Consider the following 69,681-nt stretch of genomic DNA (forward strand, 5'->3'; position numbering starts at 1 on the left):
CACATCTGCTCCCAGGGGACCCCAGTTGTGTCCTTCCATCCTTCCACCACATCTGCTCCCAGGGGATCCCAGCTGTGGCCTTCCATCCTTCCCACCACATCTGCTCCCAGGGCATCCCAGCTGTGTCCTTCCATCCTTCCACCACATCTGCTCCCAGGGGATCCCAGCTGTGTCCTTCCATCCTTCCCACCTCATCTGCTCCCAGGGGATCCCATCTCTGTTCTTGCCTAACCTGCTAGTCCTGGAGAGTCAAGCCAAGTGGCATCAGCATATTTTTTACCCTGGGCCTTTCTCCTGCCCACTGCTCACCACCAGGATCTCTGGCAAACTCCTACTCATCTGCCCAGTTGAAATCCCAGCAGAGAGGCTTCACCTTGCAGAATTGCACTAAAACTTTCATTTAAGGCCTCCCTCAAAAGGGGAATCCCCCTGAGCTGAGGGCAGCCCCTCTGAGTGACCCTTCACAGCCTGGTTGATTATGGCATGCCATGGACAATGTGATGGCAAAAGGAGACTGCTCAGGCCACGGGGAGGGAAAGCTTTAACATTCATTCAATGTGACAGTGCCCTAGTGGAGTATGACTGGTAGATACTAAACTGCCACAGATGGCAGATTTATGTTTCCTTTTCCCAAGGTCCCTTGCACTGAGTTGCTGGGACTTGCTCTGTGTGTTTGAGGAAGGGCCCACAGTGCTGCTGCAGGTGCCTGTAGACACCTTTTCACATTTGGCCTGGCAGCCAGGTGCTTACAAAGTGCAATAAAAAGATGGGAAGAGATGCACAGACAGGTATTAAAAAAAAAATGATCCAGAAATGATGAGGTCTTTAAAAGCCAGAGGAGAAAGAGCTCAGCCCTTGTCTGTTGAGGGGGAGATGATTCATTGCAAAGCAGCCCCAAAGCTGGGAGGCCGCTGAGGGCCAGGAGGGAAGCAGCATCCCAGGGACAAAGGCAGTAGCGTAGCAGCTGGAGATGGCCCAGAGCCCCTCTCTGGGTGTCAGCCAGTAGTCTGAGGTGGATCCAATCCAAAGCTGTTTCTCAGGGTCATTTCTACCTCCTCTTGGAGGGCAGCAGAGCCACGAAGCTGGCAGTGCCCGGGGTGGCCATGGCTGCCAGCGCAGCAAGTTCCTTATGTAATCCCTCCTTTGCATTTCTCCTTTCAGTCTTTTTTTCTTGGGGTCTGTATTTGACAGATTTGCTTCAAAACCAGCATGGGAATACAAATGACATGTTCAATAGAGATCAGCTCATGGCTTTACAACATCCCAGAGAACATAAGTACCACATTATCACAAGTCCTCGGCGCAGGCTGAGAACAAAAGCCTGGCGCACGGCGCTCCGGCACGGGGCTGTTTGTCAGGGCTTGACAGATCTCTCCTCACAGCTCTGCTGCACACCAAAGCTGCTTCCCTCGGTGCTGTGTGTCCTCCTGTGGTGATTAGACACCACACACTTCACGGGACCTGAACTTGTTCAGCCTGCTGGACGTGGGGACTCTTAACAGGAGGAAGAGGCTGCTTGAGGTTAGTTAAAGCTCTGCACGCCGGCGCCTGTTGTGCTGCAGAGAAGCTGTGGCCCTGCTTTCTGCTTGGAGGTGATGAAGGTGGCCATCCCTGCCAAATGGCTTGGGAATCATTTTTAAGAGGCTTTCAGCAAATCATTTGATCCCTCTCCAAGTCAGCAGAGCCATTGCAACTCTTCCTGCTTCATGTTTGCTCTGAAAATTCTAGGAAGAGCTTCACCCTAGGCGTGTAAGTTGTCTATCCACCGCCCCATTTCATTCTCCAGCACAGCAGATAAGGCCACAGACTCATCAAGGGACTGAGGTGAAGCCCTGGAACAGGTTGCTCAGGGCAGTGGTGGCATCCCCATCCCTGGAGGGATTTAAAAGCCATGTGGACATGGTGCTGAGGGACACGGTTTAACAGCAGACTCGGTAGCTCTGGGTTACCAGTCGGACTCACTGATCTGAAAGGTCTTTTCCAGCCTCAGTGGGTCCAGGATTGTTCCCTTCTGTGTTGGTATCTGGTTGCTGCACTCTTCCAGCTAACAGCTTGTGCAACCCAGTGAATATAATCCATGCCCATCTGGCTTTTATTTAGTTGTGACGGGCCTGATCCTGCAGTGTGCTGCTGGGTGGAGCTGAGCCTCTGCTGAAGGGCCTCAGCACCCAAGCGTCATGCGGGAGGGACATACCCAGGGTAAGCTGATCTAAAGGGGGGGGGGGGGGAAGGAGAGGGGGATGTTCACATTCATTTTTACAGTGCTGTAAAAGGAGTCATTAGGAAATCAGCCTCTAATTGCCCTCTTAACGACTCCTGCTCTTCCACACTCGGAGAGCTTCATCTCGATTGTAGCCGGTATAAAAGAGAGCAGCTTCACCGAGGTGCTTTACGACTTCATTAAGCCCCAGGATTTCACATTAATAACCACCAGCTCCCTCCAGCTCCATTTCCCCAGTGAAGGCAACGCGTGGACCGGTGGAGGTCCGAGGCAATTTGTAAACAGCAAGTATTAAAGGGCTCTGCAGCTCCCCCAGAAAGTTTTAATTGCAAGCCCAACAAATTGCTGCGCCGCAGCTTAACGCTTCAGCACGGAGCTCGCCGATAATGAGGAGCTAATTAAGGGGCCAGGATTCATGGGTGGGTTTTTTTTGGGGGGGGGGGGGTTGGTTTTGTTTCTATGATCACTCCCTCCGTATGGGCTCTGCATTCAGTGCTTGCAGAACTAATGAAGGTCAAAGGAGGAACAGGGAAGGAAGAAAAGGAAAATTTTTAGCTCTCTGCGTTGTGATGATGCTAAGCAACAGCCCAGCGTTTGCTGCCTGGGTTTTTAGGCCAGGTGCTGAAGCAAACTTCATTTAATTCAAGGGGACAGGCTAGGGAAGAGAGCAATTCCCAGCCCTGGTGCTGCATTCCCCCAGCCCCGCCGCTGCTCCCAGGGGCTTTGCCACCAGTGGAGGAAGGCTAAGCTGCGTTTCATAGTTTCATTCAGGGTTGGAAGGGACCACAAGGATCACGTACTTCCAACCCCCCTGCCATGGGCAGGGACACCCCACACTACATCAGCCTGGACAGAGCCTCATCCAGCCTGCTCTTAAACACCCCCAGGGACAGGGCCTCGACCACCTCCCTGGACAACACATTCCAGGGTTTCACCACTCTCATGTTGAAGAACCTCCTCCTCACATCTAGCCCGAATCTCCCCACCTCCAGCTTCACTCCATTCCCCCTAGTCCTATCACTCCCTGAGATCCTGAGAAGTCCTTCCCCAGCCTTCCTGTAGCCCCCCTTCAGATACTGGAAGGCCACAATTAGGTCACCTCGGAGCCATCTCTTCTGCAGACTGAACAGCCCCAACTCCTTCAGTCTGTCCTCATAGGAGAGGTGCTCCAGCCCTCTGATCATCCTCCTGGCCCTGCTGTGGACACGCTCCAGCACCTCCACATCCCTCTTGTAATAGGGGCTCCAGAACTGGACACAGTACTCCAGGTGGGGTCTCACCAGGGCTGAGTAGAGGGGGAGGATCACCTCCCTCGACCTGCTAGCCACACTTCTCCTGATGCAGCCCAGGATCTGATTGGCTTTGCGGGCTGCAAGTGCACATTGAGAGCTCATGTTGAGCTTTTTGTCCACCAGCCACCCCCAAGTCTCTCTCCTCAGGGCTACTTTCCAGCCAGTCACTGCCCAGCCTGTATTTGTGCCTGGGATTGCCTCGACCCAGATGCAGGACCCTGCACTTGCTCTTATTGAACTTCATGAACTTCCATAGGGTAGTCCCCGAAGCCAGGCTTCCATAGCATCACAGAGTCGTTTCAGTTGGAACAGCCCTCTAAGATCACTGAGTCAATCATCAGCCCAACACCACCAGGGCCATTAAACCACGTCCCAAAGTGCCCTGGCCACACATTTCTTGAACACCTCCAGGGGTGGGGACTCCACCACCTCCCTGGGCAGCCTGTGCCAATCCCTGACCACCCTTTCAGGAAAGAAATTGTTCCTAATCTCCAGCCTAACCCTCCCCTGGTGCAATTTGAGGCTATTTTCTCTTGTTCTATCACCTGATCCTAGGAAGAAGAGACCAAGCCCAGTCTCACTCCTTTCAGGTAGTTGTAGAGATCTGTGAAGTCTCCTCTCAGCCTCCTCTTCTCCAGGCTAAATAGCCCCAGTTCCCTCAGCCATTCCTCAAAAGGCCTCTCACCAATCTTCCCTGCACACAAAACCAGCTGCATGAATTGCTAGGCAAGGACTAGAGGGGGACCAGAAGGATCATGGTTATGAGGTGGAGGGAGCCTGTGGTTAGAGCTGGCCAGACACAGCTAGGCTGTCAGGAGGCTCAGAGCTGTGTTCCCAAGCTACCTTCCTGCCCACATTTCTCCTGTATCCAGGCTTAAACCACAGCAGTTGCTCTGTCACCTGATGACCCCTACCCAGCCAAGAGCAGGCAAAGCACTGAAGAACCACGGGCTGAAGTGGAAAATGATTTAGTGAAGCATCCAAACTAATACCAACAGCAATAGAAAACATATAAAGCTGCACCACTAACCTCAGTGAACGCAGGTGGTGGTCATGGCAAACACAAAGGCAGTCCTCAGGAGCAGGATCTTCCCTCCAGGGAGGAAGACAAGCAGTAGAAGAGACAAACAGAAGGAGCCCCCCCTGAGCAAACTTCCCCCTTTATACTGAGCATGACAATTATGGGATGGGATACATCTAAATCAGGCCAGCTGCCTCCAAACTGCTAATGAGCTACAAGCCTTGGCTGGCCCAGCAGAACCACTGCATGTGCCCAAAATCTGGGCAGGTATCTTCAGGGGTGGGCAGGACAGCTCCTGGGAAACTGATATGTCTCAAAGCAAAGGGCAGAAAAGGACCATGGCTTGGGGAAGTGCAAGGATGAGAGCAAAGCCCATCAGATACTCCATTCACCTCCAGCAAGGTATGGACCAGCGTTGGTTCATGTGACTCAAAGGATGAAGGACAGCAATGTTGTGACATGAAAAGTTAGATGGGTCCAGTTACTTGCTCATCAGTTAAGCTGGAACTCATCAGGGTTACAGTACCACAGTACATTAGAGGTTGGAAGGGACCTCCAGAGATCATCCAGTCCAGCCCCACTGCCAAAGCAGGATCACTGAGGGTAGTCTGCACAGGAATGCATGCAGATGGGGCTTGAAAGTCACTTCCCGTCTTGATCTGGGGAGCCCCAGACTGGACACAGCATTGCAGGTGTGGTCTCAGCAGGGCAGAGCAGAGGGGCAGAAGAACTTCCCTAGCCCTGCTGGCCACACTTTTGTTGATGCACCCCAGGATCCCATTTGCCCCTTTGGCCACCAGGGCACATTGCTGTCCCCTTCAGATCTTGCTGTCCACCAGAGATCATGCAGTCCAACCCCTTCCCAAAGCAGGATTGCCCAGGGTGATCTGCACAGGAATGCATCCAGATGGGGCTTGAAAGTCTCCAGAGAAGGAGACTCCACAGCCTCCCTGGGCAGCCTGCTCCAGGGCTCCAGCACCCTCACTGCAAAGAAGTTTCTCCCCATGTTGTGCTGAGATCTTCCATGTTCCAGCTTGTACCTGGTGTTTCCTGCCTTGTTGCTGTGTACCACCAACAGGAGCTTGGCCCTCTCCATTTGACACTCACCCCTCAGATACAGCTAACACTGATGAGATCCCCTCTCAGCCTTTTCTTCTCCAGACTAAACACCCCCAGGTCTCTCAGTCTCTCTTAACAGGAGAGGTGCTCAAGTCCCCTAATCATCCTCGTGGCTCTCTGTTGGACTCTTTCCAGCAGGTCTCTGTCCCTCTTGACCTGGGGAACCCTGAACTGGACACAGCATTGCAAGTGTGGTCTCAGCAGGGCAGAGCAGAGGGGCAGAAGAACCTCCCTAGCCCTGCTGCACCCCAGGATCCCACTGTCTCTCTTGGCCACCAGGGCACACAGCTGTCCCATGCAGAGCTTGCTGCCCGCCAGCACTCCGAGGTCTTTCTCCGTGGAGCTGCTTTCCAGCAGGGCAGCCTCTAACCTGCCTTGGTGCCTGGGTCGATGGGGCAGAACCCCTCACAGCTACCTAGTCCAGAGCTTTGGCATTCATCCCTTGTGAAACATGAACACAACACACACACCCCCCTCCCCAGAGCAGGGTCAGAGGCTCCTCTGAAGCTCCTGGCTGACTCCCATGCCTAAATTTGGACCAGCAAGCCTCGTGCACCAAATAATTAAGTCATAGGCTATAGAAAGCAATCCTCTGGGATGTACTTGTCTTTGAGTGGCTCATCCACTTGAGAAGCAATACATACCATTAAGGATATGACCATATGGCATCCATTTATAGACTATTGCACTACGGGCAAAGAGGACAAAGGTACACCCCTCAAAGCACTTTTTTTTTCCCTCTTCCCCCCCCCCCCCCCCCCCCCCCCCCCTCCTTCTCATCTCATTAACTTTGGATACAAGCTCCAGAAAAAGCTTCTCTGCCTTTGTTGTGTTCAAGGACATTTTGTGCTGTTGAGCCTTGTCTTAAACGAATTGCACCAGGGAAATTAGAATCTGGATGGTGCTGTGCCCTAAAGCAAAACAGAATTATTTTGCTTTTCCCTAATCCAATTGCATTTTATTCCCCCCCCCCCCCCCCCCTTTATTTTTGGGGGTGGATCAATGTTTTGAAGCAAACAGTGTTGCTTTTGTCCTCAGATCTCACCCAATGCCAAAGCTGACTTCGGGGAGCCTGGCAGGTGGCAGTGCTTTGGTGTGGCAGTGGGTGTGGCTGGGGGGGCTGGCAGGTTTGGGTGGTGCTCTGCTCGACCTGAAACCTCACTCTGGTCAGACCCCACCCCACCTGGAGGGCTGCATCCACAGAGAGAGTTGTTAGCCATTGGGATGTGCTGCCCAGGGAGGTGGTGGAGTCACCATGCCTGGAGGTGTTCGAGAGGGGATTGGACATGGCACTTGGATCCATGGCTTAGCTGTCATGAGGTGTTAGGTGACAACTTGGACTTGAGATCTCTGAGGTCTTTTCCAGCCTTATTGATTCTATGATCCAGTTCTGGAGCCCCTATCCACAGCACAGCTCCCATTTGTTTCACTTAGCTTCCCTCTGCCCAGCAGCTCCTCCCTGTGCAAATCCAATCCACCGCTACTCCGCTCTGGGGAGACCTCACCTGGAGTACTGTATCCAGTTCTGGAGCCCCTAGCACAGGAAGCATCTGGAGGTGCTAGAAGGTGTCCAGAGAAGAGCCATGAGGATGAGCAGAGCGCTGGAGCTGCTCTGCTATGAGGACAGATTGAGGGAGCTGGGGCTGTGCAGTCTGGAAAAGAGAAAGCTCTGAGGAGACCTAACTGTGGCCTTCCAGGATCTGAAGGAAGATACAAGAAAGCTGGGGAGGGACTTCTGAGGGTGTCAGGGAGTGATAGGACTGGGGGGGATGGATCAAAACTAGAAATGGGTGGATTCAGATTGGATGTTAGAAAGAAGTTGTTCCCCATGAAGGTGGTGAGAGCCTGGCACAGGCTGCCCAGGGAGGTGGTGGCAGCCTCCTGCCTGGAGGTGTTTGCAGCCAGGCTGGAGGTGGCTGTGAGCAACCTGCTGCAGTGTGAGGTGTCCCTGGCCATGGCAGGGGAGTTGGAACTGGGTGAGCCTTGAGCTCCCTTCCAACCCTGACAATTCTGTGATCTATAAACCTCTCCCCCAAAGTGGCTAGATCTCCATGAACACCTACAGAGGGCTTTGAGGAGAACCATCTGGTGCTCACGCAGGGTGATGAGCACAGCTCTGTGCTGTGCAGGTGGGTAGGAAGCAGAATATGCAATGCTGACAAGGGTCTGGGCTGGGTTGGCCAACAGAGAAGTGCCAGAGGCTCTCTATGAACCCCTCTGCTTCCCAAAGGGAAGAGAATAGAATTAAGGGAGGGAGGCTGAAGGGCTGGGAAGGAAACTAAGCCTGCTGGGATGGAAATAAGAACAATAAACTGAAACAGAGACAAATAGCTAGAAAGTAATATCAAAGCAATATCAAATCAATATCAAACCCAACACATGATGGCAATGACATCACCAGCACCACTGATGCTGGGAGCAGGCACAGGGGAAGTCCCAGACTGGACTCAGCAGCAGGTGGGAGCCAGAGTCAAGAGCTGGATTCTGGAACTGCTTTCAGGAGTTCATGGGTCAGGATCAAAGGCAGAGCAGAGAGAGTCCTCCTTGGATGGAAAAGGCTTGACCCTGGTGATTCCTCTGCTTTGTATATGAGCATTTGCATGTGATGGGTATGGAGTGGAATCCCTTGTTGGTCAGTTCAGGGTCCCCTGCTCTGTCCACTCCTCCTCATAGCTGCCACCTCTGACTTCGTGTACCCCAAAGTGGCACACAAGATGAGGCAGCGCCCTTGGTCTGCAGCCCAGCCCTTGGCAGTCATAGAATCAATAATCAATAAGGTGGGACAAGACCTCAAGGATCATCAAGTCCAAGCTGTCCCCCCATACCTCATGACAACTAAACCATGGCACCAAGTGCCACGTCCAATCCCCTCTTGAACACCTCTAGCGATGGTGACTCCACCACCTCCCTGGGCAGCACATCCCAATGGCCAACAACTCTCTCAGTGAAGAACTTTCTCCTCACCTCGAGAAGTCACTCTCCCCATCAGCCTTCTCACTGCCAGAAGCAGTCACTGGCTGTGCAAACCTGCCCTGGAGTTCAGAAAGTGCCTCACAGAGCAGAGTCTGAGCTGAGAGGTCAAATCACTGAGCAGAATCCGGTCTGTTCTGACGCTAAGCAGGACTAAAGCTCAGCTGCAGGACTGAAGCCCAGCTGCTGGGACAATACTCTGCACTGAAAAGCAGCTCAGCCTGGAGTTGCAGCTACCACCAGCAAGACCATGCAGGAGAATGATTATTACCCTGGTGCTCCTGAGGAGCTCTGCAGGGAGCAGGTTCACTGCTGGTGCAGGCATCAGTGTCCATCCCATTGATTGCAGCCGTTGCTGGATCCAGCTCTCAATCTATAAACTCAGCACTCTCCCCTTTAATGAGTTTGCACTGAAGAAATACCTTAATTAAACACAAATGGCTGTGGGTACCTCACAGTTTTTTGGCTTTAACAGGTTTCTCTTTTGCATTGAGGATCAATACTGCTGCCAATTACACCACGGGGCTCTAGCCCACGTTTTTGAGCCTCTGGGAGGGAAAACCGCTGCTTAATGTTGAAGGCCTCCACAAGCCCGGCAGTCCAGAGCCCTGGAAATAAGATATGTAGCACAGAAAGGAGCCCTCAGAGAGCTGTCCCCATTCTGGACCCAGCCAGCATTCAGTGCTGACACTGGGCAGTGTCTCAGCCCCCTGTGGCCGGCTCAAACATCTCCATGTGGAGGATCGTTTGCTGCTCATGGTTTAATCCAGCTCTGAGGAACCACATTGCACCACTTGGTTTTTTTTCCTCTCCCCTATCTGCTGCAAAGCCCAGCAGGGCCCTTCTGCTAAGGCTGAGAGGCTGCAACCCCTATGTGCATTTTGCAGCAGTCACTACTTGCTTATAGTCAACATTTCCTGACCTCAGTGCTCCAAACTCCTTCCAAGGGTCCTGATGCACCAAACTGCCCTGTTGCAAGGCTGACCCCCACGAGTGACCAGAGCTTGCCTGGAAAACCACCATGCCTGCTGCTGCTGCTGCTGCTAAACATGGTGCCCTGCTTCTCTGCTTGGAAAAGAGGCAGCAACAGTCCTGTGACCCCAGAGTGAGGCCTTTGCAGCTTGCACAGGTACCAGACATTCCTCCTGCCCATGAGATCCAGCTCGGTGGGCTCCTTGGGTGGGCAGTGAAGGCAAGATGGGTCAAGTCCTTTTGCCCTGGGCCAGCTGGGATGTGGGGATTACTGAGTACTGCTTGGGGCAGAGGGGAAAAAGGAGGCTTACATCTGAGATGAGAGGGGAAAGAGAGAACCCCACATCTCACATCAGAAAGGAAAGAAGGGAACCTATATCTCAGATCAGAGGGCAAAGACAGGACCCCATTTGTCCCACTGGAGGGGAAAGACAGAACCCATGTCCTATTGGAGGGGAAAGCTAGGGCCTCACATCTCCCATGAGAGGGGAAAGAGGAGACCTCACATCTCCCACCAGGCAGTAGCAGCAGCCTGAAGCTGCTGTGTTCTGAGCACAATGAGCCTTGCCATTGGGACAGCAAAGGGTGGAGGTGTGTAAGGGGAGAGCAGAGAAGTGCAAGATTTATCAGGGGGGAGCACATCAGCATCCAGCATCTTCAGCTTCAGAACACTGAGAGCTTCAGAACTGTTCAGCTGCAAAAGTGCATCAGATCATTTCAAGGTGCTTGCTGTGGTGCTGCAGCCTCCTGCCAGGCTGTGAGGCTCCTGCTTTGGCAGAAACAAGAGGAGCTATTGTGTTGAGTGCTCAGGCCCCAACAGATGCTCCTTGTAATGAACATCTCAGTGCCTGCACTAAATGGAAGGAGATTTTTTACTAGCCTAAGATTACAGCAAATTAAGGACAAGGAGCACTCTGAGAAGGAAAATGATCCCTTTGCACCCAGCAGTCCAAGGCACAGTGTCTCCAACTCAAACAGAAGCAACAGACAACGTGATTCCCTCCTGTTGTAGCCCTGCTACCAAATGCTGTCACCTCCTGAATCCCACTCTCAGCCCCATGATGGGGAGAGGCTGAGCACAGCAGCTGGAGCTCAGCGGTGGCACGGCCTCACTGCAGCTATCTTTGCAGCAGAGAGTGGCTGTAGGAGCACAGGAAGGATTTTATCTCCTTGAAGGAACATCTGGAAAGCAATCCCACTGCATAAGCCAAGAGCCAAACCCTCCACCTTTCTCCTCTCACCTCCAGCTCCTTGCTGCTGGTCCCTCCAGCTTCCAGCAGCAGCCACACACCAGGTCACACCTGATTTGTATTCAATTCACCTTACATTGATTCAAGAAGTAAGGAAAGTTATGAGGAACAGCTGAGGGAACTGGGGTTGTTTAGTCTGGTGAAGAGAAGGCTGAAGGGGAGACCTCATTGCCCTCTACAGCTCCTTGAGAGGAGGCTGGAGTGGGTCTCTTCCCCCAATCAACTAGTTAATTAACTAATAGGATGAAAGGAAATGGTCTCAAGCTGTAGCAGGGGAGGTCTAGGTTGGACATTAGGAAAATTTTCTTTGCTGAAAGGGTGGTCAGGCATGGGAACAAGCTGCCCAGGGAGGTGGTGGGGTCACCAACCCTGGAGGTGTTCAAAAAACCTGTACAGACGGAACAGGTTACTCAGGGAGGTGGTTGAGGCCCCATCCTTGGAGGTACTTAAGGTTGGGCTTGAGAGGGCTCTGGACAACCTGATCTAGTGGAGGATGTCCCTGCTGTCTGCAGGGGGGTTGGACTGGTTGAGCTTTGGAGGTTCCTTCCAACCCTAAACATTCTGTGATTCTATGACCCTGTGATTCTCTGATTTCATGATTCTGTGACTCTGATTCTCTGGTTTTGTGATTCTCTGACTCTCTGACTCCTAGATTTTGTGATTCTATGCCTGTGATTCTCTGATTCCATGGTTTTGTGATTCTCTGACTCTGATTCTCTGGTTTTGTGACTCTCTGACTCTGATTCTCTGGTTTTGTGATTCTCTGACTCTCTGATTCTCTGGTTTTGTGATTCTCTGACTCTGTGACTCTCTGATTCTCTGGTTTTGTGACTCTGACTCTCTGGTTTTGTGATTCTCTGACTCTGATTCCCTGGCTTTGTGATTCTGTGGCTCTCTGATTCTCTGGTTTTGTGATTCTCTGACTCTCTGACTCTTTGATTTTGTGATTCTATGACTGTGATTCTCTGATTCCATGGTTTTGTGATTCTCTGACTGACTCTCTGATTCTCTGGTTTTGTGATTCTCTGACTCTGTGACTCTGCTTCTCTGATTTTGTGACTCCCTGACCCTCTGGTTTTGTGACCCTATGACTCTCTGATTCTCTGACTCTGTGCTTCTATGGTTTATTGGGCATGGTGGTGTTAGGTTGACAGTCGGACTCGATGACCTTAGAGGCCTTTTCCAACCTTAACGACCCTCTGCTTCCAAGCTGGTTGCTCACCAATCACCCCAACCCCCCTTCTCTAATCCCCGCTCCCCCTCCCCTTAGCAGAGCGAAGACAAACCAAGCAAGGAGGGAAGTCTCCTAACATTTTTATTGTCCTCCAGGTAACTGTGGATAGTACAAAGTTGGTTTCGTTTGTTTGTCCTCTTAAAAAAAAAAACAAACCCACAACAAAATTGATTCCCTTCACACTTCCCATGGGAATCTGCTGCCACAGATTGGGTTGGGTATTTTTTTACCCCAGAGAAGCCATTCCCACCCTCCCACCCCCCCCCCCTCATTAATGCTATGCAGAGAGTATAACAGGAAGAGAATATTCTGGCAATCCTCAACATGAAGTTGGTTAGCTGGGTGTGAGGGTGAAACACTGATTGTTGTTGGCTTTAAATAGCATGATGAGCATCATTTAGTTAGTTATTTCTTCTTCTTCTTCTACTTCTTCTTCTTTTAGAAACAACCCCCCCTCCTCCCCCTCCCCCCCCCCCCCCCATCATTTATTAACCCCCAAACTACATCATTGCATTTACAACATTCATTGCATAAACTGGACATAACAAAGTCAAGGGTGGGGTGGGGTGGGGTGGGTTTTTTTTTGTGTGTTTTATGGTTGTTGGGGTGTTGGGTTTTTTTTGTTGCCACCTCTCAGGTAAATAACAGACAATACAGTATACAATAGAAGGGTTTGCTGGATACAGGAAGTTCAAACGAGATGGGGTTTACAACAACTTGTTCATAATACATACTCCAACCATCGTGTTTAATAGGGTTACTAAAGACACAGATCCATGAGCTACTTCGGGGGGGGGGGGGGAGGATCTCAGCACAGGTTAATCTAAGTGACAAGAACACAGTTTGAGAGGCAGGAGCTGCAATGGGAGGCCAAGGGCAGGAGGGGAGGGGAGGGGGAAGAAAAAACCTAACCGGTGGTAGGGGCTTGATCAGCCAGCAAGAGCTCCTCACGGTGGGGCGGGGGGGGGAGGTCAGCTTGGCCCACTTCGAATCGCAGCCTGCACCTCCAGCACGGCTGAGCAGGATGGCAGGGGAGTGTCCGTGCAGCCCACGCGCCGGGGAGAGCGGATTCCACCCCCACCCCGAGGACAAGAAGCTTCCAACAGTCATGGCCTCGCTTCTCGAGCAGGTGCTGCAGGTTGGCTGTCGGAAACGGAAAGCCCCAAACTGAAGTGGTCCTTTGAGTGCAGTTCCAGCTGCAAGGAGATGGTTCTTGGTGAGTCTGTAACACGGGGCCAGGCTTCCAGAAAGGCAGAGGTAATGCTGATCTCTCAGGGCTGATGCTGACCTCCCAGGTCCGTGACGGTTGGGTCTTCGCTTTATGGCAGCTGTTTTGTCTCTTGGCTCGTTTAAAGTGTGTCGCCTCCAGGCTGAGCTTTTGTCAGGCAAAATTATTAGCTTCTCCCTCTTGTTTTTGTTGTTGTTGTTGTTGGTTTTCCTCCCCCCTTTTCTGTTTTGTTTTGTTTTGGTTGGTTGGTTGGTTGGTTGGTTGGCTGTTTCGAAACCAGTTTCTGAACCAGGCTGGACTACAACTCGTCAGACCTGATGACGTGGAAGAGGGTGACGTTGTAAAGTATTTGGTGCCCGTTGTTCCAGGCATAGAGGGCCCGATCCTTGGGGTTGTAGTCCAACATGGAAATGTGGGAGTACTTGTTCTGGAAGGGGATGTCGATGTACTCATAGGTGGAGGCGTTGGTCTGGTAGGCGTAGTGCACCTTGGTCCCTCCCGAGTAGCCGTTGGTGACGTAGAGGGTGCCGCAGATGATGAAGGCTTCCCCGGCGCTGCGTTTCGGGTAGCTGGTGTTCCAGGTCTGGAGGCTCTGCAGGGTGTTGGGGTCCAGCTTGCTGATGACGATGTTGCCTGCGTTCTGGTTGGTGGCGTAGACGGCCCACAGCCCGTTCTCGTCCACCATGAGGTCAATGTCCGAGTGGCCCCCCCAGGCGTAGTGGTACATGTTGTTGTAGCCGGCGTAATCCAGGCTGCGGGTCTTGAGGATGGTCTCTGTTTTCAGGTCGAACCTGATGATGATGTGGCTTTGGTATTTGTTGAAGTAGATGGAGCCGTTGTAGACCACTTGCCCGGTGCCTGACCAGGGGTGAGGGAGGCGGTGGGAGGTAAAGTTGTCGGTGTTCATGAAGTCTGCCATGGATTTGTACTCGCGGACGAAGCGGTTGTTGTGGTAGCTGTCCATGTACCAGACCTGGGCCAGCGACAGAAAGGGGAGGTTAGGAAACAGCAGGGACCCAGAGCTGCCAAAAGACCTCTGAAATCATCAAGTTCACAGAATCACAGAACCATGGAACCACAGAATCCACCAGGTTGGAAAAGACCTCAGAGATCATCAAGCCCAACCTATTACCTAATACCTAACACCTCCTCACGATAAACCATGGCTCCAAGTGCCACATCCAATCCTTTTCGAACACCTCCAAGGATGGTGACTCCACCACCCCCCTGGGCAGCACATTCCAATGGCCAATTATTCTTTCTATGGTCAGGCTTGGAAGGGATCATAAAGATCCATCCAGTTTAAACCTCTCTGCCATGGGTAGGGACACCTCCCGCCAGCCCAGGTTGCTCAAGGCCTCATCCAACCTGGCCTGGAACACCTCCAGGGAGGGGGCTTTCACAACCTCCTCAGGCAATCTGTTCCAGTGTCTCACCATGCTCAGTGTCAAGAATTTCTTTCTAATCTCCAGTCTAAATCTGCCCTTCTCAAGCTTCAATCCATTTCCTCTCATCCTGTTGCTGCAAGCTGATGTAAAAAGTCCCTTCCTGTCTTTCTTTAGCCCCTTTCTGGTACTGGAAGGCTGCTCTAAGGTCTCCTTGGAGCTGCCTTTCCTCCAGGCTGAGCAGCCCAAACTGTTCTGGTGCCATGGTTTAGCTGATCAGATGGTGTTGGGTGATGGGTTGGATTTGATGATCTTGAAGGTCTCTTCCAACCTGGTTAATTCTATTCTATTCTATTCTATTCTATTCTATTCTATTCTATTCTATTCTATTCTATTCTATTCTATTCTATTCTATTCTATTCTATTCTATTCTATTCCATTCCATTCCATTCCATTCCATTCCGTTCCTATTCTATTCCTACTCTATTCCATTCCCATTCTATTCCCATTCCATTCCATTCCATTCCTATTCTATTCCTATTCCTATTCTATTCCTATTCCTATTCCTATTCCTATTCCTATTCCTATTCCTATTCCTATTCCTATTCCTATTCTATTCCATTCTAACCAACCAAGTTCAACCATCCAGCTGAGCCCTCTGACCATCACCCTAGAAACTGAGCCAGGAGCAAAATGCAGAGCAGGGAACACAAACTACTGGCCAATGATGTGTCCAACACCTGCCAACGACACCCAGAATAACCCAGCCAAGAAAACAGCTGAAGGGCAAAGCTTTTCCAGGGGCTGACATGGGATCTCCCTAGGAGTTTGGGAGCTTAAGAGGTTCCCTGGGAGTGCTGCCTGACCCTCACTGTCCTTCCAGAGAGTAATGAACAGCTTTCCTCTTGCTAAACCCAGCAGGTTATGTTGCTGCTGCTTTGCAGCCTCACCGTGGCAGCGCTCAGTGAGTGATACCAGCTGCTGGGCAGGAATTCACTCTCTTGGCACGGGGAGGTGATGGATGCAATTCCTCCTTGTCAAGGAAACTCAGGTAAAATCCATATTGGTTTAAAAAAGCAAACATAAATCACACATCTCTGCATCAAAAGCTGAAACCAAGGCCACTCAAAAGATGAGTAAGACATCAAAACCTTGCTGTAGGTGGATGGAGGAGAGATTTGGGGTTGTCATTAGGGACACTGTCTAGACTCCTCCACCACAAAAAAAAACCAACCAACAAGCTTTTGTCATATGAAACCAATCCTGAGGCAAATGCCAAAGCTCTGCACTTAGCATCAAGAAGAAACAGCCAGGCAGTGAGTGACATTCTCAATGCAGCTGCCGCCTGAGAGAGCTGCTGGCTGCAGGAATTGTTTAGGAGGGAGAAAAAGTGAATGAAACAAGCAAGAGGGAAGCCCCTTCAGGATGTGGATTTGGGGGATGTTGGGATCTTTTGCAAAGCTCTGTGCAAAAACCTGACAGCACTGGCTCTGCAACAGGACTGGCTTCAGGTTCCCTTGGGGGAGCAGACAAACATTCATGCCCAGGGGGAGTGTGTCAGCTGCTTCCAGCTGCTGGGGTTTGATGTAAAAATTTCATGGGGAGCTTCACCTCTCCCTCATTACCTCCCTGGGAGCACTGGTGGGGAATGGATCTGATCTTTATATCTCCACTGTGGGCTTAAGGAAGGCTGTGAAAGCCCCAGGGAATTCTAGAGTCACAGAGTGGAAGGGTTGGAAGGGATCTCCAGAGATCAAGTCCCACCCCAAGGATCACCTGGGGCAGGTCACACAGGAATGCATCCAGATAGGGCTTGAAAGTCTCCAGAAGAGGAGACTCCTCCCTGGGCAGCCTGCTTCAGGGCTCCAGCAGCCTCAGAGCAAAGTTTTTCCTCTTCATGTTGAGGTGGAACTTCCTGGGTTCCAGTTTGTACCTGTTGCCCCTCATCCTAAGAGACATGCACATCCCTGAGCCCACAGCAGAGAAGTGCCTTGGGAGAGCTTCTGCCAGCAGCTGTGGTGCTGGTGACTGCTCCTCACTTTAGGAGGTGCCAGCACTCTGTGAAACCAGGTTGGGAAGTCACAAAAACAACCTCAGCAAACTGATTGTCTCTCTGCTGCTCTCCTTTCATTATTTGGCCTTAAAAAATTACATGTCAAGGCTTTGTGCTCAGTGGTCAGAGAGACAAAGAATAGAATACAATTAACCAGGTTGGGAGAGACCTTTGAGATCATCAAGTCCAACCTATCACCCAGCACCATCTCATCAACTCAACCATGGCACCAAGTGCCTCATCCAGGCTCTTCCTAAACACCACCAGTGATGGTGACTCCACCACCTCCCTGGGCAGCACATCCCAATGGCCAATCTCTCTTGCTGGGAAGAACTTCTTCCTCACCTCCAGCCTGAACTTCCCCTGGCACAGCTTGAGACTGTGTTCTCTTGTTCTGGTGCTGCTTGCCTGGGAGAAGAGACCAACCCCCACCTGGCTACAACCTCCCTTCAGGGAGTTGGAGAGAGCAAGAAGGTCTCCCCTGAGCCTCCTCTTCTCCAGGCTAAACAACCCCAGCTCCCTCAGCCTCTCCTCCCAGGGCTGTGCTCCAGACACCTCCCCAGCTCTCTTGCCCTTCTCTGGACACCTTCCAGCATCTCAACATCTTTCCTAAACTGAGGAGCCCAGAACTGGACACAGGACTCAAGGTGTGACCTAAGCAGTGCTGAGCACAGGGCAGAATGACCTCCCTGCTCCTGCTGGCCACACTGTTCCTGCTGCAGGCCAGGATGCTATTGGCCTTCTTGGCCACCTGGGCACACTGCTGGCTCCTGTTCAGCCTACTATTACCCTGTACCCCCAGGTCCCTTTCTGCCTGGTTGCTCTCCAGCCACTCTGACCCCAGCCTGTAGAACCTTGTATTATGGAATTGTTTTGGTTGGAACAGAGCTTTCAGATCATCCAGTCCAACCATTAACCCATTACTGCCAGGTCACTGCTAAACCATGTCCCTCAGCACCTCATCTACAGGCCTTTGAAACCCCCCCAGGGATGGAGACTCCCTGGGCAGAATGTTCCAAGGCTTGACAACTCTTTTGGGGAAGAAATTGTTCCTCATGTCCAACCTAAACCTCCACTGGTGAAACTTGAGGCCATTTCCTCTTGTCCTGTGGCTTGCTCCTTGGGGGAAGAGATCACCCCTCACTTTGCTCCAACAGGGGGACTGCAAGGTGGCAGGACCCAGAGGCATTTCACGTCCTGGAGAAGCAGAGATTGATGGGCAGCAGCATCTCAGCACACCAGCTGGCTCTGAGCAACCTTCTCCTGCCCACACACATCAATCCCAGCTCTCAGCTCCCAGCACTGCCTTGCTGCAGGGCTGCTGCTGCTGCTGCTGCCAGATTTGCAATTGCCCTCAGTCGTGTTCAATGATTTCCTGACATGAACAAATGACCACATGGAGCCACCAAACACCTCCTGGGGCCTGGTGTTTATGATCAACTTCCCATCTCACTCCATCCCCAGTTTTCCACTCTGCTGAGTAGCCAATGAAGTGCACATGATGGTGTGGGTTTGATGAAACACACTGCAGACACACTAAGAGCCATGGAATGGGTTGGGTTGGAAGGGACCTTAAAGATCATCTGGTTCCAAATCCCCCAGCCATGGGCAGGGACACCTCCCACCAGCCCAGCTTGCTCAAGGCCTCATCCAACCTGGCCTGGAACACCTCCAGGGAGGAGGCATCCACAACCTCTCTGGAAAACCTGTTCCAGTGTCACAGTCCAGACAATTCTGCTTGCTTCCTCTCATAACAAAGCTAATGAAGAAAAAGGAATGGATTGAAATAAAAGACCAAAAAAACCCCAAACCAAACCAAACCAAACAGCTTGCTTTGAGAAAAAAACTCTCTGAAGGCATGGGAAAACCTTTAGCATTTGATCAACCAGCTCCAGCTGCACCCAGGCCTGGCTCTTCCTTCACAGATCATAGAGGATGTTCATGGCTGAGGGATGCAGCAAACACCAAGGGCTGCAAGCTTGTCCCCTCTGCTGAGCAGATCAAGATGTGATGTGGGTAAAGTCCTCCCATCTCTCATCTTATTGGGGCTACAAGTGACATCTTGTTTAGTAACTACAGAATGTGGAGGTGGTGGCTTGGAGAGCCAGTGCCAGCCAGTTGGTTGTTGGAGGGAAGTGCTGCTCTCAAGTTGCTGCTGGTTCATTAGGAGAAGAGGGGGCAGTGGATAAGATGACCTTTGAGGGTTCCTTCCAAACTCCAAGGGTCCCTTCCAACCTCTGAGAGTTCCTTCCAAAATCCAAAGGTCCCTTCCAAACTTTAAGGGTCCCTTCCAAACTTCAAGGGTCCCTTCCAACCTCTGAGGGTCCCTTCCAAAATCCAAAGGTCCCTTTCAACCTTCAAGGCCCCTTCCAACCTTTAAGGGTCCCTTCCAATCTCTGAGGGTCCCTTCCAAACTTCAAGGGTCCCTTCCAACCTTTAAGGCTCCCTTCCAACCTTTAAGGCTCCCTTCCAAACTTCAAGGGTCCCTTCCAACCTCTGAGGGTCCCTTCCAAAATCCAAAGATCCCTTCCAACCTCTGAGGGTCCCTTCCAACCTTTAAGGGTCCCTTCCAAACTTCAAGGTCCCTTCCAACCTTCAGGTTCCTTCCAACCTTTAAGGGTCCCTTACAACCTTCAAGGTCCCTTCCAACCTCTGAGAGTCCCTTCCAAACTTTAAGGGTCCCTTCCAACCTTCAAGGTCCCTTCCAACCTCTGAGGGTCCCTTCCAACCTGACACAACCTGTGAATCACTGCTGCACATCCCCTCCCAGGAGCCACCAGCAAAGGTGACTCTTCCAGAGCATCCCTTGTCCTCTCTTAGCTACAGAAAGCTGCTCACAGGGCAAAGCTCTGTGAAGAGCTGCCCCAGTGCAGCCCTTGCTTGCTGGTGCCTTCACCCCCTGCAAGAGGATGCTGCATGCAGCCAAGCTCTGTGGCTTTTGTTTTTGGTTTGCTGCCTGCAAATCCTCAGCAAACACTCGAGCTATTTTCCAATCCATCAGTCATGGGAAGCCTGGATTGATTTTCAGCCAGTTATTGGCCTCCTACCTCCTTGGGATCAAAATTGAGTGGTCTGAATGGAACAAAAAAAAGAGAGAGAGACCAAAACAAATCTCTCTCTGGCTGCAGCCAGTTAATTCCTCACAACAATGAAGGTGGAGGATGGAGAACAAATGCAGTCAGATGACATTATCAGAGGCACCAGCAGCAGAAGAGCAGCAGAGGCTGGGACCACAGGTCCCTCTGCTCGGCCCCAGCTCCCTCCTGGCTGCCAGTCCCAGGTGAGAAACCAAACAGTTGATTGTGAACCTCCCACAGGGGGCCACAGAGCTCGTGGTGACATTTCTGAGCCCATTCATACTCATCCCTGCAGTGAGTTTCACCCACCCTGGGAAGGGAACACTGCATGGGGCTACTCAGCCCCATCCTCTTCCTCCCTCCCTGTGGGATCCTCAGCTCCCCTCCCACTGCTGAGGAGTCCAGCAGAGTGCCAGGACATGAATTAGGACCTTCCACAGGTTTCACAGAGCACAGCCTGGGCTCTGGTGCCTGGCTGCAACATCCTCAGCCATTCTGGTGGGAGGTGGGAACACAGAGATGAAGCTGTTGTGGTCTTACCTTGTTCTCTCCCTCGGGAGCCAGAGGGTCTGTCATCCAGGATCCAAACCTGGACCCCGAGGTTTTAATTGTGATGGGGTCACTTATTCCTGTCAGCTTGCCACAAGCTGTAAAAGAGTTGCAAGGCTGGTGAGGACCACATCCAACCACCCCCAGGGCTCCTTTGGCCACAGGCCAGCCCCAAAGCCCCAGTGAGGACCACATCCAACCACCCCCAGGGCTGCTTTGGCCACAGGCCAGCCCCAAAGCCCCAGTGAGGGACACCAGAGCTGGCCACCACCCCACACCACTCTGGCCCAATGCTCTCCCTCGCTGATGGGCAGCTCTGCTTTAAGTGGAAGTAATTAAGCTAAGAACAACTGTTGGAGATGCTTTTGCTTGTTTCATGCCCCTCAATATCCTGCATCACACTGCCCTGACAGAAAAAAACCCACCCCACAACACAAGAGCTTTCCTGAGCCAGCCTGGCTTCTAATGTCATAGATTAGCAAGTGAGAAGAATTAGCCAGGGCTGAGTGGCTGAGAAATTAGCTGTATTACAACATTTCTGCTCTAATAGAGTGGCTGGAGCCAGTGTGAAGAGCCCAATGTGCCTATCCCAGCCCTGCTAGCAACAGGCATTATGCCTGTTGGAAAGGGGGGGAAAGAAAGGTGGAGAATTCTGTGCAACAGAGATTTCATCCCTGCAAAGATCATTCACCAGCTCCCAGCAGCCAGCTCCTCTGCTCCCCAGCCTGTCTGCACACTTCAGAGACTCTAATGAATTCCTCCCATCTCCTCTGCCAGCTCCTCCTCCAAGAGAGGAGCCCAAATGCAGCAGGATGGGAAGCAGGCAGCGGAATGTCCCAGGGGTTCCTCGGGAGCCGCCCTGGGAATCCTGCCCAGACTCAGCATCACCACAACAGGGAGGTGCAGCCTCACAGCACCAGGAGCCAGGTTTGGGAGCATCCCCAAGGGCTCCACCCCACTGTTTCATGCTCTGCAACTCAGTGGGCATGGCAGCACATTTGCAAGCCCAGCTGTGTGCCTGGGCTGTGGTTTCAATTCCTAAGTAGGAGGTGAAGAAGCAGCAGCAGCTCTCTCCTCCAGCTTGCTACGCTGGCTGCCCATGGCAGCTTGCTTCCCTTCCATGGTTCTGTCCCCTGACACTGGAGCCAGCATCCCCCTGGGGACACCCTGAAACAGAGGCAAAGCTCCAGCCTCAGCTATACATTGAGTTTCTGTTTCCAGCACTATCCTTAAGTTGCAGGAGAGCTGCTGCTCTGCATTTCAGGGATGAGGGGAAGTGGAGAAGAAGATGCTGCAGGAGAGAGTGTGAGCTGGTGCTGGATGGTCTGTTGCTACAGGAGCACTCATTAAAAACCTGGACACATTCAGTGCAGAGCTGCTCCTGCAGCAGCAATCTCCTGAGCAAGGCAAGCTAATGTCAGCAGCAGCAAGGGGACAGCCACAGCCTGAAGTTCAGGAGCTGTTTCCTGGACTTCTTTTTGTTGTGGAAGCCTCTGGCAGGCTGTGGAAGGGGAAGGTGGTGGTGGTGGTGCTGGGATGAGCTCTGGGTGTTAGGGTTGCTGAGCTGCACTGCAGTATGGATGGCCCCACTGCCCAGGGAAGGGTGCCCAAGGGCAGGGCTGCAGGTGGGAGCCTGTGAAGGGGATGCTAAGCCCTTCCAGACTGGGACAAGGTCCTTCTGCTTGAAATTACCAAGCAGAATAATAGATTGGTTTGGGTTAGAAGGCTCTGTTAGAGGTCATCTGCAGTGAGCAGGGACATCTTTAGCTAGATCAGGTTGCTCAGATCCCAAGACAACCTGACCTTGAATGTTCCCAGTACATCCATCCTCCATTATGTCCTAGCTGCCTCTCTCCTTAGCCTGTTCTCATCTGCCCCCTCAAACTTCTGATCATGGCCACAGGACACATCCACCTGCCTCAGCCCTGACCTGTGGCCAGAGGGGTTACCTTAGCTTGGGGCTACCAGATGAAGCTACTCCTCATGTGCATCAGTGTGGCACAGCCAAAGGCACCATCAGACTTCCCACTGCAGGCAGATACAGACAGACCCCACCAAAGAGCAGAGAGCTTTCCTGGCCTCCCTGAGACAGGACTTAGGGGAATTTGTCTGATGCTTTCAAAAGCTCAGCTCAGGAGGAGAGCAAGATGCTGACAAAGGGATGCAAGGGGTTAAAAGACCAAATGCCTAAAGTCTTGCAAACTACCCTTGCAGAGGACCAGCCTGGCTCTAATCACAGATCTGCTCAACACTGCCTACCATTATCACAGCCCTGCATTGCTGTCACTTTATCTCTTCCCTTCCATTTCCCTGGAGAGAAAGGTTGTGTAAAAGCTCATTGATATAAAAAAAGGGGGTGGGGGGAAATAAAATAAAGCAGACAGCAGCAGCTGATAAGGGTAAAGTAGTGCTGTCTGCAAGTGGTAAGGCTGCATCTCACACATGTTTAGCTGGAGGCACAGCCACAACAGCTCTTCAGCAATGCAAGAGGGTTGCTCTTGTGCAGAGCAAGGTGTTTTCTGCCTTGGTGTAAACCTAAGACAGGCACTCAGATGGCAGGGGGAAAGTTTAAAAGGGTTCTTTTAGGATCCCTGGTTGGCAAGGTCCCAGCAGCTCTCCCAGCCTTACCCCCCAAGGATGGACAACTACAGCCTCAGTGGTGCTCACTCATCCCTCTCTTTGTTCCTGGTGGGATCCACACCACAGTCTGAACACCATCAGCTGTTTTTATGCCCCTTCTGTGGGCTAGCAGTCATCAAAAGTAGAAGGATTGCTGGGATCTCCCAGAGGGGACTCTGTCTTCTACTGCTTCTCTTGGACAGTAGCTCACAGGACAGGATTCCTCCATCTCCCCATGCTCAGACATGAAGCAGCAGCCTGCACAGCCTTCAAGCACCCACCAGCAGCACAGGGCAAGCTCAGCAGTGTCTACTCTGTGGGTGAAGAGCTGAGCATGAGGCTGGGAGTAGAGCTGGGGTGAGAGCCCATGACACCTAACATCCTCTCTCAGACTGCAGTGACTCACACAGGGGAGATTTCCAGCCTGTGATTGCCCTAAAGCTGCTGCTTGGTTGCCCAGCAGAGTCCTGCCCCTTACAGCCCTGCACCCATGGGTGCTGAGCCTTTTAGGGGGACTGCCCTTCAGCAGCTGGCTCATGCCCTGCCCTTGTCTCTGTCACCTGGCTGGGAGCCCTTCTATCCCCACAACATCTGGGGCAGCCTTGCCAAGGCTCTGTCCCCATCCCTGCAGCAGGACTGTGGGGTGGGAAAGCTTCTGCTATGAGGCAAATGTGAGCCTGGGGAGCACAGCTGAGTGAAATTCCCCCTTGAATCAGGGAGTGACAACCTCTCCACTGCTCCAAGGCTCCTGCTAGGAACATTCATGGGCACGTTAAAATCCCTGTACAAATAGTGATCCTTCAGAGTGTAAACAGAATAACAGATTGGCTGTGCCTGCATTGATTCCTTTTTCCCTTCACACACATGCCAGGGTCAGGAAGTGTTTTCACTATTGATCCATCAATAACACTTAGGAAATCCAAAATGCAAAGCAGGGCTTTGCCTAGGAAGGCAAAAGCTGCTGCACTGCAGAGCATTCCGGAGGATGGGGAGAGGGAAACTGAATGGGAAGGTGGCAACGTCCCCTTCTCTTGTCCTGTGCTTAATGCAGCAGCTCCCTGATCCTGCTCTGGGAGCTCTAAGCTAAGGCATTCAAGGTCAAAGTTGATGGGGACCCAAGCAACCTGATCTAGGTGGAGATGTCCCTGCTCACTGGGGGGCAGTTGGAGGAGATGACCTCTGAGCTTCCCTCCCAACCTGATGCATTCTGTGATTCTGTCAGCGGTACCCTGAGCTCCAGCAAGCCGACAACTCAGCACTGCTGGCCTGTGCAGGAGCAATTCTAAGCTCAGACATGCTCCTTGAACCATCAGGTGGATCCCTCTGAGCAGCTAATTTGCTGCCAACGGCAATCCCCAGCAAACAGAAGCCCAGCGTGTGGCAGCAAAAGTGTCTGGAAGGTTGTTAGCCAAATTTAGTTCAATTAAGTGCCATTTCCACTGGTTTATGCTCCAGAGCGATCAACAGCATTGGAAATTCAATCCATGCTGCTTGCTGTTAAGTGACCAAATGAATCACCCTCCTGGGTGAGCAGCAAACCCTCCCAGGTGAGCCCCTTGCGAGGCTCAGTGTCAGCCTCTGCGAGCACCCAGGGGTGCTGCAACGCCCTGAGGCAGAAAAGCTGCCCTGACCTCAGGGGTGTAGAGACAGCAAGAGGAGGAAGAAGGGACACAGCCAAAAAAAAGCCTCAAGAAAGCCTCAAAGAGATTAAAAAGACCCTCAGAAGCTTCTAGAAAAGCCTGCCTGCAAGAGCAGGAAGTAGAGCTCAGTCTTACCTGGGCTCCTGCCTTGGGTGGATGTCCCAGCTGGAGAACCTGAGCATGAGTGGGATGTGATGAGCCAAGACATGGCCCAGAGCAGAAGGAGCTAATGGTCCATGAGCAAACTCTGTGTTTTATGGAGGGGTTTTTTTTTGGGGGGGGAGCTACTTCTTAAAGCCTACCCAAGAGGATCACCACAGCTTCCCTGCTGCTGGCAGAGTCAGGCAGGTGTGGGCAGCTCCACCAAGGCTGGCTCTCGAGGTGCTGTGGGAGCCAGGATGGTTTTCTTTAAAGAACTAACCCCAGGAAAGTAGTTCTACAGCCCCAACTCAAATCCCTGGTCCCTGGTCCTGCTGCTCTTCCCTTCCCCTAGAACCTACTGCTCCTTTTCACCTTCAAGACATAGGCTGAAGGGATGAAGCAAGTGGACCCCTCCTTGGCCACCATCCCCTCTCATCACACCCACCCCTGCCCTGGACAGGGGAAGAAGGGGAAAAGCCATTTGCAGGGCAGAGCTGCCTTGTGCTGGCAAAATGGGGCTCCCAGGGGGGGTTGTTATGTGACCTTGGTCAACTGGCCCCTCCTGGGCCTGTTCTCCATCCTTTCCTATCTTACCCACTGCAGGACTGTCAGTCCTGAGATGTTTGTAGTCTCCCCATGATAACTCTGCAGGTACTGGGCACTGCTAACACAGGAAGCACCAAGTCATCACCACCTCCATCGTTTCTGTCAGGGAGGATTTCAAGTGGGGGAGGACAAGGTCAGGACTTCCCTGACATGCCCCAGCCCTGCTGCCTCCCCTGTGGCCATCATCAGGCAAGGAGGAGACCACAGACACGGAGTGGAAAGCAATGGCACAACAATCCTCAGCCTGTTCTGCCCCCAGAGCAAACCTGGGCACGGCAGAGCTCTTAATAAATGAGAAATCAGGCTCTGCCCTCTCGCTTAGCTGGGGCAGGGGGCTTAGACCCTGCCTGCCAGGCAGCTCCTCAGGGGTATCTCAGTGCATGACTTGTAGTTCAAATACCTTTGAGCATCCAGGCTCATGTGGAAATTCCATTCCCTCCCTGAGTTTTCAAGTGAGAGGCAGCTTAGAGGATCACAGAATTGTTTTGGTTGGAAGAGATCTTTCAGCTCATCAGGTCCAACACTGCCAGGTCACCAATTAGCCAGGTCCCTCAGCACCACATCTACAAGGCTTTGAAGCCCCTTCAGAGTTTCAACCTCCACCACTGCCTTGAGCAGCCTTTTCCAGGGCCTGACACCCCTTTTGGGGAAGAAATTATTCCTCATGTCCAACCTAAACCTCCCCTGGTGAAACTTGAGGCCGTTTCCTCTTGTCCTATCATTTGTTACTTGGGAGAAGAAACCAGCCTCCACCTCACTCCAACCTCATTTCAGGGAGTTGTAGAAAGCAAGAAGGGCTTCCCTCAGCCTCCTTTTCTCCAGGCTAAAGAACCTCAGTTCCCTCAGCTGCTCCTCACAAGCCTTGTGCTCTAGAAGGGCTGTCCAAGGCGTCAGAGGACAGGATGCACTCGGAGGGGGGAACACATGGGGGGTGTCTGCTTACAGAAGTGTGGAGGCATCTAGAAACAAGCAAAAGCAATCCCAGCAGCAGAGACAAGAGAGAAACAAAGTGTTACCTTGCCAAGGGTATAGAGTGCTCAGAGGAGATCTGATCTTCCATGGAGTTACCTGAGAGTGTAATTTCGTATGTGCTACCGAAATAGACTGCAGAGCAGTTAATGTGTTTAGATTATCTAAATTGCTTAACAAGAAAGTCAATAATGGAAGTAGAAATTAAATCAAGGCAGAGCTAGGCCAACCGGCGGTGGGAAGGCTTCCTGCAGCTGCAGAAGGCAGTGCCCTCCGTCCCCCCCCTTTCTCCACCCTTGGTTTGGGGGTCAGCTGCTGGGTTCTCAGTGGTGCCTCCCCGCAAGGGACCCCCAGGCTGCAGTCAGTTAATACTCCCTGGATGAGACCACAGATGAATCTCGGATGGTTTAGCAGCGCTGCTTGGGTGGGGCTCCATCTCCGTTCCATTCCACCTCCGCTCCCCTCGGGGAATGGGAGAGATGGGGAGGACTGACATCCTGCATCGGCTCAACCCCACCCACCCACCCACCCACCCCAGCTCCATCATGCTCTTCTCAACTGGGATTTGCAAGATGCAAAGAAAAGGAAAGGGAAAGGGAAACTGAGCCACAGCCTGCAAACACACGCACGCACGCACACACACACACACACACGCTACTTAAAGCTGTGTGTGGAGACCTTTGCTGGTGTGCTAGGGTCCAGCAACCAGCCCAGACATGGATGCAGAAGCAAAATGGGGGCATGTGTTTGCTTTGCATAAGCGCCCACTCGCCGGGGGCCGGGCCTTTCCCCCACACGTCACCATCCGCTTATGCAAACGCTGCCCGAAGCCACATGCCTAGTCGAGGGCCTGATCCTGAAGCACTTACACCATGAGCAACGTGGCTCACGCAAGCAACCCTCAGCAGGACTTAGCTCCCGGGATTCAGGTTACTCATAGGGTAACTGTTTGCAGGATCCAACCTGGCTGCGCCAGCTCATCCCTGGCCGCCAGGCCGAGCCCAAGGAGATGTCCAGTCTAACATCTCGCTACCTCCAAGGAGGGATGAGTGGTTTTTTGTACCAGTGCCACCATGTCGTTCTGAGCCTACCTAATTTTTGCATGCATGCACGAAGCCTTTCTTCAAGATTTGACACTCTGTTCTGAAGCTCTTCGTAGTCATAGGCGCCAATCTCTTCCTGGAGTTCGTTTAGAACTGACGTCAGATTCTGGACCTCCTCTTTAAACTGCAATACCAATTTGGCATCGGCTTTGTACTCTTCCAACACTGGTATCAAAGGCCTAAGTTCCTCCATTTTCGCTTTTATCGCCTGCAAGGTTAAAATAAGCTTGGTTCAGTGCTATGCGTGCAAAAATCTGCCACCCTCTGCCTCGACCTGGCCGCTTCCTACGGCGAGCACAACGGCTTCTCACTTAGCTCTTTATGGGGTTTCTTTTTTTGGGGGGGTGGGGTCTCCCCCAATCATTAAGCATTCAAATTGGGTTTTAGGTCTTATTTGGGTGGGTTGGGGAGGGGGGGGGGGTGTCCCAAGAAAAGAGCAAGATTAAACAGGCTGCAGAACACCGAAACATTTGGGAAAGGCCTTTATTTGTCATTTGTAGGTTGTTTTTTTTCTTGTTGAATGCAACATCTTAGGGGTTACATGCTTCAGGTCACGTACAACAAAGAGTTCCTTGGGTGGTTGGTTGGTTGGTTTGGGTTTTTGTGTGGTAGATATAAGGTTTGTTTTTTTTTTTGTTGTTGTTTTGTTTGTTTGCTTTTTTTTTTTTTTCTTTCCAAACAGAAAAAGAAACCAAAAGCAAAAGAATAAAGGAAAAAAAAAATAAGAAGAAGAAAAGGAAAAATCAACTCAACTCATATATAGAGATATATATGCATTGACAAGGGTTTCAAAACTAGTCATGAAATGCCACCTACAATTGCATGCAAAGGAAGGTCTCAGCTGGGAGGTTCAAGGTTCCTTAGAGTGAGCTACGGTGCTAATTTGGAAAGTAATGAAAAGAATAAGGGGGGGGGGGGGGGGGGGGGGAAGGGGAGGGGGAGAGGGGAAAAGGAAAAGGAAAGGGGACCAAAATAAAATAGAGAAATCAATGCATGGTGCAAAATGCTCTGTGGCCCTCTTTTTCATGGTTACATGGGAGTGAACTGCTTCTTCAGTCACTGCAGCATTGAAAAAACTTGCTTTTAAGTTAGCCCTGTAAGCAAGAAAATGAAATACTGTTGAGGATCTAGCTGGCTAACCTGCCTTATATAGATAGCCATTCATAGACAAATACTCTTTCACAGAACTAAAGAGAGAGAGAGAGAGAGAGAGAAAAAGCAGAAAGAAAAGCAAAACAACCCCAAAACCAACAAGGAGAGCTCCAAAGGACAAAACCCAAAACCACTCACAGCTGTGTTTTGCTGTGTCGCTTTTACCGCTGGCGTTAGCAGGAACAAAATGCTGCGGCCGGTTAAGTTTAAAGCGGTGCTTTGGCAGCAAATTAGACCAGGAACAGCCAAACAAACCCCAAACCCATCCCCACAAAACAAACCCCCAACCCCCCCCCCCCCCCAAAAGAAACCCAAATCCCCCTGGTTTTTATTTATAGAGCTATATTTTTGTTGTTGTTTAAAGGCATGCTAGAAAGAACGTTAAGGAAATCCGAGTCCTTGTCAGATTTATTCCACAGAAATAAAGACTTCTCTCTTGGTTTTCTGGTCAGCATCATTACTGTTTTGTTGCTGTTGCTGTTAAATTAAATGGTGGCCTCGTTTACAGCAGCATTTTGTTGAGGATGCTTTGCTCCAGCAGCTAATGAGCAGACATAAATATGCATGCACCTAGCCCTTAACCAAGCGTGTGAGCGCGCAGAGCCTACCTGCCGCTGCCCAAACTGCCCCACAACAGCCAAGGGGCACAGCACTCAGGGTTGGGACGTCAGGCTCGGGAGAGGGGGGCGAAATTTGGGTCTCAGCCTCAGTTTTTGGTGGTGGTTTTTTTTTTTCCCCCTTCCCATCCCATCCTATTTAAGCCAAGAGGAGGGTTGTTGGGGTTTGTGGTTTGCCACCTGCTGTTTGCGCTTGGGGAATGAGCTGGGGTTGTTTAGCCCGGAGAAGAGGAGGCTCAGGGGAGACCTCATTGCTCCCTACAACTACCTGAAAGGTGGTTGCAGCCAGGAAGGGGTTGGTCTCTTCTCTCTAGCAACCAGCACCAGAACAAGAGGACACAGTCTCAAGCTGCGCCAGGGGAAGGTTGGGCTGGAGGTGAGGAGAAAGTTCTTCCCAGGGAGAGTTGTGAGCCATTGGAATGTGCTGCCCAGGGAGGTGGTGGAGTCCCCATCCCTGGAGGTGTTCAAGAGGGGATTGGATGTGGCACTTGGTGTCATGGTTTAGTCATAAGGTCTGTGGTGACAGGTTGGACTTGATGATCTTTGAGGTCTCTTCCAACCCTGGTGATACTGTGATGTGACACTGTGATACTGTGAAGGTGTTTGGCTATTTCACTTTCAATCCCCGGGGCAAGCCTCTTGGAAGGCAAAGGGGAGGATTAAAGTTATCAGGGTGGAAGGAGATGGGGTGGAAATAGAATCATGGAATCAATAAGGTTGGAAAAGCCCTCAAAGCTCATCAATAGTAAGGATTAAACTTATCAGGGTGGAAGGAGGTGGGGTGAAAATAGAATCATGGAATCATAGAATCAATAAGGTTGGAAAAGCCCTCAAAGCTCATCAATAGTAAGGATTAAAGTTATGAGGGTGGAAGGAGGTGGGGTGGAAATAGAATCAATAAGGTTGGAATAGACTTCAAAGATTATCAATAATAGGGATTAAAGTTATCAGGGTGGAAGGGGGAGGGGTGGAAATAGAATCAATAAGGTTGGAATAGACTTCAAAGATCATCAATAATAGGGACTAAAGTTATCAGGGTGGAAGTAGGAAGGGTGGAAATAGAATCATAGAATCAGTAAGGTTGAAAAAGACTTCAAAGCTCATCAATAATAGGGATTAAAGCTATCAGGGTGGGAGGAGGAGGGATGGAAATCATAATAGTAGTAGTCATAATAATATTAACATATTAATAGTTATTATTAATAGCATTAATAAACTATCAAAAGCTTGGTTTATTGTTATGATAATACATGATAAACTCCTCCTTTAATCAGAAAGATGGTTCTTCCCTCCAGGCTGCAGAGCTAAATTTAGGGTCCTGCAGTAACTGGAGATGGGGGAAGAGGAGGAGGTGGAACTGGTGAAAAGTTTTAAGGGCCTCCTTCCCAGCTTTTCTTTCTGATGTCATCTTGGTATTTTGGTATTTGATGTAGAGATGTGACCAAAAAAAAAACCCACCCTGCTTTTTTCAAACAGCAGGCAGCTGGGTTGGAGCTGGCAATCAGCTGGGTGGCTGCTCAGAAATATCTTCCCAACTCCACTAGAAACCATCTCCCTTGCCTTTTTTAGGTCTCTTAATCCAAAGCATGACTGAAATGTGAGGTTCCAAATCTTGCTGACAGCTTGGTTTGGGGCCATTTCCTTGGTTCTCAATCAAGCTCTTGACAGTCTGACCACGGCTTGCAGCGGCAGATTTCATTTCAGAGGCTGAGATCTTCGCTTCTCATTTGCATGACACCAGGTCAGGACACAGCCAAGCCGTCAGAAGGTGCTGGCTCTGCTGCCAGCTCCTTTACTTCAGTACTGGACACCTGCACACCCTTGAGAGGTGCAGTTTGCCAGCCCAACGCCAAGAGCCACACTCTGGTTTGGGGTTTGGTTTGGTTTTGGGGTTGTTTTTTTTGAGTGGGATTGATTTGGTTGATTGCTTGCCCCGTGGCCACAAGCACCCCAAAGAGGGGAATGATTAGTGCTGCAGAAATGGAAATGGAGCTCCAGCTCCTGACTCTTCCCCAAGAAAATCAGGTCCTGGACTGCCTGGTTGTGGAAGGGAAATCCAGCTCAGGCTGACCTCAGATGCCCCAAGCTCTTTCTTGCAGACCCCCTCTCATGGGGCAGTGCTGCTATTTGGGGCACTAAAGTGGTTTGTGGGTACAAAACCACAAAGATTGATGCTTCCACCCTATGGCTTGTGGCTGAGGAGGAGATGCCACAGCTTGGATCTGGCCATGCTTTGGGTAGGAGGGAGCTTCTCAGGGGGGCAGCCACCAGTGCAGTGTAGAACTGGACCAGTGGCTGCATGAGCTGACAGGGACAAAGGCTACACCCCCATGCACACAACCCCCCCAGTAAATCCCTGGCCACAGCTTCGTTAGTGATTTGGAAAGCACACATACCTTAAACTGCCTTGCCAGGTGCTGCTTGTGGCTTTCTTCCACTTGCTTAAATTTTGTTTCCAGTCCCCTCATCTGGTTTTCCATCTTCTCCACGTACTGTAGGTCTCTTTGAGTTCGCCTATCCAACACCTCTATCGACTGGGACATGTTTTGCACCTGTCAAAGGAGAAGGGGACTCATTAAGGAGGTGCTTCCCCCAGCAGCAAAGGCGGCCCTGCTTGCATCCCAATGCTGAGTGCTGACCTTTTCCTCGGCAGTCAACACAACTAAAGGGTAATCAGCCCATGCATTATTTACCAGTTCATCAACAGCCTCTCCCAGTACTACGACCCCATGCTCTAAAAGAGAGCAAATTGCTTGCACCAACATTTATCCTGCCCCGCTGCAGAGACTAAATTAAGAATCACACATGCAAATAAGGTTTGCAGTCCAGGCTAAAACACCTCACTCTTGACGGCCTCTTGGAGAGGCTGGAGCAGCTCCTGCTGTGGCATGAGGAGAGGCTCTCAGCTGAGCAGAAACACTCTGGCTGAGGTGCACATCATCATTTCTTCACATACACAAGTGACACTTACTGATTGCCTAAGTGCAAACTTTACTCCCAGCCAGTAAAAACCTCATTATCCAAACAGCCCTGCTCTTCACACAGCTTCTGCCACAGCCAATTCCAGCTGCAGGTGAAGGCAACCTGAAGCTGGGAAGCACCGTCAGGCTGAGGCGTGCCTGCCCACTCGGGTGGCCGCGCTGCCCCAGCGGCTCTCCTAGCCGAGCGATGCCGCATCCCGGCGGCTCCCCGCGCTGCTCCCATCTGGTCCTGGAGAAGGAAATGATGCAGGGAGCTTGGCTGGCCTCATGGTGAGAAAAAGAGCTGAAGGTGTAAGGAAATGCTAGCTAGGCTGACCTGATTTGGAAGGTTGGCTGCCATCTGATTTATTAAGATATTCCCTTCTCTCCAGGCTGGGAGAGGGTGAAGGAAGCTCTGACTTCAGCAGGGACCTAAGCACCTATTTAGCATGAAGCCATGAGTGTAATTTTAGGCCTTTGCATCAAAGATGGTTGTGTTTGTAGACGGTGGGGCTCAGCCCACGACGGGTGGCCCTGCTGCTGCTGCTGCTGCATTACCCTCGGAACTGTGGCTGTCGGCACCGGCAGGGATGACGCCGGAGTCTAAAATGAATCAGGCACCCGCGCGTGCTGCTGCGTCAGGGCCCTCGCATTAAAGGCATCTTGGTTCAAGTCTCTTCCTCTGTGGGTGTCTAGCAAACCCCAAATGCCAGCCAGCACCGTCTCTGCGGATCCCCTCTGAGACACCTCCCAGAGCCCAGGCTGTCACATCCGCTCCCGTCACCGTCCTTGCCAAAGCCCAGGCGCAGCCAGGCTGGGATGGGGGAGAGGATGGTGGAAGCGCAGTGTTTCCTCCAGCAAATCTCCCTGGGCTGCTGTGACTTACCTGAAGTGACAGAGCAAGGGGACAGCAGGACACCCGCATGCAGCCAGCTCTTGGAGACTGCTTGCTGGAACCAGGCAGTTGTTTGAGACATTGAGTTGTTTCAGGGTGAGCCCAGAGCAATGGAGAGGCAACGGTGGCCTGATGACCCAGGTGAGATTTGTGGGGGTCAAACCCATGGTTTAAACCCTGCCCAAGCTTCCCTGTGGATCAGCTTTTCATGTCAGCTTGGGAAGGGCTGTTCCAAGCCCATCTTTTGGGGTTTGAATTGGGATGAATCTCAAGCTTTGGGCAGTCAGACAGACTGGTGGAGCAACAGCATGAGGCATCTTGAGGGAGATTTTCATGGTCTACAGGAAGAATTAGCAGAGAGATGGGCTCAGCTGATGAGCCAGGACTTGAGAAGTTCATCTCACAAGGGTCAAATGCCAACTTGGGTGTCTGCAGCTCCAAAGTGATCAAAATGCCCATTGCTCATACACAATGACAGGAAAACTAGTCCAGAGAACTCTTAAAATTGCATGGATGACCTGTATTTCAAAGGCCACCAGGCAGGAGGCATTCTGTAGAACCAAGTACAACTGCTCCAGGGGTCTAATAGTCTTCCTCAGTAAAGGGGGAAGCTATTTCCAGTCTCTGAGCCCTGACACATCACCCAGCATCCATCCTGACTACCATCAAGGAGCTGCTCAGGGAGGTGTGAGGAGCAGGGAAGAGCTAAACAAGGCTCTCTTGGTTTGAAGAGGCAAAGAGCTGAACCTGAGCTCAGCTTCTGTGGCTCCTGTTCAGCCATGTCTCCCTCGGGGTCCATGAGTTCTCAGCAGACACGGTTGGGTGCTAATTTACTTGAGTTGGATGTGGAGGAGTTTGAAGACCTCTTCCTACCCTGAGGCAGGAGATGGGAAGTCTCAGGCAAGCATGACTGGTCTGCAGGTATTTTTATCCTGGTAATTCACTCCCTCCTCCTCTGAGTCCAGCTGTATCTACACAGCAGAATTGTTCCAAAGGGATGGAAGAGGAATGACTTGCAGGGATCACACAGAAAGGATCTCATTTATTCCTCTAATGCCTAACTCAAATTAGAGGTCCAGCTGCAAGTAAGCAGAAAGGAGCATTTCTGTACTGATACCCTTGGTGTCTGACCCCTGAGTGGGGTTAGAAGGGGTTCCTTACTCTGCCTCTTGGATGATGGGGAGGAAGGACAGACTCTGAGAGGCAGCACATTGGAGCATCTCGCTCAGGCTTCTGTTCTGAATCACCTCCAGAGGAGCCTGCCTGTCCTCTGACTGCAGAGGAAAACAGCCTCCTCACATGTCTCTGCACTGAGACACCTAAAATGAACTGCTGTGGCTGTGCTATTTTGGGGATGTCCAGACTCTCCCTGTTTGTTTTTGATATTGTTTTCACCCAGGCAAGATTCTGGCCAGACTTACAGAGAGTCAGTCTCTATCGCTCCTGATCTCTGCCAGTAATGTGTGCTTCATCAGCTGGAGATGTGCTTGTTTTCCTTCATTAGCACATCAAACCCTTGATCCAGCAAAGCACTTGGGCAAATGATTAGATTTCAACGAGGCTGGTCATAGCTTAAACTTAAGCATTTGTGTTAAGTGCTCCGATGAACCCAGCCTCAAGGAGACTGTCTCTCAAATTCCCTCAGCTCCATCCATTAGCTGCTATCCTCAAATATCAGCTAAAACGCTTTTTGCCTCCGTTGGTGGAGCACACAATCTCGACACGAAACCTCATTTTCCATCAAGCTGCCATGAAAGAGATACTTGTGAGTGTCTTGGGGGAAAAAAAGAAAAGAGTCAATTTTAGCATTTGAAATAGAAAATTGATACAAATGAAAGTTCCAGGCCTGCTCTTGTTTGACATTGAGTCGCTTCAGAATGAAACCAGAGTAATGGAGAGTCAGGAAGACCCTAGGAAGAGATATATGGTCAAATCCATGGTCTCAATCCTGCTCAAGCTTCCCTGTGGATCAGCCTTTTGTGCCAGTTCAGAAAGGGCTGTTTCAAGCCCATCTTTGGGGCTTGAATTGGGATGAATGCTAAACCTTGGGCAGGCAGACAAGCTGGTAGAGCAACAGCATGAGGCATCTTGAGGGAGAATTCCATGGTCTATAGGAAGAACTAGCAGAGAGCTGGTGGAGCAGGACATGAGAAGTTCCTCTTCTAAGGACTGCAAAAGTCAAATCAAAAGGCTGAGAAGAGATGTCTCTGTCCTTCTTGTGTACACCTTGGAGTGAATATCAAGTGAGCAGAAAGAACTGTTTAATCTGGAAATTAGTGCTGGCAAAGAAGAAGAATGGGCAGGAAGCCAAAGATGGTTTAACCATCAGAGGAGGAAGTCCTCCCAGACAACAGGGCCAAAAAAATTCCTTCTGAAGAGGAAGAATAATCTGTTTATGAACAGGATGGAGGCGATGCCTGGGCTTGGGTGCAGTCCAAGCTGTGGACTCAACACCTGACACAAGGCTGGAAGGACTCAGTGTACTCCAGCCAAAGATGAGCTCAGACACCTTGGTGTCAAAACGGGGACTGAACAGTCTGTGCGGTGGTGAGCAGACCTGGCTCACCTCCCCTCCCTCAGGGCCTGCTCTTTGCACTGATGGGGTGCCCAGGATCCACTCCCAAGCAGCAGCAACATATGCCTGTGGCCTTGTGGGGAGGGTATCACAGAAGCATAGAATTTCAGGGGCTGGAAGGGACCTGGAAAGATCATCTAGTCCAACCCCCCTGCCAGAGCAGGATCACCTACACCAGATGACCCAGGTAGATGGCACCTTGGCAGCTTTGAACCTCCAAATACCTTCAAGCTGCTGAAGGCTCTGTGCAGAGCTTTGCAGTGGAGCTGCTGAAATTGGTTTGTGTACACACACAGGAGACTCACACACACACACGAATGCAGCTGGTTTCTTGCCTGTACAAGCAGTGCCTTATTATTGCTGCAGGTGACTGCCAGGTCTCCTCCTTTGAAAATCCAAACACAATTTACCTCGTTGACACAATTATGCTGGCAGAGAGAAATCAGGAAGAGTTTTCCCACCACAGAGAGAGCTGGAGTTAAAATGCCAGGGGAAAGGGAAGGAGTTTTCAGGTCTGAAATCTTTCCTGGGGAGCTGGAAGCTCTTCTCTGCGGTGGCGTTTTCCTACGGGGCTGAGCATTTCAGCCTTCCTCAAAGAGCAGCTGTCTGGCAACTTAAGAAGCCTGTTCTTTATTTTGGGAGGGGAGTGTGTTCATCTAGGTTAGCACAGGAGTGAGAGGCAGACAGAGCAGCAGCAGCTACCACATCCCCACAACACACGCCTGGAAACACCGCTCCTCCCTCACCTCATCCAGCGGCAGCCGGAGAGCTGCAGGAGGGAAAACCCCACCCAGCACAGGCACCCTGCAGCGGAGATGTTAGCCCAGGTCTCGCCTGCCCGTTAAGCAGAGGGCACGGGGTCAGATCCTGCTCTTTAATGCTTATTGAGCAGCTCTGGCAACTCGATGGCTCCCGGACGCCCGCATCAGCTGCTGAGAGAACGCCCGCAGCAGCCTCTCCGCCGAACGTGGTGCTGAACCAATTGCTGTTCATGCTTAGGGAAATAAAAGCTCGATTGGGGGGGGGCGGGCTATTTTTAGAAGCCTCTGCCACACCAAAGAAGTGTTTTAGGGCTAAATGTTTCCTGCCTCAATTTATTGCCCTCATCACATCAGGATGGGGGGGTGGGGTGTGTGAAGAAAAAACCCCAACCACTTCAGGGTAGGTTTAATATCGCTCCCAGTGACTAACACAGCAGCTTCCTGCGAGCAGCAGGAGCAAATCTATTTGGTCATGCACAACACATGCCAGCGCAGCACTAGGGCAGGAGGGATAATTACACACCCAGCACAGGAGCCCACTTGCATTTGAGAGAGAGGAGCACCATTTCCCATGAACCAGCATTTCTTCAATGGAACCCCTATTATCTGGAAAATTTCTTGTTATCAGGAGCGTTTCCCTAATGAGATTCTTTGATCTCCTCGGGCAGCAGACCATTAAAAACTAATCAAGTGGATGTCAACCATCAGAAAGCAAACCACTGGCTGTCATTTCTCTGCTGTTTGATGTCGACAGCTCGGGCTGGTTTGAGTTGACCTTTTTAATATCAGCTTGGCTGGGAGTGCACGGGGCTTGGGGTTTTTAATTCTATCTCCTCTCATCTGGTTGAGGCTCATCCTTTTAAACTGCTTGTGTTAACATAATGGGAAAAATAAAAGTGAATTGCATCTTTTTTTTTTCCTCTCTCTCTCTTTGGTTGGTTGTTTTTTTTTAGTGGTTCAGGATTGTTGTTTTGATGTCAGCAGTTTTAACTCGATCTTAAGCCACGGTCCCTTTTCCTCCGTGCCTCAGAAACACTTAGATTTACCCCACCATGCACACGGGGATGACTCCAGGGTGGGAAGGCTGGCCCAGGGGGGGCTATCTTCCCTGGAAACCACAGCTCAGGCCAGCTGGCTGGTGTTTTGGCCCCCATAGGTCATGCCAAAGCAAACCACCTTTCCCCAAAGGGGTCAGCTGTTACCTTTTCTAATAGTTGTCTCAGCTGCTTTGTCCTGGCATCACGCGAGCACATCGTCTGTTGAGGTGCCACCACTGTGCATATACAACGCCCCTCGCTATCCTGGGCAGAGCTGTAGACCTGCCAGCTTTCCTCTGGGTTGGTTGGCAACACCTAATTAACACAGGGAAAGAGGGGTTAAGTAATCGGGGTGAGGCCTGGCAAAGGTCGGGGAGGTGACAGGGGCAGAGGGGAGGAAGCAGGGAGGATGTGGCAGATGCTGGAGCTGCGCTGGAAGAGGAGGGAGGCTCCTGCAAGGGCCCAGCTGGCAAAATTCACTTGTAATGCAAAAATATGGATTGGGGACAAATGAAAGAAGGGTCTGAAAAGGAAAGCAAGAGCCGAAGGAAGGGAAAGCATGGACGTGAGGAAAGCCACAAAACTGCAAGGGTTGCAGCGTGCCGTGAGGCGCCGAGCGCATCGGGGTGGAGAGCCACTCCTGCCGTTGAAGCACTTGACTTCTCCTTGACACCACGAGAAGGATGTGCCCAAGCCACCAGTGAGGATATGGTGACCTGGCTGAGGGTTGAGCAGCGATCAATGTGCCTCTGCAGAGCTCTCCCGGCTCCGGCAGCAGGAGAATCGGCTCTCCTGAGTAAACGGACACTGGGAGTTGTATTTCCTCCCCTCCTCTGTCAGACTCTCCTGGGCACGGGGAGGTTCACCCACCATTCATTTCCCTCTGAATGGTCTGTGGGTCAGGGCAGGGAGAGCCCAGTGCTGTGCCCTGCGAAGCACAGCAGCAAAGAAGGGATGCGGTGCGGAGGGCACAACCAGTGCCTCTCTCCCAGCTCCCAGGACACGCCGCAGAAAGGGAGCCCAGCCACGAACACAGAACGTTCCCCAGCCCCCACCCCCCCTCCCCAATACCCCCCTGGTGATCTCCAAACGTCTCTGATCTTAATTTTTCCTTTGATCTCACAGCACTTTGCAAAGATACATTATTTAACCGCAATTCAGCCTCCGATCGCTTTGAAGGCAGCACCGTTTTGCCAGCCAGGAGGGAAACGTTCCTCCTGCTCTTTGGATAGCAGAAATAACCTTGCAAATACCCCTGGTGACAGCCCCGCGCCGAGAGAGACAGCCAGGCAGACAGACAGACACTGCCTGAGTGTCTGGGGGGAAGAAAGCCAATAAATGGGGCTCATAACCCCACGTCCAGCTTCATTCACCATCAGCACAACCACTGCACGGAGCACTCGCCTCGAAAGAGCAGAGCTGAGATGCCTTAGCTCTTTGAGGAGACACAAGCATGCAACACAGAGGCGAAAGGTGCCCCCTTTTTTTCCTCCCCCCTCGACCCCGTGCTAAGGTAAGACAGAAGGATTGTTTCTCCCGGCCAGGCACCGCACCAGCCCTCCAGCAAAACAAGGACAGGAAACACGGCAGAGCCAAAAATACCCTGCAACTTCTGCGCTGCATTTCCCTATCCCATTAACGACTATCGATTAAAGGCGGGGGGGCAGCGAGGCGGCACTTCAGGACATGGTTTAGTGGTGGTGGTGGTGGTGTTAGGCTGACGGTTGGTCTTGATGATCTTTTAGAGGTCTTTTCCAACCGTAATGAATTCATGAGCTTGCAGGACTTGCACCTGCCGCCCTAAGGAGGAGCCAGATGGACGGGGAGGTCCTGGGGGTACCGGAGAGATTCTGGGGGAGGCCGGGAAGGTCTTTGGGGGTACCGGGGAGGTCCTGGGGGCGGCCGGGGAGGGCACCCGGGTAAGGAAGGATTTAGGCACGCCGGAGGACATCCAGGCGAGGAAGGACTGGGAAGCCGCTCCGGCAGGCAGGGATGGTCCGGGCAGCCTCCCACCTCGTTCCCCGGCCCCATCCCCTTCACGCCGCCGCCCCCCATCCCCACCCTGCACTTACTCCCGTGCTGCGGTCCAAGGTGCCGCCCGTGGCCGCCGTGAGTTTGGTGGTGTTGAGCCCCACGAGGGAGGGCAGCGTCTGCGACATCCAGTTGGTGATCATGGCCATGGTGCTGAGGACGACTCCAATCTTGAGTAAAGGCACAGACATGTCTGCGGGGCGGGGCGCAGGGCACCCTTCATTCTGCACCGGCACCGGGCTCCATGCCGCTGGGGACGGGCTGGACCAACCGCCCGGCCACCGCCACCGCCTCTCTCCACCTGCCCATCGTCCGTCGCCTCCTCGCCGCGGCCCTGCCCGGCGCTGGCGGTGGTGTTGCCGGTGCCTGTGCCGGTATCGACGGTACCGGGGCTGCCTCCCTCAGCCCGCAGCCACCGCCGCCGCCCGGCGAGCCCCAGCCGGAGCCGAGCGGAGCGGGAGGCTGCAGGAGGCGGGACGGGACCGGGGCGGGACGGAGGGAGGGGCTGGAAGGGGAGGGGGCGGTGTGAACGCCCGGCGAGCCGGAGAGACTGCGGACGGGGTGGGGGGGAGGAGGGATTTGGGAAGGGGGAGAGAGAGAGAGATATTTGGGGGGGACAAGAGGGGCTGTTGGGGGAAGGAAGGGAGAAAAGATCTGGGGAGAGATTTGAGGAGAGGGGAAGAGAATTGGAGAGAAGCAGAAAGGCTTGGGGAAGGGAGAGGGAGAGTTTGGGGAGAGGGGGAAAGGTTTGGGGAGAGGGGGAAAGGTTTCAGAAGGGGATGAAAATTAGGGAAAGGGGAGAAGATTTGGGAAGGGATGAAACATTTTGGGAGGAGGAGAAAGAATTGGAGAGAGTTAAAAAGACTGGGATAAAGGAGAGAAAGGTTTGGGGAAAGGGGAAAGATTTAGGAAGTGGGGGGAAAATAGGGGAAGCGGAATAGATTTGGGGACAGAAGAAAATTAGGGGAAGAGGAAAAGATTTAGGGAGGAGGGAGAAAAAGTAGGAAAAGGGGGGAAAGATTTGAAGAGGGTGAAAAGAATTAGGGGAAAATCGGGAGGGAGAAGAGAGAGAGAGGAATTAGGGGAAAAGGGAAAAGATTTGAGAAAGAGGAAAAGAATTAGGGAAAAGGAAAAAATGGAAGGGGAAAAATTAGGGGAAGGGGAAAATATTCGAGGAAGGGGGAAGTTAGGGAAAGGGGGAAAAGATTGGGGGAGGGGGGAATTAGGGAATGGGGAGAGATTTGTGGAGGGGAAAAAATACGGAAAGAAGAAAAAATAGGGAAAGGGGAAAAGATTTGGGGAGAGAGGAGAAGATTTGGGGAGGAGGTGGAAAAGCTTCGGGGAAGGAGGGGCAGAGCGGCGGGGTGGGGGGGTGCTGGGGGCGGCTCCCCCGCTGCGGCGCGGCATTGCAGCGCCCCCTGCCGGCTGCAAGCGGCACCGCCGGGCGCAGTTGCGCTGCGGTTCCGAGAGCGCTGCGGGATCGGAGTCGAAGTCGCTGTGCCACTCCCACGCCACCAGTCCATGAGGTGTGGGACCCAGTTGGGGCACCTGCTGGTCCCCAGACCCGTGGTCTCTCAGGGTGGTGGGCTGCCAGAGCATCCCCCACAGACCTGCTTTCCCCTTCAGCGTGCTCTGCAGCCACAAACATCCATCAATATGAGGACTCAAGACTACAGCATAATGCCCCCAGCAGCCTTGCTCTTGCTCTGTTCCCAGCAGGCAGGGCTGCATGGCCAGAAGAGACGGGACTGCCAGAACATCTCACCCCAGAGTTTGCAGAAAACTCCTGGCTTGGGGCTGGTGAGGGTCTGGGGCAAACTGCCAAGGAGCCCTGTGGGCTGTAACACTGCAAACACCATAGAGCCCACCTGTACAGACCTTGCATGCGATCTGCAGTGAGACAGAGCTTGCTCACCACTCAGGATCACTGAAGGCATTCACAGGAGTATCCTGGTCACATCAGAACCTGACCAGCAGAGACCTGCAGTTCCTTGTCCATCCTTCCCTAAGCAAACCTTTAAACACTCTGCAAAGCAAATAGTGACATTCCAGAGGACAGGAGTGACACCCTTCACTCAGCTGGCCTCAGCATGGTGGAGCTGCCACCACACTGCCCCTGCACTGCTCTGTGTCCAGCCCAGGGGAGGCCACCACATTCCCACTAGAGTCACAACAGCCCAGCCACAAACCTACCACATCTAGAGCTGCTCTCTGATGGCATGGCTCCTTGGGCTTGTGGGTCTCAAGAGCCGTTGCCCAGAAGCTGGCTGGGCTATGGTTGAGAGGGCATTGAACAGTGCCCCAAGGCTTTGACCCATCAGAACAGCCATGCTCTACAGCATCAAGGCCAGGGTGCAACCAAGTCCCAGCTGAGGAAGTAGAGAGCTATGCACTGAAGTGCTGAGCTGGCCAGTCCCACCTTAGTGGGACCTTGCCCCTGGCTGAGGAATTTGCCCTTGGGTGAGATCATCCCAGCACCTCCCAGCACTGTTGGTCTGGAGCAGACTGGTGACAGCCAAGCGGAGCTGGTTCTGCAGAGAGCGCTGCAGGGGAGCTTCTGTGCAGCACTCAAATGAAAGCACATTTAGCAAGTCCACCAGGTGGAGAAAAAGAGATGAGTTAGAGCAGGAGCACTGATGCCAGCTTGGATCCTGTCCCTCAGACAACACACAGCAGACCTGGATGTGGCAGTGGCTGGTGCATGTCACAGGCTGCTGCCATTCCCTCGCTGCCACCACCCTCTGCCCTTGTCACCTCTGCCCCTTCCCCTTGCTCCAGCCAGACCAGCTCTGAATTGGATAAATCAGCCAGCTGACAGCTCAACGTGCTGCTGAAATGAAGGAGGAAACCTTCCTGCCCCCCAAATCCCTGTCCTGCTTGGTGCTCCCACAGTACCTAGACTCCTTCCACCCCATGAAACAGGCTCCAGCCAGCCCAGGTGCCCTTTCCCTGGCCAAACTGCCACCAGGTCATGCTGAGGAGCTCAGCACCAAGGAGACTTTTTCAGGCTGTGGTTGCAGGAACAGGCTCTTTAGGCAAAAGCTTCAGATGGCTTTGACCCTTCAGAACCAACCCCACCCCCCCATTCCCTTCCAATTCAGCCCATCCTGCTCTAACAGGTGCTTATGCTGTGCTCAGCACTGTAGCAGCTGATTGCTTTCACAGGGTATAAAACACTTAAGGGCTGCCCTTAAATCATCTTAACATTCATGCTGAAAGTGAGTTTGCAAGTAAAGTTTATCCCTCCTATTTGCCTACTCCACACTCATGCAAAAAGGGAATTAGACCTAGGGATGCTTTATTATTCAAACTGCTGCTCAGCAGGGGAAGAAACACTTCTCTGCCTTGCTCTGGATTCCATCTGGGCTGAAGAAAGACTCAATTTCTTACCAGTGCACCCAGGTGATTTCATTCTTATGCCCTCCAAGCACTTTGCAATGATTAAAGCTTCTGCAGGCAGCGACCAGGGATGCACAGAGAGAGGAGCAGCAGCAGCAGCCACAAGTCTCCTCGAAGGAGGAGGCTCCATCACCAGGAGTCTTCTCCCACCTCCTGGCACAGAAGGTCTGTGCAGGTGGGGGGAGGCTGAGCTTTGGGAGTCAGCAGAGCTGCTCTGCTTCCCTAGAGCAAACTCCTTGATGCCAGCTGAAAGAGGAGCTGAGTGTGCAATACTGGGGGAGAGAGAAACCCAGGGGATTGTAGAATGCCAGCATCATGGGATTCTTTTGGCTGGAGAAGACCCTGCAGATCATCAAGTCCAACCATTCACCCCACACTGCCAGGTCACTGCTAAACCATGGCCCTCAGCACCATGTCTATGCTGCTTTTCAATCCATTCAGGTATGGTGACTCCACCACTGCCCTGAGCATCCTGTTCCGGGGCTTGACAACCCTTCTGCGGAAGAAATTGTTCCTCATGTCCAACCTAAACCTCCCCTGGGGCAACTTGAGGCTGTCTCCTCTTGCTCTATCACTTGTTCCTGTGGTTAGCAGGCCAACTCCATTGCTGGGGAGGGATTTGGAGCACAGATCCCATGAGGAGAGGCTGAGGGAGCTGGGGTTGCTTAGCCTGGAGAAGAGGAGGCTCAGGGGAGACCTTCTTGCTGTCTACAGCTACCTGAAGGGAGGTTGTAGCCAGGTGGGGGTTGGTCTCTTCCCCCAGGCAACCAGCACAAGAATAAGAGGACACAGTCTCAAGCTGTGCCAGGGGAGGTTCAGGCTGGATGTCAGGAAGAAGTTCTTCCCAGCAAGAGAGATTGGCCCTTGGGATGTGCTGCCCAGGGAGGTGGTGGAGTTGCCATCACTGGAGGTGTTTAGGAAGAGACTGGATGCAGTGCTTGGTGCCATGGTTTAGTTGCTTAGATGGTGTTGGGTGATAGGTTGGGCTTGATGATCTCAAAGGTCTGTTCCAACCTGGTTTGGTCTATTCTATTCTATTCTATTCTATTCTATTCTATTCTATTCTATTCTATTCTATTCTATTCTATTCTATTCTATTCTATTCTATTCTATTCTATTCTATTCTATTCTATCTTGCTCCAGTGTTTAAAAGATAATCCAAAGCAGCAAGTTTGGGGAGTCTCTGCTGGTAAGATAAAGGGAGGGACATCAAGAGCTGAGCAGTTCTTTCATACCTCCTCAGGAAGTTCAGTGACTTAACCAATTAATGGCCTGCACCAGGATCCTGAGAGCCCTGAGCTGAGTTTATAACCCATGTCAACAGAGCCATGGCCCTTTCCCAATGTGCCAGGCTGCCCATGGCTGTGCAATCTAAGCCCACATCAGCTGGCATGAAGCAGAGAGACCTGAAAGGAAAGAGGCTCCCAGAAGTGCTGCTGTTTCCCTTCTTCTGGCCTAGGGGTTGCCTGGAAGGGAAAGGTGATGGTCACCCCTGTGCCTCAAACAGAAGCCTGACCTTTGTCTTCCCAGTGCCTGGGAGTAGGTGACCTGCAGGTATGGAAACCTCTTCCCTACCCTGATGACCTGCCTGGTTTTCAGAAGCTCAGCATGGCAACAAAAGGAAACACAGCCAGCACACACAAAAACCCCAAACCCCAGCAAGGACATGATCTTGGTGTGGGAGACCTGACATTGCCTTTACTCACGCTAGAGAAGCAGCACTGCAAAACTCAAGGAGGAGGAGGAGACTCAGAGGGCTCTCTTTTTTCTGACCTGATAGCATTTGTTGATGGGTCTCTCCAAGGCAAAGCAGGATCTGGCCATTAAGAAGCAATTTTTTTCCACCACAACATCAGCAGAAATCTCCTCAGCACCACTTTTCCTGAGCTGGTTGAGGTCACCTTTCTCCTGATGGGTTTTTATTTGTTTGCACAAGGCTTTTGCCTTGGAAAAAAACCCAAACCCAAACCCTGATGCTTAGCCCCAGCTTTTTCTTGTCCTGATGCTCTTGCTACAGCCACCCTCACAACAAGAGCCAGGGTTGCAGAGCTGCTGCCTTGGTGCTTCTCCTGCTGTAAGCAGGGAAAAGGAAAGGGGAGGGGGAGGAAAAAGAGAAGAAATCAGGAAAAGATGAATTGTTAGGGCACAAAAGATCCTCTTTGCATGCATATATTCTGAGCAGAGAAAGAAGAGAGATGAGAGATGAAAGCAAGGAACAGGGGCTTCCAAAATAGCTCCTCAGTGGAAAATTCCACTGCTGGGAAGTGCTGGTGAGAAATGGGACTGCCTGCCGAAAGGAGCCCTCCGAGGGTCAAGGTTTGCCAACCGTGGCCAACTCCTCTGTGCCTGCCTGTGCAGGACACGGTGGTCACTGTCTCCCTCTCCTGGCTGGTTCAGAGAAGGTGCTGAAGCTCTTGTTGCTCCCAGGATTATGTGGAGTTGGTGCCTGTAGACCACAGTCAGAGAACTCCCATTTAATGCACAGGGAGAGGATGGGACCTGCTTCACACCTGTGTTGTAACAGCCTCAGCTCAAGCTGGGCATCCAAATTGGCTCAGTAAACGGTGGGGGCATCTCAGCTGGTACTCAGCATCTCCAGGGAGGAGGATGTGTCCAGCTGAACTGGTGGCCCAGTGGAGGGCAGTGCCTCAGGCACGTTGCCAGGGCTGGAAGCTCCTGTCCTGGGAGCACAGGGCTCAGGAATTTGGCAGGTCCTGCCCTGGGATTGTCCCTCAGTAAGTGGGACAGCCCCTACCCCAGCCCTTCTCATCTCCTCCTACAAGACTCCCCAGATGTGCTGTGCCCTCTGGCAAAGGGTTGAGGGAAAGGTCCTTTCCTGAAGCACCTGGATGTGTAACTTCAGGAATCCCTCTTAGATTCTTAGACTAAGAGACTTCTCTAGAGCTGTTGCTGGAGGGGCTGAGGACAAGCCTCTGGAGGACTCTCCACATCCCCTGACCCTCTGCATCCCTCCTGGAGTCCTGACTGATGCCAGGCCACTGCCAGGTACTGCTGTGTGGACACAGCATGGAAAGGACCACGTCCAGCAAACACAGCTGGGAAAGCACCCAGAGAACCAGGGTGAGATGCTGCACTCCCTGGCACTGCAGCTGAGTGCTGAGCAGCCCTAGCAGGGTGTCCCAACAGCAGGGTTCAAGGCTGAGGGTACAGAGCTGCTGTACAGCACAGCCCAGCCTGCCCAGCAGCCTCAGGGCTAAGGCTCCAAATCCATCCCAGCACCACACTGGGTGGTCACTTTGCCCCTCTGCTTTCTGCTCAGCACCTCAGAGTTACAGAGAGTCATGAACTCTCCTCATAAGAGAAAGATGACCTCTCTCCTCCCACTCAGCTCAGTAAAAGTTCACTCCCTTCCCTCACATTCCCCATTGCCTGGGCATGTGGAAGAGGCATCCAGAATCCCTCTGCCCCAGCTTGTGGGCAGTGCCAGGCAGAAGAGGCACCCCACCTACCCTGGGAGACACCCTGGGCAACTTCATCCTCCTTAAGGAACATACTCTGTACCCCTCACCTTTGGAACATGGGACAACCTTCTCCTGCATCTGCTGGGGGGCATCTGTCCCTCAGCAGATCATGAGAGCCAAGGCTTCCCTGATTTTGGGGTCTGATGTCCAACTTTCCTTACCCCTTTGCCTGGCTTTGTCACTGCTTGTGGTACCATCACTCACACAAACCTCAGTCCTGGACCTGGGCCCTGCCACCTCTGACTTCCAACTTTCCTTACCCCTTTGCCTGTTTCTGTCACTCTTTGTGGTGCCACCACCCACACAAACCTCAGTCCTGGAGCTGGACCCTGTCACCTCAGCACTGAGCCAACACAGAGCAAGCTCTTCACCGCCCATCACAGGAAGGGGATGGATGGGCAGATGGGGAAAGCAAAGCAAGGAATAAAACATCAACTAAAGACCCCAAAATGCTTGGGAGACAGTGACCACAATGCTGCAGATCACCACCAGCTCCCACGGGGACTTGGTGTGAAACTGCCTGTACCTGGTGCTGAGCTTGGCTCCAAGAGTGGTCACATTGTGGGATCAGGCAGTTAAGGACTTCCACTGGGCAGTGGAACTCCTCCTGCACACAAAACACTCTGCAGCCTTTCCTTCTGTTACCCACAGGACAAGCAGAAACCCACACTGCAGCAGAGACAGCCTGCTCCTTATCATAGCATCATAGTATCAGTCAGGGTTGGAAGGGACCACAAGGATCATCTAGTTCCAACCCCCCTGCCATGGGCAGGGACACCCCACACTAGATCAGCCTGGCCAGAGCCTCATCCAGCCTGGCCTTAAACACCTCCAGGGCTGGGGCCTCAACCACCTCCCTGGACAACCCATTCCAGGGCTTCACCACTCTCATGGTGAAGAACCTCCTCCTCACATCCAGCCTTATGCTGGAACAGAATCAGCCCCTTTGCAGCTCTGCCCTTGGCTGGATCTGTGTGCAGCTAAAGCTGCTCCTGACAGTAAACTCCTGCTCTAACCACCGGGGCCAGCACATGTCAGAGCCTCTGGGCTACAGCAGAGCTCATTAAATTCAGCACAGCTCTCATGGGCACCTCTCTGGGCTCCAGTTCTCAGGTGTTTTGGTTAGGGATGCTGATTTGGGGGGGCAGATTTCCCTAGGCCTGTCACACACACACCCCCCCCGGGCAGAAAGTGCCTGGAAGCTTGCTCTGCATGCTGCTTGCTGGAAGGCAGAGCTCCACAGCATCACTGCTGCCTGCTCCTGGGGCCAGGGCTGACACCCTGCTGTTATCTTTCCAGGGCATCTTCTGCATTTTGGGTGGTTTTGACTCCTGCCTCCCATGCTGGGCTGGGGAGAAGAACTGGGAGTCAGGATCTGGGACCCAAACTTCCCCAGGACCAAAACCCAAGGCAAAGCCAGTCTGGAGGTGGAGACCAAGGCTCCTGGGTTCAGCTCCTGGAGGGCAGTGGGAAGCAACAGCTACAGTCTACAAAAGAAGGGGAAAAGAAAGCAATCAGGAGTTTTAGATGCTTCCCCCCCACCCACAGCTGAGATTTCTTGGTGCTAACACAAGAACAAGAGGACACAGTCTCAAGCTGTGCCAGGGGAGGTTTAGGCTGGAGGTGAGGAGAAAGTTCTTCCCAGCAAGAGAGATTGGCCCTGGGGATGTGCTGCCCAGGGAGGTGGTGGAGTCCCCATCCCTGGAGGTGTTCAAGAAAGGTTTGGATGTGGCACTCAGAGCCATGGTTTAGTTGTCAGGAGGTGCTGGGCATTAGGTCATAGGTTGGACTTGATGATCTCTGAGGTCTTTTCCAACCTCATCCAGCCTGTTTAAGCCCAGGCTGGATGAGGCTCTGGCCAGGCTGATCTAGTGTGGGGTGTCCCTGCCCATGGCAGGGGGGTTGGAACTAGATGATCCTTGTGGTCCCTTCCAACCCTGAATGATACTGTGGTACTATGATACTATGAACCTGGTTGATTCTGTGGTTCTAAGACACACCTGAGGCTCTGTGCCTCAGTTTCCCTGAGTGCATCTCCCCTTTTCTGGGGAAGCCTCAACCTTTTGAGCATCCCCTTGCCCACCCAGGCCTCCCAAAGAGCCTGAGCAAGGCACCTACAGACCACAAAGCCCAGAGGGACACTCCTTGGTCGCTCCTGTGCCTGCCTCCTGCCCTTTGGATGTGTTTGGAGCTCCTTCACAGCCAAGCAAAGCCAACACTTAGCACTCATAACTCAAGAATGAGCTTCTACCCACTGCCAGCACGAGTCCCCAGCCTTAATCTATCTAATTCACTGAGGGAGTAATTAGTTTTGTATTACTTTAAGCAGTGATGCTAATACTGATTACAAGGACTGATAATGAGGAATAAATACGACCCAGGGCTGGAAATTACCTTTCTCTTTTATTGGTTAAAGCTGAAGTTAGTGACATTAGACACAAATTGGTTTATGAGATGAGGCAGCTGCCTCCTGTTCCAGCCTTGCAGATTTGCAGCTTAATCCTACTGCTTTTCCATGTGTCTCCCTGAGAGGGGAGGGAAGAGCCCAGCCACCAAACTAGGCACTGGGGAGGCTCCCATGGGTGGGAGCTGCTGGGGGGGGAGAGGGGCAGCACGGGGAGGGCAGTGTGCATGCCTGGAAGCTCCCACACCCTGCTCCTGCAAGGAGCCCCAGGAGGGACCTGGGCTGCTTTGAAGAAAATCAAGGCAAAACTGCTTTGGTTTCTTTGGGTTTTTGGTTTGCAGAAACCCTAAATGGTTCCTAGCTGCCTGCTCCAGGGTTGCCTCTTCCAGGGAAGTGGATGTCAGAGCACCAAGTGCCCAGCTCTGCACCTGCACTGCCAGGGAGGTGGCAGAAGCCTCATTCCTGGAAGATTTTAAGGCCAAGCTGGATGTAGCTCTGAGAAACCTGAGGTGTCCCTGCCCATGGCAGGGGGGGTTGGAGCTGGCTGATCCTTGAGGTCCCTTCCAGCCCTGACAATTCTGTGATAAAACTTTGAGGAATGCAAAGAGCTCTTCACCAGTAAGCACGGGGCTTGATAGGCAAGGATGGGCTGGATGGACAGACAGACAAGCAGATGGCATCCTGAACCCCCTCTGCTGATCCCCCTGGCTGTACTCCAGCAGCCCACATCCTCTGCCCTGCTGGCAGCACTCTCCTGCTGCTCGTGACAGGCAGATCCTTAGAGAGCATAAGTTGGCTCTGCTCCTCCATGGCAGCAGGGCAGCCACCCTGGGTCTCCCAGAGAAGAAGGCAAAGGAAGCAAGCCCAGTGCTTAACCTGCTCAGAGATGCATGCCCAGTCAGAGCTGCAGCCTGGGGTGCCCAGAGCAGAGGCTCTGCCCCCTCAGCCCACCACTGGTACCCCAAAACCAACCTGCTCAACCCAGCCAAAATATTTCTCATTTCAGATCTCAATCCCTGACCTGTGGAGAGCCAGGGCAAGGCACAAAGCAAATCAGGAGACCTTTGGCAGCTGGAAGAAATCCCCAAGCCCTGTGCAGGTTTGAGCTCCTGCCATGCCCCTCAGCCATGCCTGCAGGGGTCATGCAGGGGACAGAGGGGCAGGTAGGGGCTTCTGCAAGGGACTGGCATGTGGGAAAGGTGGGGTGGGGTGCAGGGCAGCTCCCCTCTGGCTTCAGACAGGTTAAACCAACACCTTAGGCAGGTCTCATAGCTCCTACCAAAGCCGGGGGTGCAGCCTGCAGTGTTTGCATCACCCACGTGCTCCCCACCGGGCACAGGCATCCTTCCTCCCCACCCAGGGGGACCATCAGAGGATGCTGCAGTACCAATACCTTGAAGACAACTCCCTTCCCTCCATGAAGAGAGCTTTCCAGCACCCAGCTGGAAGGACAGCCATGTGCTCACCCTCTCCAGCACCATTCAGCTGCTGTCCCTTTCCCCTTCTCTTCCTTTCTCGTGCACTGGCCTGCCGGTGTCACTGCAGGGAGGGAGAGGAGGGGACAGCAGCAGCTTCTGCATCGTCAGGGAAAGCTGCCTAAATCAGCAACCTCTCTCTCCCCTGAACCTCCATCCCTCCTCCCCCCCGGCACGGGATCTCGGTAGGGGGTGAGAGAGACTGAACACACGATGGGGATGTGAACCCAGCACGGAATTAAACGTGGTAGAGCCACGGAGCTGGGCGGTGCCTGGGCTTGAAAGGCATATCTGGGGATTGCATCTGGCAGCTGGGCTGGAGAAATGAGATGCTAAAACTCTGAAAGAGCTCTGCAGTGCCAAGCGAGTCAGCAGGCAGGCTGGCAGGAGAGCTCTGCATGGCCGGCGTGCAGGGCCTGGCAGCGCTCTGCTACCTGCAGGCACCAAAATAAGCCCAGGTAGAGGCTGCAAAGCAGAAAGCAGCCCTACCAAAGCGGCTCAGCAAAGCCAAGGCTTTAAGCAAGGGCTTCCAGCCTCCCTCTGGTGGGAGGTAACTCTGCCAAAGTCAGCTCGCAGCACCCCCCCCCCAGCTCAGAGCGAACCGAGCTCCCCACCCCCGGTGGAAGTTGGGTGAAGAGTTGGGAGTGCTGCATTCACCCCCCCCAAAAAAAGGGCAGGAAATGGAAAACCAGCCAGGCACAGCAGCATCCTTGGCACAAGGGGTGGTAACCCAGCGTCCTTGACAAAACCCAACCGAGCAGAGCAACGAGGGCTGCTCAGGGATGCTGACAGCCCCCGGGGAGGGGGCGGGTACCACCCAGCTACTCCCTGGGGACGGGCGGGAAGGGGAGGCTGGAGGGACCGCCGGGACAAGGGGCGGCTTTTGCTACCCTGCTTTGCCACCCTGCCGGCATGGCCCTGGCTGGTTGTAGCTCTGGCTGGGCTAGGTGGGTGAGGAACACACACCCCCCCCACCCCCTCCTCCTTTTTCTCCGCTTGCTCCCCAGCAATGCTGGCAGCCGCTGGCTGCTTTGTCCAGCGCCGCGCATGCGCTGCCCGCGCAGCCTCCCGCACACAAGGAGCTGCTGCTGGGCGCTCACTTGCAGCTCTGCTTCCTTCCCACCCCTCCTCGTCCACACAGCTCTTGGATGGCTTTGATTTCTACTCCCTCACACCACCCCACCCCCCCAGATTACCTCCCCAAACGACCGACCACCTTCTCATCCTTTCCCTGAAGGGTTCCATGCAACGCAAGCAGCTCTTGGCTTGAGCCAAGCTTTCCTGGGGTGGGGGGGAAGGAGGAAATACTCTGAGGGTGCAAAGCCAAAAGGCTTCAGCTGGCTGAAACTTCAGCAGTAGGGCAGTGACAGGAGTGAACATTGTTAGCAGGAGAAAGGGGGGAAAAGGGGAGGAGGGGGGGAATCATCTCCATAAAGCATCCAAGATGAGAGCCCAGCTGCTAATTGCTCCTACAGAGAAGCCTCCATCCCCCTCCTATTTATAGCTTCTTTTCTTCTTTATCATCCAGGCAGCATCACAATTAACCTCCCCCCTCCCCAATCTAGAGCATCCTCTTGCAATTACTTTTCTTCCTTTCCTCAGTGACTGGGGAGGGGAACCCACCCCAAACCAACAGAAGGCAACCTCCCTGCCTGCCTCTCCTCACTCATGTTAAAGAAGTCAAATGGAGTTGTATTTCCACTTGCAAGAGGTGGCTTTTGTGTGCCTTCTGTCCTCCACCCCCCCCAACCTCCCCAGCCCCACTACTCCCTCGGTTCAGGGGCTGGGATAGTAAAGCCAAGCAGTAAAATCCAGCAATAAAAATAAAGAGGGGGGTGGGAGGTGGGAGAGGGAGCTAAAGCAGAAGCCCCTCTCTCCCACCAGCCTGTCACAGATGGAAACATCAAGGGACGTTTAAATGTCACTTAAAATCAGCCAAGTTCCCCCTGCGTGAGGAGCTGGTGTGGAGTGGAGGGTGGCAGGAGGAATCCCACCTTGCACTCCCACCTGGTCCCCGCGGGGACCCGGGACAGGCAACCCCAAACTTCACCGACCTGAGCCCAGCGGTATGGGGGGGGGGAGGGTCCTGCTGCCCCTCTTGTGTCTCCGCAGTTCCCCTCAGGACAACTTTCCCTTCAAGTGGGGCGAGCAGGAGCATCCCCCTCATACATCCTCAAGCCCCCCAGGAAGGGAAGGGTGGGGGGAGGTGTGGAGGGGGGGGCACGCTGGGACAGCTCCTTTTCGGGGTGCAAACTCCTGAGCGCCCCTGCAAACCCCACCCGGGCAGGGTCCACCTGCTCCACGGACTGAGCAGGGAAGGATGCTCAGGGATGAAGGGATGGAGAAGCGGGGGGGGGGAGGGAGGGAACACGCCACCAAGATGCAGCTTCCTACTCCAGTTTTCTTTTGTGCTCTCGAGGTTTAATAGAAAATGGCGTTGGGGAGAAAGGGAGAGAAGGTGGAGAGGGTGGTGGTGGTGGTGGTGAAGGGGTGGGGGGGGAGGAAAAAAAGCAAGAGAGAAACCTACTTGAGTGAGTTCTGTGCCCATCAGGATGAGGAAGCAGAGGGTCAGGAGCTTGCTTGCCGGTTGCATCTCTCGCACCCAGTCCTAAGCACCTCGCATACAGATCAAGCTCCCCGGCGAGTCTCCCTGCGCCGATCCCCGGGCTCCTCGCTGCCTCCTTTCAGGCTGATTACGATTTTAATTAAAATAACAAGAACAGCGATAAAGAGAAGGGGGGAGGGAAAAAAAAAGAACCAAAACACCACAAAACCCAAAAGAAAAAAAACAAAAAGGCAGCAAGGCAATACAAAAAAAAAAAAAGCTGAGGAGGAGGAGGAGGAGGAGGAGGAGGAGGGGAGAAAAAAAATGAAATTAAAAAGAAGAATTCAAACCCAGGCTGCTGATATTTATTGGTTTGGTTTTTTTTTGCCTTTCTCCCAGGCAGCTCTCAGCACCCCCAGGAAGCAATGCAAGAAATCTGCTCGGCAGAGCCTTCACTTTGCATATTTATTGGGATCTCGGGTTCTTTCCTGTGCTTCTCGGTGCTGGGCTCCCTGCTAGAGGAGTAAAGGAGGGAGGGGGGGTGGGGGGGGGGTGAGGGGTGGGGGGGGGAGAGGAAATTATTTATTTATTTTATGGATATATATATTATTTTTTTCTCTCTTTTCCTCCCCCCCCGCTTCTCTTCCAATGGCTCCCCTTAATCGAAAGAGATTTGCGAGGAGAAATCCGGCAGAGCCCGAAAGGATGATCGCTGCTATTGCCAAAAGTTTGCCTGGCGAAGGGAGGGAGAGGAGGGGAGGAGAGGGGTGGGGGGGAGGGGATGGGGTGTAAGGGGGGTGGGGGGAAGGCGATGGGGAGAGGACGGAGATTAAACCGAATGGAACAAAAAAAAAAAGAAAAAGAAAGCGTGAAAAAAAAAAGAAAGGAGGAAAGGAATTGGTAGGGGCTGGCTCCGAGCAGGGGCCGGCTGTGGAACAGGATGTGACATCAAGCGAGGCGGGGGGAAATTCAACTGGAGACGGCAAAGGGAGAAGGGGAAAAGCAGCCGCGGGAGCGGCTGTGCGCGATGAGGGAGGTGGGGGGATGCTGCGCCCCCCCTCACCTCCCCCCCAGGGTGATGCGGGTTGAGCAGGGGGTTAACCCCCTCCCGCCTTCCCTTGCTGCAGCTCTGCAAGTCAAGGATCGGTTGAGCTGCCCTCCCCTCTAAGCGAGCCAGTCGGGAGCTGTCCAGGGCAGGGGAGTGCAGAGGGATCTCATCCCCTGCAAGGTACCAACATCCAGGGGCTGCGGAGGGATCTCATCCCCCCTCCCAAAGCAGCAACCTCCCTTTTCTTCCAAAGTACCAATCCTCGAGGGCTGCAGAGGGATCTCATCCCCCCTCCCAAAACAGCAACCTGCCTTTTCTTCCAAAGTACCAATCCTCCAGGGCTGCAGAGGGATCCCATTCCCGTCCCAAACAACCTCCAAGGGCTGCAGAGGGATCTCATCCCCCCTCCCAAAACAGCAACCTCTCTTTTCTTCCAAAGTACCAATCCTCGAGGGCTGCAGAGGGATCTCGTCCCCCTCCCAAACAACCTCCAAGGGCTTCAGAGGGATCTCATCCCCCTCCCAAAACAGCAACCTTCCCTTTCTTCCAAAGGGATCTCATCCCCCTCCCAAACAACCTCCAAGGGCTGCAGAGGGATCTCATCCCCCTCCCAAAGCAGCAACCTTCCTTTTCTTCCAAAGGGATCTCATTCCCCTCCCAAATAACCTTCAAGAGCTGCAAAGGGATCTCATCCCCCTCCCAAACAACCTCCAAGGGCTGCAGAGGGATCTCATCCCCCTCCCAAAGCAGCAACCTTCCCTTTCTTCCAAAGGGATATCATCCCCCTCCCAAACAACCTTCAAGAGCTGCAGAGGGATCTCATCCCCCCTCCCAAAACAGCAACCTCCCTTTTCTTCCAAAGTACCAATCCTTGAGGGCTGCAAAGGGATCTCATCCCCCTCCCAAACAACCTCCAAGGGCTGCAAAGGGATCTCATCCCCCTCCCAAACAACCTCCAAAGGCTGCAGAGGGATCTCATCCCCCTCCCAGACAACCTCCAAAGGCTGCAGAGGGATCTCATCCCCCTCCCAAACAACCTCCAAAGGCTGCTGAGGGATCTCATCCCCCTCCCAACCAACCTCCAGGGACTGCAGAGGCTTTTCATCCTCCCCAAAGACATCTTTGCGATGCAGGAAGGGGATGTTGCCCCTCAGAGCAATACCCACCATAAGTGCTTTCCAAACCACTTTCCCCAGGACCTCCTAAGTACTGTTAGGTGAATGCCATCACCCCCACTCCCCTGAGGTGAGGAGTGGAAGAGAGATCTGCCCTTCATGACCATGGAATGAGTTAACTGGAGTCACTTGCCACAAGCCCACAATTAGCAGAGACCCCACAACAGGACCTCCCCCCTCGCTTGCTCCTTGCAAAGGGTTCCTTCTGGTTGTGGTTACTCTGGAGCAGGAGGTGGGATCTCTGGAGCAAGAAGCTGCCATGGGGCCTTCTCCAAGTCCTGGTTCAGCAGAACTCAGCTGATGGAGGCTCTGTGAGGACAATCAGCTGAGAAGAAACTGGGAAAAGACTTCTGTGTGCTGCCATCAGCAAACGTCCAGGAGAAGGTTGTCGCAGACCTCCTAAGAGGGGAGTTCATCAGCACCCTGCAGCTCCGGACAGCTCCTCTGTGGGAAGTTACTCAACAGAGCGCTCGGGCAAAGGCAGCTCAGCTGTAGGAAAGCTGGAAGGTCTGACTACCCCACACTCCCCTCAACACCTCCCTTTAAGGTCAATGCTTTATAGCCTTTATAGCTGAGGACCTTCAGAAAGCGTTAAGCTCCCCTTGGGTTTATCAAGAGCAAGCACAATGAAGCCAAATGCTTCAGTGGTACAACAGAGTTGGAACACATCCTCCCCTGGGGCTTTAGAAGGCTGAGTTTTTTTCACCATGGGCATCACCTTCCCTCTGGCAGGGATTGGCTGCAGTGTGGGATGCCCTGGCCATGAATCTGCTCTCCCCAAAAATCAGGAGAGGGAAGGGACCCTGCTGTGGCTGTGGGCAGTGTTCAAAGTGCCTTCAGAACCACCTGAGAAGCTTCCTTACATCAACCCCATGGCACAAGGCAGCACGGTGTGGCTGTGGCTCAGGATGCTCCATGCAAAGGCTCAGGTGCAGCTGGAACTCCACAGGGCTTGAAATAGATTTGAGAGGTGCAGAAGAATAGCCATGAGAGCTTCTGCCACACAGAAACCTTCAGGGATGAGATCAGTGTCACCTAACATTGCAACACCTACGGAGAGTGACTTCTGTCCCAGGTTGTCCAGAGAGGTGGGAGCTGCCCCATCCCTGGAACCATTCCAGGTCAGGCTGTTTGGGGCTCTGGGCAACCTGCTCCAGTTGCATCTGTCCCTGCTGGCTGCAAAGGGGTTGGACTAGATGAGCTTTAAAGGTTCCTTCCAACCCAAACCATCCTGTGATTGCATGACTTCAGTTTGAGTGGCTTAGACCTCAGCAGAGAAGAGCCCCCTGACCTTGTCCCCCCCACCTTGTTTTCCACAGTGGGCCCAGAGAAAGCCCTGGAGTGCAGCATGTCCAAGTCAGCAACAGCATGTGCCCAGAAGGGACTCCCTCTTCTCCCCCTCCTTGGCTTCTATGCACATCCACTCCATTGACCTTCATGGCAATAGTCACAGCTTGCACCTGGGTAAATGACAAAAGCATCAGCTCTGCCATTTGTTTTAATTTATTCCTCTTTTGAAGTCTTTCCTAATTAAGATCAAGAGCCTTGTTACCTTGAACTGGAGCTCCAGGCTCCACAGCTTGAGGCCTTGTGAGGTCCTTCCTCTGGGAAAGAGCCCTGTGCCACAGAGCTCCACTCCTGGGCCACAGATCACAGAAAGCCAGAGAAATCCAAGTGAGGCACACACACAGCAGAGGAGCCCAGGAGCTCAGCCTGCACCTTTTGCTTCCCAGTAGCTCACCCACCCTTTGAAAAACACCTCCAGGAATCTGGAAGGGTTCAAAGTGTGGAGAACCTGCCCATGGGCTGCAACTAAAGAGGCTCCAGCTCTGTCACCAGCAAAAGGAAGGGCTGAGAAGAGGCTGCCCAAGGGAAGGTTCCTGTATGTGAAGGCTCTTTTTATCTGAGAAGAAAAAGTCAAAGCTTGGATTAGAGTTTGGAGTGGAAATAAGAGCTGGTTTTTCCCTCAGGGGAAGGTAATCAGACTGTGAAGTAACTCACACAGTGCCCTCTCCATTACTTGACACAGTTAAGCCTCAGCCAAGAGCCTTTCCAGAAGCTGCCTCCCAGCTCCTCCAGAAATTACAGGCAAGATGCCTTGAGGTCAGCTCTGCTGTGGGATGCAGGAGAGGGAATCAGAACACTGCTGGGTTCTCAGCTCCATTTATAAGATGCAGCTTAGGCCAGCACCCTTCCCTCTGGACCATGCTGCCCTCCAGGGCAGTCCACTGCTGGGGTGCAGATTTGCTGGGATGCCAGGATGTATCCTGGTGGACAAGGTATGGCAGGGGACATCAGGGAATGGCAGTGGGTGGAAGAGGATGGCAGGAGGTAGAAAGTGATGGAATGAGATGGCAGGAGGTGGCAGGAAGCCCTTTCTCTGGACTAGGAACTGGAGGCATCTACAGAGCCACAACGTGGTCAGCTGGATGCTGCTCTTCACTGTGGGGGGCCAGGTGTGTGCTTTACTCCGGGTCTCAGCAGGATGCTGGCATTCCCCTGACCACCAGTGAGCTACTACCTGTCCTTGCCTCCCTCTGGGCTGGCTTTCAGCTGGTTTGGTCCTTTCACAGTGGACCTGGCAGAGCCCCATCCACTGCTCTCCCTGCACAGAGCCAGCTGGTGGCTCTTAGCTCACCCGGCCTAGCTCTCTCTGCCCTTTATGAGGAGCTGGATTTAAAGGACAAACCTCTCTGTTTTCTCCTCAAAGAGCAGGCTGATGAGCTGCCTCGCTGGGAGCTTCCCTGGCTCTGCTATCCCCTCTCACCTCTCTGAAAACCTCTTGTGGAGCCAAGTGCCTCTTGCTCATGGGGCTCTTGCTCTTTTTCTCCTGGCTGAGACAGAGGCTATTCCAGGAGTGATGAAAATAGCAGCTCAGGGCTTTGTTACCTACTGGAAAGCACAATTTTTAGAGAAGATCTCTTTTCACCCTCAGTTGCCCTGCCTTTTGTGTAAGTTCAGTCATGCTGCCTCCCCAGCTCTCTTTTTTGTCTTGGTACCCTTTTCCCCACAAATTTTGGTGTCAGGCAGGGGGGCTTGGAGCTAGGTGATCTTTAAGGTCCCTTCCAACCCAAACCATTCTGTGATTCTCTGAGTCTCTAATTCTATGGTGCTGTGATTCTCTGATTCTCAAATGGGTTCTCTGATTCCCTAACTCTATTATCCTCCAATTCTCTATTTCTATGGTGCTGTGATTCTCTGATTCTCTGATTGATTCTCTAATTCTCTGATTCTGATTCTCTGATTCTCTCTTTCTCTCTCTCTGATTCTCTCTTTCTCTCTTTCTCTCTCTTCTTCTCTGCTTCTCTCTCTGATTCTCTGTTTCTCTCTCTGATTCTCTGTTTCTCTCTCTCTCTCTGATTCTCTCTCTCTCTCTGATTCTCTCTCTCTCTCTCTTTCTCTCTCTCTGATTCTCTCTCTGTCTCTCTCTGATGCTCTCTGATTCTCTCTCTCTGATTCTCTCTCTCTCTGATTCTCTCTCTCTCTCTGATTCTCTCTCTCTCTCTGATTCTCTCTCTCTCTCTGATTCTCTCTCTCTGATTCTCTCTCTCTCTCTGATTCTCTCTCTCTCTCTGATTCTCTCTCTCTCTCTGATTCTCTCTCTCTCTCTCTGATTCTCTATTCCTATGATTCTGATTCTCTGATTCCCTATTTCTATGATTCTGATTCTTTAATTCTGCTTCTCTAATTCTCTCTCTCTGATTCTCTATTCCTATGATTCTGATTCTCTCTTCCTATGATTCTCTGCTAAGATGGACAGAAGGCTTGGAGACACCTGAACAAAGCTGTACACCCAGCCTGCCCATGGTCACTTGATGTCCATTTCTCCTCCCCTTTACAACATCAAAATGCTACTGGAAAATAACCTTTTGGGTGTTCTTTTTCTATTACTCTTTCTAGACCTCTTCTTTTCTTGCCTGTTGACACAGCAAATACTCCAAAGTGGCTCAGGGACACGACCAGGCAGCGCTGTGCTCCACACAGTCAATCTAAATTAACACCACCTCCTCCTCCTCTTCCATTACCAACTTCTGTAGCACCTCTGGAAGGATGCAGGCTCAGCTCTGCTTGCTTTGCAGGGGGCAAACAAAAGGCACCACAGAGCTGCAGGTGCTGCTTCCAGGCTCCGTGCACCTCGGGCAGAGCATCACCATGATGTGATGCGGCAGTTGCCAAGGTAACAGCACCAACAGCTCTCCTCTTTTTCTTCCTTCATGAAGAGCAAAGCAAACTGGCATGGACCAGTAAAACCCCCAGCCGCTGGCAAGGATACATGGCTCTCTTGCCCCAGGGTTACAAGGGTTTATGGGTTGGTTGGTGTGCACAGGATCACAGGGTGTCCAGGGTTGGAAGGGATCCAAAGAGATCAACAAGTCCAACCCCCCTGCCAGAGCAGGACCATGCAATCCAGCTCAGGTCACAGAGGAACACATCCAGACAGGCCTTGGAAGTCTACAGAGGAGACTCCACAACCTCTCTGGGCAGCCTGCTCCAGGGCTCTGTGACCCTCACAGTAAAGAAGTTCCCCCTTGTGTTGAGCTGGAAGCTCCTGTGCTGCAGCTTGCATCCATTGCTCCTTGTCCTAGCCCAGGGAGCAAGTGAGCAGAGCCTGTCCCCTCCCTCCTGACCCCCAGCCCTCAGATATTTAGAAACATTGATTAAATCCCCTCTCAGTCTTCTCTTCTCCAGACTGCAAAGCCCCAGGTCCCTCAGCCTCTCCTCCCCAGGCAGTGCTGCAGTCCCCTAATCATCCTTGCAGCCCTCTGCTGGAGCCTCTGCAGCAGAGCCCTGTCCCTCTTGAACTGGAGAGCCCAAAACTGAAGGCAGTATTGAAGATGAGGTCTCACCAGGGCACAGTAGAGGGGGAGGAGGACCTCCTGGCTCTGCTGGACACACTCTTAATGGTTTCCTTCTTCCCATCACACCCACGTACCTTTTATGTCCACAAATACCTTACGTGCAGCTCCCTTTGTCTACTCACAACAGAGACATCACACTGATGCAGGGTGCTTGGCCAAGGCAGCACGAGGCAGACTTCAACCTGGATCTTCCAACTTCCACTCCTGAGCCTGCTCTTTGCTCTGCTCTTTGGCTGCCCCAGCTGAACACAAAGAATCACAGAACAGTTTGGGTTGGAAGGGACCTCCAAAAGTCATCTAGTCCAATCCCCCTGCAATAAACAGGGATATCCTCCATTGGATCAGGTTGCCCAGAGCCCTGTCATACTCCAGCCTCCAGGGACGGGGCCTCAACTACCTCTCTGGGCAGCTCCAGTGTTCCACCACTTCCACAGTGAGGAGCTTGTTTCTAACACCCCACCTGAATCTTCTCCTCTCCTCCCCTCTGTCCTCTCCTCCCCTCTGTCCTCTCCTCTCCCATTGCCCCTTATCTTATCACAGTCCCTTTCCAGCCCTCTACTGGGTCCTCTTCAGTAACTGGCTCCTTAGTAGTTCCCCATTCACCTTGGTGGTTTCCCAAGGCACAAAGGGTTGAGGAGCAGCAGCAAGGAGCAGCTGTTTCCCTGTCCCTGGCTCTTGACCAGAGCCAAGCATGTGCCTCCTTGCAGAGCTGGCTTCACTGTGCTGCCTCTCTGCTCTTGGGAGCTGCTTTGCTGTCAGCTCAGCCCTGCCTGGGATGTCTCCTCACCTTCACCACTCACAGGAGAGCCTCTGTGGACACAGAGCACACTGGTCACAGGGATGACATGGAAAAGGCATGAATCAGCCAAGCCAAAAGGTGACAACATCCCCAGGCAGGAAGGACCTTGAAGCAGCAGCATGTTTCTCCCTGCACCAGCTGAAAACAGGAGCTGGAGAAGATGGTGCTTTGTCCTCAGTGCTGAGCACAGGCAGAGCATGCTTGGGCTGAGGGACTCAGGCACAGCATCAGCAGTGGGTGGTGAGGAGCAGAGCTGTGGGGTGTGAGGAGCAGAGCTGTGGGGTGTCAGCAGCAGTCTCTGCCCAGGAGGGACACAACACCTCAGCAAATGCCTTCCTGTAGGCACCGTGGCCAGAGTCTGCTGAGAACTTGGCTGCATGATGTATGGAAAAGCTGCCTCAGTGTCTGCCTGCCCTGAGGTGCTGCAAACAACCTAGAGCTGATGTGAGGCAGATTTTATGGCTATCTCTCCTTCTCTGAGCAGCTGATCTCTTGGGCAGTTGGTCTGGAGTCAGGCACATCCACTTCTCCTGCGTTTTCACCTCTTCTCTCAGCACTGGGAGATCAAAACACACCCAAAGGACAGTGGAAAGCAAGATGCCTGCATGCATCAGATGTGGCATGCTCTGGGTAGGAAAACATCTCTCATTCTTTGCAGCACTTTACCTTCCTGCTCAGGAGCAGCCACTGCCAGACTTCAATTCATCCACTAATGCTTCAGGGAGAGCCAGTGAGAAAAGGTCAGAAGCCAGCAACATGCACAAGGAGTGGGTGAGAGCCAGCTTTTGTCCATCAGTGGAAAGAAACAACACAGGAGCTGAAGAAATGAGGAGGTAGTGATAGGACTAGGGGGAATGGAATGAAGCTGGAGGTGGGGAGATTCAGGCTAGATGTGAGGAGGAAGTTCTTACCCATGAGAGTGGTGAAGCCCTGGAATGGGTTGTCCAGGGAGGTGGTTGAGGCCCTGTCCCTGGAGGTGTTTAAGGCCAGGCTGGCTGAGGCTCTGGCCAGGCTGATCTAGTGTGGGGTGTCCCTGCCCATGGCAGGGGAGTTGGAACTAGATGATCCTTGTGGTCCCTTCCAACCCTGACTGATTCTATGAATGATACTATGATAGGTGCAGAAGGGAAATGGTAGGAAGAGGACTGGCAAAGACAGAGCTAATGGCAAGAGAAAAACCAACCCCCAGCCAGCTTGGCTCCTGTGATAAGGTCTGCAGCTTGCCTCTCTGGGTGCTGCACTGAGTCAGTGGTGGAGGGGATGGGGTGGTGGTGGATGGATGCGTGAGACAGGAGCCTTGGTGGCATCCAGCTTTGGGGGCAGCCAGCTTTGGTGGCAGCCAGCCTGGGTGCCGCAGCCAGCTCCACGCCTCCAGCTTCTGGGAGCTGCAGAGCCCTCTCCCCATGGAAGCCTCAGCCTTCCCTGCAGCCTCACATAACCCCAAGGCAGAGCCTGCTCTCAGCCACAGTGCCCCCAGGCAGGAACAGCTTTGTTGGTGCTGTCTCCCTGCCGTCTCTCCGGAGCTGCAGCAAGCGGCGTGCAGGCCTTCTGCCTCTGCGCCCTGCTGGCTTCCCAGAGCCTTCCCAGCTGGAGCCACAATTGCCAGAGGGTTGCCCAGCGAGGTCCATTAGCAGCTTGGGGTTTTCCTTTGCTTTCAGGTGTGGTGGTATTTCTTCTGCTGTTCTTTTCCCTTTCATCAAGCCCCTCAGCCCGAGCCTTGCAGGTGGAAATGTGGCTTCGCTGTTCTGAAAGGGTAGCTGAGTGCTGCTCCTGGCTTCCTCATCAGCCAAACATCTCAAGGGCCTGCATGAGGCAGAGGAAGCCCCATGGCAGGCAGGGCTGGTGCAGGAGGGCAGGGTTTTCTCAAGCAGCTCCTCTGCAAACATCACCTTCCCTTCCCAGGCCCTTTGAAGAGGTTTTTGTACTTGCTGTCTCCTCTCAGGAAGAAAACAAAATCCACATTAGCAGATTTGAAAGGGGCTTGGGAGCTTCCCAGCAGCCCTGAGCTCACCCAAGGATCAATGCCTCATGATCACAAACCCTCTCTGCTTATCCCAGCCAGGCAAAGCCTCCAGCACGTTCCTGGTCTCTCGGAGCCCTGCAGGGAATCCACACTTCTGTACCGCGTTTTCCTGTCAACAGTTGGGGTGAAGGAGGATGAAACACCAACATCAGAGGCTCAGCATGCCCAAGGCATGCAGGGAAAGTTGCCCTCTGCAGCCTGATCTCTCCTAGGTAGCTCATCCTTGACTGAGAAGCACCTTGCCTGGGAGAGGTTCAGGAGGAAAAAAGGAGCTGGAAAAGGTGAGAGTGAAGTGGGTTTGTAGGGTTCCTGCTTCCTTTTTATCTGGGGTATGTGGATAACAGGGAAGGGAGGAGGGAAGGGGAGAGAGGAGGAGGAGGGAGGAGGGAAGGGGAGAGAGGAGGAGGAGGGAGGAGGGAAGGGGAGAGAGGAGGAGGAGGGAGGAGGGAAGGGGAGAGAGGAGGAGGAGGGAGGAGGGAAGGGGAGAGAGGAGGAGGAGGGAGGAGGGAAGGGGAGAGAGGAGGAGGAGGGAGGAGGGAAGGGGAGAGAGGAGGAGGAGGGAGGAGGGAAGGGGAGAGAGGAGGAGGAGGGAGGAGGGAAGGGGAGAGAGGAGGAGGAGGGAGGAGGGAAGGGGAGAGAGGAGGAGGAGGGAGGAGGGAAGGGGAGAGAGGAGGAGGAGGGAGGAGGGAAGGGGAGAGAGGAGGAGGAGGGAGGAGGGAAGGGGAGAGAGGAGGAGGAGGGAGGAGGGAAGGGGAGAGAGGAGGAGGAGGGAGGAGGGAAGGGGAGAGAGGAGGGAAGGGGAGAGAGGAGGGAAGGGGAGAGAGGAGGGAAGGGGAGAGAGGAGGGAAGGGGAGAGAGAGGAGGGAAGGGGAGAGAGGAGGGAAGGGGAGAGAGGAGGGAAGGGGGAGAGAGGAGGGAAGGGGAGAGAGGAGGGAAGGGGAGAGGGAGGGAAGGGGAGAGAGGAGGGAAGGGGAGAGAGGAGGGAAGGGGAGAGAGGAGGGAAGGGGAGAGAGGAGGGAAGGGGAGAGAGGAGGAAGGGGAGAGAGGAGGGAAGGGAGAGAGGAGGGAAGGGGAGAGAGGAGGGAAGGGGAGAGAGGAGGAAGGGGGAGAGAGGAGGGAAGGGGAGAGAGGAGGAAAGGGGGAGAGAGGAGGGAAGGGGGGTGAGAGGAGGGAAGGGGAGAGAGGAGGGAAGGGGAGAGAGGAGGGAGGGGGGGGGGGGGGGGGGGGGGGGGGGGGGGGGGGGGGGGGGGGGGGGGGGGTAAGGGAGGGGAGAGAGGAGGGGAAGGGGAGAGAGGGAGGGAAGGGGAGAGAGGAGGGAAGGGGAGAGAGGAGGGAAGGGGAGAGAGGAGGGAAGGGGAGAGAGGAGGGAAGGGGAGAGAGGAGGGAAGGGGAGAGAGGAGGAGGAGGGAAGGAGAGAGACAACAGACAACAGCTTCTGTTGCTAATAACCTCCCAGTCCTGCACTCTTTTGGGTTCAGCTTTTTTAGCCAACTGCTGAGAACTTTGGAGTAAACCTCAGCGTTTCCCAGGCCCCAGATTGCACATTGGACCATATCCCCTGAAATGTTTGTGTTTAATTTGAGTCCACATTATGCTGCCTGCATATGGTGACACACACATTCCATTTTATGCAGCAGATGCTGCCTTGCTGTTGAGGAGGCAATATACTGAGTGCATTATAGGCTCGTTTGGGCTAGGGTAACTGCAGGGGTTTTTAACTCCCATTAGCCTTCATTTTAAACCTGATTTCCTCAGGAAATGAAGCCTGCCACATCCCCTTCCCTATGCATGCTGGTGGCTGCTTTACACCAGAGAATCATGGAGGAGTAGGGGAGGGGGAGGGAGGAAGGGAAAGGACCTCTGGAGAGCATCTAGTCCATCCCCCCCCCCCCGCTGCTTGTATCAGAGAGCTCAGAGCCAGGCAAGCAAAAGCAGCTGAAAATGAAAGCCCTGCCCAAACGTTTTTCCTTAGCTCATAACCGAGCCAGCCTGCAAATGCATCCCTGGGGCAGTGCTAAGCCTCTAACTCACACAATCCCATCATGGGGGGGACTGGGAGGGACCTCTGGGCATCATCCAGTCCAACCCCCCTGCTAGAACAGGGTCACCCACAGCAGCTTGCCCAGGATCACCATGAGTTTGGAATACTCCCAGAGAGGGAGACCCCACAACCTCTCTGGGCAGCCTGCTCCAGGGCTTCAGCTCCCTCACAGTGAAGAAGTTTCTCCTCTTGATACACCCTCCTCTCTCCCCTTCCTTCCCCTCCCCTCCTCTCTCCCCTTCCCTCCTCTCTCCTCCTCTCTCCCCTTCCCTCCTCTCTCCTCCTCTCTCCCCTTCCCTCCTCTCTCCCCTTCCCTCCTCTCTCCTCCTCTCTCCCCTTCCCTCCTCTCTCTCCTCCTCTCTCCCCTTCCCTCCTCTCTCCCCTTCCCTCCTCTCTCCTCCTCTCTCCCCCTTCCCTCCTCTCTCCTCCTCTCTCCCCTTCCCTCCTCTCTCCCCTTCCCTCCTCTCTCCTCCTCTCTCCCCTTCCCTCCTCTCTCCTCCTCTCTCCCCTTCCCTCCTCTCTCCTCCTCTCTCCCCTTCCCTCCTCTCTCCTCCTCTCTCCCCTTCCCTCCTCTCTCCTCCTCTCTCCCCCTCTCTCCCCTCCTCTGTTATCCACATACCACAGACAAAAAGGAAGCAGGAAACCCTGCAGACCCACTTCTCTCTCACCTTTTCCAGCTGTTTTTTTCCTCCTGAATCATCCCCCAGGGCTGCCCTATTCAGTGCTATCTGTGAGTGATCAGGCTGCTAAACTGCACAGGGCAACCTTCCCTCACCCCCAGGTTATCACCTGTGAGGAGAGACCAGCACCAGCCTCTCTATGACATCCTTTCAGGCAGCAATGAGGCCTCCTCTTAGCCTCCTCTTCTTCAGGCTAAACAGCCCCAGCTCCTCCCAGGTCTGCAGGAGGCCAGCAGCAGCCAGCACCACCACGTTCACCCTGCAGGGACCTCAGGGCCTTGGTGCCAGGCTGCTGGGAGCTCAGCTGCCCCAGCAGCTGCAGCCAGCTCGGTGGAAGCAATGTCTGGGCTGATGCATGGTGTAGCCAACACCTCAGGCTTCACACAGCCCAGAATCCATGAACTCTGCTGTGACACAGACACAGATTTGGCCAAGAACAACCAGAAACAGCACTGAGTGATGCATAATATATGAAAGTGGCTGATGCTGAGCTTTGGGAGACAGAAGCAACTTTTTTTCCTCCCCTCCCCTCCCCCTTTTAATGCTATTACAACATTTTCCTGCAGCCATGGAAGGACCATCATAAATATTTAAGAGGAGCTTTAAGAGACTCAATCTGTGGAGATTGAATATTAATGGCCAACCAAACCCCCCTGACCTTTAGATTTAGGGTATGGCATACATAAACCAGCCCTATTAAACTGCACACCACAGGCCAGCCTGGGGAGCAAATCCAGAGTGAAATCTCCCTTCTCTGCAGTTCTCTTTTCTTTTTTACAGTGCCTGGTGGGAGCAGAGTGCAGGAGATGGAGATTTCAGCTGGGGGAGAGGAGGGGTGTGCAAGAATAATAGAATAAACCAGGTTGGAAGAGACCTTTGAGATCATCAAGTCCAACCTATCACCCAACACCATCTGATCAACTCAACCATGCAACCAAGCACCCTATCAAGTCTCCTCCTGAACACCTCCAATGATGGTGACTCCACCACCTCCCTGGGCAGCACATCCCAATGGCCAATCTCTCTTTCTATGAAGAATTTCTTCCTAACATCCAGCCTGAACCTCCCCTGGCACAGCTTGAGACTGTGACCTCTTGTTCTGGTGCTGCTTGCCTGGGAGAAGAGACCAACCCCCACCTGGCTACAACCTCCCTGCAGGGAACTGGAGAGAGCAAGAAGGTTTCCCCTGAGCCTCCTCTTCTCCAGGCTAAGCAACCCCAGCTCCCTCAGCCTCTCCTCACAGGGCTGTGCTCCAGACCCCTCCCCAGCTTTCTTGCCCTTCTCTGGACACCTTCCAGCAGCTCAACATCTTTCCTAAACTGAGGGGCCCAGAACTGGACACAGGACTCAAGGTGTGGCCTAAGCAGTGCTGAGCACAGGGCAGAATGACCTCCCTGCTCCTGCTGGCCACACTGTTCCTGATGCAGGCCAGGATGCCATTGGCCCTCTTGGCCACCTGGGCACACTGCAGGCTCATGTTCAGCTTGCTATCAACCAGCACCCCCCAGGTCCCTCTCTGCCTGGCTGCTCTCAGCCACTCTGACCCCAGCTTGTAGCTCTGCCTGGGGTTGCTGTGGCCAATGTGCAGCACCTGGCACTTGGATGTGTTCAATCTCCTGCCCTTGGACTCTGTCCATCTGTCCAGCCTGTCCAGGTCCCTCTGCAGAGCCTCTCTATCCTCCAGCAGATCAACTCCTGCCCCCAGCTTGGTGTCATCTGCAAATTTACTGATGATGGACTCAGTGCCCTCATCCAGATCATCAACAAAGATGTTAAAGAGCATAATAAAGATGTTAAAGAGCATAATACAGATGTTAAAGAGCAAGGATGAGGAAGATCTCTGAGTCTGGGGCTCTCCTCCTCTTCCCTGGGGAGCAACCCAAATTCCTTGGGGGGGGGGGGGGGTTCACTTGTCCAGCATCTAAAGCACTGGCAAAACTTGGCTAAGGTGTTCCATGCAGGAAAACCAGGCAAGGCTGGGAATAATGGGGAATGGATTGAAGTTTGAGGAGGGCAGATTTAGAGTGGAGATGAGGAAGAAATTCTTTCCAGTGAGGGTGGTGAGACACTGGAACAGGTTGCCCAGGGAGATTGTGGATGCCCTCTCCCTGAAGGTGCTCAAGGGCAGGCTGGATGAGGCCTTGAGCAAGCTGGGCTGGTGGGAGGTGTTCCTGCCCACAGCAGGGGGTTGGAACTGGATGAGCTTTAAGGTCCCTTCCAACCCAAACCATTCTACGAGTCTATGAATTGCTTGTGGGTACAAAGAGCTTCCTCCAGCCAGCATTGCTGCCTTGCATTTATCCTGCTATGGTGCTGAGTCCCCCCATGACACAAAGCTGAGTGTGCTCAGCCAAATCAGGACCTCAGCACCATCACCCAGGATTTTTCCAGCAGCCCCACTGCAGCTGAATGCTTCAATCAGAGCCAATCAGGGATTTGCAAGCCCACCGTGCTTCCCAGCTGGCACATGTGGCTTTTGTTCCCTTTCTTCAGGATCATGACTCACACTCTGTGTTTCCCAGTTAAAGCCCCACATCCCTTCTGTTGGCTCAGCTCATCACCCCAGCACCTTCCTCCCCCAAACCCCTGCCCAAGATGCAGCTGAACTTACCCTGAAGAAGGATGGGAAGGGGGACCGTGCTGCACGCTCCGCCTTGCATCCCAGCAACCTTCTCCCCACAGCTCTGCCAGTGCTGGGCAGGTGATGCTGGGGCTGGGAAGACAAAGTCAGGGGCTGCTGCGACCCAGGAGGACAAAGGCAAGGTGCTGGTAGGAGCCAGGCCTGTACCCATGGTGGAGGCACAGCAGAAGGAACGCTCAGCATGCCTGCCTTTGGGGGGGGATTTGTTCAGTGGAGTAAGGCAGGAGCCTCTCAAGGCTCACAGGCCCTTCAGATCTATTTGTAGTCAGGAGTCTGAGAAGCTCCTCTGATGTATTTGCATATTTAAAAATAAGAGAGAAGAGAGAAGATGAAAGGGGAGAGCTTGTGCACAGCGAGCTCTGACCTGTGAGCCCAGGGAAGGTGGCACCTGGTGAGGTCCCATTCCAGCAGCTGGCAAAGGCAAGAACCATGAATTTTTAATCCCCCTGTGTTTGTTCTTGGCCTGCTCCTGCCCTTCTGTTTTCCCTGATCCTTTCATTCCTCCTCCAACAGGAAGAGCTTCCTCTGCCTGCCAGGGCACACAGCAGGATGTGCTCCCTCCTACGAGGAGCAGGTACCAGCGTTTCTGCCTCCTCCTCTGCAGACCTTCAGAACCCATCTGGATGTGTTCCTGCGGGGCCTCCCTCGATGAACCTGCTCTGACAGAGGGGTTGGGCTTGATGGCTTTTGCTGTGAGGATGCTGAAGCCCTGGAGCAGGCTGCCCAGCGAGTTTGTGGACTCTTCCTTTGCTGGAGAGATTCCAAACCCACCTGGAAATTGCAGGCCTGGGCAAGCTGCTGGGAGCGACCCTGCTTTAGCAGGGGGGTTGGACTGGATGATCTCCAGAGCTCCCTGCCAACCTCCACCACCATCCTGTGGTTCTGTTTGGCTTCCTGGCACATCATGGTCTAGCTGGCCCGTGCCTGCCAGAGCCCACCTGTTAAATAACCCAAGCCCAGCACAGAGGAGCAAGGAGCGAGGCTCAAGTGCCGTTTAAAGCTTAATGGGGTTGCTAACAAGTGCTGATGGTTCAGTCACACTTTGAACCCGTTTGCAGCTCGGTGCCAGATGAGCACCACTCAGCTACCACTTACAGCCCTGCCTGGAGAGGTGCTGCAGGCGATGGCTGCAGCTGAGCTTTTGCTCTGTGTTGTTTCCAAGTGCAGCTTCCCCCTCCAGCCAGCGCTCAGCGGCTGGGCAAATGTCCTCTCCTCCCTTTCCTCACGCTGGGTTTGCCCAGGATTTGCTCTCACCTCTGCGAGGAGGTGTCCCCATCCCTCTGCCACAGCCCAGGATTAATTGTGCTGCTAATGACTGTCTACCAGGTGGATGTCACAAATTATCCAGGGGAGCTGGACATCACTTTTCCTGACGTGCCCAGCTCCGTTAGCTGGAATTGATCCTGCTGCTACATTAGCTGCAAAAACAAACAAACCCACAGCCAAGCTGGCTGCCTGCCTAGTGCCAGGAACCTGCTGGAAAGGATGGGAGATCCAATACTGCAATTAATAGGTCCACTGGGGGTGTTTGGAGCAGTGCTGCCGGTGCCTTCGCTTTGCCCCAGCCCACTGCAATGTCTTCAGCGATTTCAGACCGAGCCAAAAGCCGCCAGGGAGAAGCCCTGCGCTTCCC

The 69,681-nt window shown here is 53.0% G+C and overlaps 1 protein-coding gene across 2 annotated transcripts; it reads right to left on the reverse strand.

The window, feature by feature from the left end:
• Window positions 1-12,555: 12,555 nt before the first annotated feature.
• OLFM1 (olfactomedin 1) lies at window positions 12,556-53,509 on the reverse strand. Of its 2 annotated transcripts, none has more exons than XM_068170037.1 (6): window positions 52,765-53,509; window positions 37,612-37,761; window positions 31,615-31,770; window positions 27,438-27,657; window positions 20,363-20,469; window positions 12,556-14,280 (listed from the first exon to the last, which is right to left on the reverse strand). In XM_068170037.1, the coding sequence occupies exons 1-6, from the start codon at window positions 52,828-52,830 to the stop codon at window positions 13,606-13,608; spliced, it is 1,374 nt and encodes a 457-aa protein (XP_068026138.1). In that variant the 5' UTR covers window positions 52,831-53,509; the 3' UTR covers window positions 12,556-13,605. The 2 variants fall into 2 exon arrangements, with proteins under 2 accessions (XP_068026138.1, XP_068026137.1); XM_068170036.1 differs by lacking the exon at window positions 52,765-53,509 and adding an exon at window positions 39,519-40,801.
• Between the last annotated feature and the right edge of the window lie 16,172 nt (window positions 53,510-69,681).

This window comes from Melanerpes formicivorus, unplaced genomic scaffold (assembly GCF_026170545.1).
Source record: "Melanerpes formicivorus ecotype bairdi unplaced genomic scaffold, bMelFor1.0.p_v2 SCAF_276, whole genome shotgun sequence".
NCBI classification, from domain to species: Eukaryota; Metazoa; Chordata; class Aves; order Piciformes; family Picidae; genus Melanerpes; species Melanerpes formicivorus.

Coding starts and splice junctions, on each gene's coding strand:
- OLFM1 (XM_068170036.1), bottom strand. CDS start 39,668: ATGTCTGTGCCTTTACTCAAGATTGGAGTCGTCCTCAGCACCATGGCC. Junction 27,658..31,614: donor ACCTGGCAAGGCAGTTTAAG/GTATGTGTGCTT, acceptor TTAACCTTGCAG/GCGATAAAAGCGAAAATGGA. Junction 20,470..27,437: donor TGCATGCATGCAAAAATTAG/GTAGGCTCAGAA, acceptor ACTCTTTTACAG/CTTGTGGCAAGCTGACAGGA.